This window comes from Balaenoptera musculus, chromosome 10 (genome assembly GCF_009873245.2).
Source record: "Balaenoptera musculus isolate JJ_BM4_2016_0621 chromosome 10, mBalMus1.pri.v3, whole genome shotgun sequence".
NCBI lineage: Eukaryota > Metazoa > Chordata > Mammalia > Artiodactyla > Balaenopteridae > Balaenoptera > Balaenoptera musculus.
In genome coordinates this window covers 93,693,361-93,754,101 of record NC_045794.1, presented here as the reverse complement: position 1 = coordinate 93,754,101, position 60,741 = coordinate 93,693,361, and the positions used below count along the sequence as shown (strand labels likewise).

At 51.2% G+C, this 60,741-nt stretch overlaps 1 protein-coding gene across 1 annotated transcript; it reads right to left on the bottom strand.

Annotated features, from left to right (window-relative positions):
- Positions 1-3,703: 3,703 nt before the first annotated feature.
- On the bottom strand, positions 3,704-33,876 carry CYTH4 (cytohesin 4). The gene is made up of 13 exons (XM_036866075.1): positions 33,771-33,876; positions 25,251-25,333; positions 23,248-23,312; positions 21,976-22,042; positions 20,334-20,452; positions 18,579-18,659; positions 16,896-17,008; positions 14,916-15,064; positions 9,051-9,162; positions 7,547-7,623; positions 7,099-7,170; positions 6,434-6,588; positions 3,704-5,631 (listed from the first exon to the last, which is right to left on the bottom strand). Exons 1-13 carry the CDS (start codon positions 33,874-33,876, stop codon positions 5,559-5,561), a joined length of 1,272 nt encoding a protein of 423 aa, XP_036721970.1. The 3' UTR covers positions 3,704-5,558.
- Between the last annotated feature and the right edge of the window lie 26,865 nt (positions 33,877-60,741).

Here is a 60,741-nt window from a genome sequence, read left to right as displayed (position 1 = left end):
GTCTCTGCTGCCCCTTGGAGACCAGGCTCTCAGGACAGTTGGAGTGGTCCTTCCATTGCCGAAGGACGGCTCCAGGCTGGCAGAGCCCGGGTAGGAGGAGGCCTGTCTTTGATTCTTTGATGCTCACACTTTGTGGACCCCTGGGGAGCGCCTGAGTCATCGCTGAGCTGGCGAACATATTTAGCTCCTTTCATCGTCTCTAATAAATCAATTTCTCCAGGTCTCTCACACCTGCCGCTCGACTCCTGGCTGCCTGCCCCCCATTTCCTGGCCCTGGGCATCCGGGCGCAGGGTCCCAGGGCCAGCTCTGTGCTGCCAGGCCAGAAGCACTCCTACTTCCCAGGCACTGGGCAGGGGTCCCCCTTGCCCCCTCCTGCTCCACCCCAGGCCATCCAGTGCCAAGCTTGTTCTCCCTCCTTCTGTGATGGCCTAGTTCAGCAGCCATGTTACTGGATCCCCAGCCAGAGCTTCATGACAAGGGGCACGATGGCCTTGGAGACGCAAGGGACTGCAGCATCGTGCACACAGCTCAGCCTCTGGCAGGGCCCAGCCCCCCTCAACCTTTCTTCCTCTTGCTTTGGGGGCTTGTTTTGGGGGCTCAAGGCAGTTCCAGAAATACATTGCCTTATCAAGCATCTTTGTTTTGGCTCCTCCTGGCTGGAAGAGCCAGGCCTCCATTTATCTTACCTTTCATGGGCACTTCTGCCAAGAAGCCTACCCAGGGCTTCCCTGGTGGCGCAGTGGTTGAGAATCTGCCTGCCAATGCAGGGGACATGGGTTCGAGCCCTGGTCTGGGAAGATCCCACATGCCGCGGAGCAACTAGGCCCGTGAGCCACAATTGCTGAGCCTGCGCATCTGGAGCCTGTGCTCCGCAACGAGAGGCCGTGATAGTGAGACGCCCGCGCACCACGATGAAGAGTGGCCCCCACTTGCCGCAACTAGAGAAAGCCCTCACACAGTAACGAAGACCCAACACAGCCATAAATAAATAAATAAAATAAAATAAAATAAAAATTAAAAAAAAAATACAAGGTGTTATAGAAGCACTAAAAAAAAAAAAAAAAAAGAAAAAGAAAAAGAAGCCTACCCAGATCTATGACCCCCCAACCCCCCCCGAATCTTTCCTCCTCCAGTGGTCCAGCCTGTTTTGTATCTCCATAAAAGCATGTACCTAGGGCTTCCCTGGTGGTGCAGTGGTTGAGAATCTGCCTGCTAATGCAGGGGACACGGGTTCGAGCCCTGGTCTGGGAAGATCCCACATGCCGCGGAGCAGCTGGGCCCGTGGGCCACAATTGCTGAGCCTGCGCGTCTGGAGCCTGTGCTCCGCAATGACAGAGGCTGCGATGGTGAGAGGCCCGCGCACTGCGATGAAGAGTGGCCCCCGCTTGCCACAGCTAGAGAAAGCCCTCGCACAGAAACGAAGACCCAACACAGCCATAAAAAAAAAAAAAAAAAAAAAAAAAAAATTCAAATTCTCCAGAGAATTCCCCTCTCAATTGCTGTATTAGTTAGGGTAACACTAGCTGCAAAAACAAACAAACCCAAAATAATAAAAACAGCTCAAACACAATAGAATTAAAAAAAAAAAAAAAAAAGCATGTACCTAGTTTGCCTTGTGATGGATAATAATAGTAGCATGTAACCCTGAGTAGGTACTCAACACTGTTCTAAGTATTTTGCATATATTCTATCATTATCATTTTATAGATGGGAAATCTGAGGCTCAGAGTGCTTAGGAAACTTGCTTAAGACACAGGGTAGAGTTGGGCCTTGAACCCAGGGCCTCCGGATGGCCTCACTACTGCCCCCTGTGGCCTATTACAGTACGTGGCTTTTGTGGCACCTTCTCACTTGACACCCACCCTGCCACACACAACAGTCTCAATTCATCCCAGGGCAGGCGCTGCCTGGTACCCATGTCTGAGACTCCCTTGCACAGAGAAGTCCCCGCTAAAGGTTTGTGTCCTAGAACTCACCTGTCCTAGAACCCTTCAAGGAGGAAGATCACATCTAGAGAGGGTAAGCTACTAGTTCAGGGTCCCACAGCCAGAAAGCCAGAGCCCAGGGTATCCCGACTCCTAGGCTGTGCAGGGCTGACTGCGCCTGGCATGAGGGGAGAGGGAAGGCCCATGCTTATCTGTGCCCGTGGGCGTCTGGGCCTGCTCGAGCCCGCAGGTCCTAGTCGACCAGGTGCATCCCTCTCCGGGAGGCCCAGTTCAAGGCTCTACTCTGGGTTGAGGCCTCATCCCTGAAAGGGGCAGCCGGTCCCATCTCCGGTCTGGCCGCGTCGTGGAACCTCTCATCCACGGGTGGTGGGAGCCCCCTGCTGCCCAGAGTGAAGAGTGGCAGAAGGGTGGGAAGGTGGGCAGAGGCCACGGGAGCAGGGGAGTCCTGGGCCGGCAAGTCAGAGCTGGACCAGATTGCGATGTGGCCCTGCCCGCCTCTCTAGCCACGCCCCCGCCCCTCACCGCCGCACCACCGTTCCCACAGTTCCCTGCACCCCCAGATATTTGCATTTCCTGATGTGGAGCCCCAGAGGGCCTTTTCAGTTGACTTCAGTCTAATCAAGAATTCTTGTGCAACCTCCTGTGTGCCAGGCACGGAGCAGTGACAGTCTGGCGTGTGAGGAATTTGCAGTCAGTGTGTGTGTGGTGGGGAGGAGCAGACATGAGGTGAGCTCACTGCAACATCAAGTGTATGTCCTTTCTCCCACCTGATTGCCAACACTCAAGCACAGCTCCTTTGTGAAGCCCCTTGGATTGCATCTCCGGGCAGCCCAGCCCAGCCCAGCCCTCCACCAACCCCTGTGCTCCACTCTATATAACAGGCAAGTGTTGGCTTGGGCTGTCACTGCTCGTTTGCACCTGTCTTCCCCAGCAGACTGAGCTCCCTTTGAGGGCAAGGGCTTTACCTTCATCATCTTTGGATCTCTGGTTCTGTGTGTGGAACCTGGTACATAGTAGGTGCTCCATAAGCCTGGGCCAAATGAAAGCATGTTGATCAGTCCAACACCTTAAGGTCTTCAAGGAGGGGCTCAACGGTGGAATTTCAGGCAGGGGGCTGGGTTAAGGTGTAGGGGCCACCTCAGTGCCTTACACATCTGAGGGTGCTGCCTAGAGTCCTAAAATTCAGGATCACCAAAATGTAAGCTCCATGCGGACAGGGATTCTGTCTTGTTCCACCAGTGCCTGGAACACTGTAGGTACTTAATAAACATTGTGGAAAGTACAAATAAATGAAGATGACCAAATTCAAGTCCCTCTGTAACACCCCAAGTGATCATTGGAGCCAATCTGTACTTGCATCCTTCTGCAGACAGGGAGCTTATTACCTATCTCCTGAGCAGCATTCTTTCTCTCTTTAGACAGCGCAGCCTATTGGGAAGTTCTTTTGCTTTCCCCCGGCCTTGGCAGAACCAGTGCACTCCTGCCCATGCTCGGAGGGACCGCTGACACAAATCCAGCCCCTGGAGATCTGCCCAATGTGGCAGCCCCAGTGCCCAGAGGATGAGGGTCCAGGGTCCTTGGAGTGTCCACTCTTCCCTGTCTGGCCCTCCTGCACTCTGGCTGGGAAAAGGATGAAGGTGAAGGGGCAGGGTGGGCTCAAGGATGGGAGATGTAGTCACAGGCAGGACAGAGCCCCACTCACGAGTTGAATCATGAGCTTTATTCTCTATTCTGAGTGATTCCCAGAACAGCCACTCATGCCCAGAAAATCCCCTGTTCCACCCTCTCAATGATGGGGGCGGGGGGAAGCTAAGGACCAGAGAGGGGAAGGAAGTGGACTAAGATCACACAGCCAGTGTATAACCAGGGGCAGGAGAGAACCTCAGAGCCCACGACGCCTGGCTGCCCCTTCAGGGGCCAAATGAGGCAGCAGGGGTGGCGCTCAGCTCCCAGGCTGACATGGAGTCTGTGGAAGGCCTCAAACGTCCTGTAAGGCTTCTTCCTGCAGATGCCCAACCAGATCCTCCTCAGTGCAATATCATTACCAGGTTCTTGCACACCTCCAGAGACAGGGGTCTCACCACTGCAAGGCAGCTACTCTATCCTGACACCCTGGAGAGTGTGCATGTGTGTGGGAGGTGGAGGGGAGGAGAGGTTGCCTCCCTTCCCTGGGGGAATCCACCTTGCTCCGGCTTGCCCACGCAGGCTGGGAGTGGGGCAGAGGTAACCCCATATCCTGCTTTCCTGCCAGAGAACTTCCCTCCAGGGACACCCCCCAGGGCCTGTGCGACAGGGTGAGAAGTGCTACTGAGAAGAAACCTGTTCGTGGAATCCTCCTCCAGGCTGGAATCTCCCTGGAGAGCTGCCTGCCTGTGGGCTGGGAAGTCAGTTCCACTCTTGATGGTGCTACTCCCGAGGATCTCAGGATGCTGGGACCCTGCTCACCACCACGGGAGCCCTGGGCAGTGGTCCAGCAGGGAAGCTGTAGCTGAGACTCTGCTACAAGCTTCTGTGTCACTCACTGGCGTGGCCGCTGCCTCCAGGCAGCCCTCTTGGTAACCACAGCTCACAAAGCTCTCTTGTTGACTTCTTGGTTGTACCGCCAGTTCCGCCTGAGTACATCTGTCTGGGATGCTGTCTGCCATTTTCTTGAGGAGTCCCACCCGCCCCTTCTCTAAGATGGACATCCTTGAGGATGGAGCCCACTCTGCTCTCTGCCTCCCAGCAGCCTTCAGTCCAGAGCCCCCTCCAGCTCTGGTGCAGACATCTCCAGCCAGAAGCTCCTCGGGAGACCCAGTCCAACCCTGTCCTTCTACCGAGAGGAAGCAGTCTCAGAGGAGGGAGGTGACCAGCTCACGGCCCGCTGGGACCTACCTAAGGCCATTGCTGGCAGGCTGGAGGTTGCAGTGGGGGCGGTGCACAGGGCCAGGAGGGCCAAGACATTTCTCCCCAAACACCGCACTTTTCCAGGAACCAGAGAAGGAGGGTGACTTGGCCGAGGGCACACAGCAAGTTGGAGACAGAGCTGGGACTGAGACTGTGGCATCAGGGCTTCTAGTCCAGTGCTCTCGGGTCTCCCAGAGGTCTTGTCGGTGGGTCTGAGATGTGTACGTGTGTCCCTTGGGCAGGGAAGGCCAAGCCCCAGCTGAGGACGGGGGAGGGGCTGGCGGAGAAACGCCCTAAGCAGAGGGAGGAGGCGTCACCATGGCGGAGGGTAGGAAGCACGCAGGCCCCTCCTTCTCTGAGGGCTGACAGCATTTCAGAGGGCAAGGAGACGTCTGACAGGAGAGGAAACTGAGCCCCAGAGAGAGGGCCGGGTGCCGGGTTCTGGGCTGCTTTCCTCACCCCTTACTGCGGTGGACTTGGGGCTGGGGCGGGGCCTTTCCTGGGTGTCCAAGGCCAGCGGCCTCATGGTCGGGCTTTGAGCCCTCGGTGGTTCCCACCCACCCTCCTTCTTGAGCCCTTCCTCCCCTCTGTTGTCAGTTTGAAGTGAAGGGGGTTGAGGGAGGATGTCTGCGGGCCAGGAAAGGGTGCCCTGGGGTGGGAGGTAGGTCTCCAGGTACCACAGGTCACGGGGTTCCCAGGACGCCGGGCACCACCTCCCAGGAAGCTCATTGCTTGCTGGCAATCTTCTTCTTCCGAGCAGAGACCAGGTCGTAGAAGGGGACACGGGTGATGCTGGCTCTGGAGTGAGAGTAGGTGAAAAGATTTCAGGGCTGGGCAGGCTGACTTAAAGAGTCTCGTATCCCAGGGAGGGGTCGGCCTGCCCTGCCTCAGGGGAAAAGCCAGATGACCCCAGCAAGGACCAAGCCAGGGTGTGTCCAGCTTCGAGGGCTTAACCCAGAGTCCCACGGGTGGGGCCGGAGCTGGTGAGGCTGAGGCCTGAGAGCCTTGGGAATTCTGCCCCCAAATGTCTTTGGACCCCTCTCCAGGCTCCCATCAGACTCTCAGAAGGAGGTGACAAGAGCCCAGGTGGAACCAGCAGAACTGCTTGCTGGTCCCAGCTCTGCCCCTCACTGGCTGTGTGGCCCTGGGCAAGTCCCTCCCCTCTCTGGGCCTCAAGTCCTCATCTGTAAAACGGAGGTGAGCATGGCTTTGGCCTGACGTGCCCTCTTGTTTTTGCCTGCACTGCTCGTTCCACCTAGAAAGGCCTCCCTCCTCTCCACCTCCATCAGGTCTTTCCAGGGCCACTTTGGATCCTGATGTTAACAGGCGCTGGGCAAAGAGCTTTACATGCAACATCTCCCATGATCCTCCACCATCCCTGTGAAGTCGGTGCCTCTCTCCCCTGTGTCCTGGACCTGGCACTGTGCCGGCCCGGAGGGTATGCTCACAGAATATGTGTAGAAGGGATTTGCATGCCAGAAACAGGAGGGAGATTCTAGAGTTAGCCCTCTTTACAGACAAGGAAACTGGGCTCCAAGAGAAGCAGGCGCTTCTGGAAGGTGACAGGAGACACCTCCCCACCAGTCCGGCCACCCATTACCGAATGGCCTTGATCCATTGGTCCCGCTCCTCAGCGCTGGAGGCTGAGATCCGGTAGGACTCGTGCTTGCCCTCCACCACTTTGCCGTCGCCATCTGTCTTGCAGGCCTTTATCTTCTGGCCCCGGCAGCTGGGGTTGTAGAGCTCCAGGCAGAACTGTGGGGAAGTGGCCAGGTGAAGGCAGGGCAGGGGTGGGAGGAAAGGGCTGCTATACTGGGCTCTCTGGGAGGCTCAGAGAGGCCTAGACACTTGGGCAAGACCAGTGCTTGGATGAGCGGCAGGACATACCCGACCCCCGGGCCTTCCTGTGAGAGGCAAAGGGGCAGAAGCTGCAGCTCCTCACGTTGAGAACTTATTACGTGCCTGGCTCGACCTAAATCCATGATTCTTCTTAAAATCCCCAGTTGACAGATGGGGAAACTGAGGCTCAGAAATGAGCAGAGACTTACTGAACGTCCCTGAGCCAGCGTCAGGAGGAGGCTCTGAGAGTCAGCGAGGCCAGGCCCCCTTGATGCCATTGACCTGCCCCCAGGATCCACAGCCCCAGGAGGGAGACTGAGGCAACCCTGAGCCACCCGGAAGGTGTGATGGGCACGCCCTCTCCTCCCACCCTGTTTTGGAAATTCCGCAGCCGCTCCGGCCTCGGGCCTCTGTACCGATACCTACTGGCTTCTTGGGGTCATCCACCTTCTGCACTGAGAGGTTCTCAAGGGGTATGATTCCCCGGGGCTCCTTGTCCTGCAGGGGAACGGGAGACAAGGTCAGGATCTGCAAATGGAGCTTCAAAGCCAAGGGCAGGGAGTGACCTTGGGGGCTCCCTAGACCCAGAGAGAAGTGTGCCCATCTCCCCAGACTCTGTGCAGCCCTGGAGAGGGCAGTGGAGCAGCACGGGAAGAGCCCCGGCTGGGAGTCAGGAGTCCTGATGTTAAGCCCCGGCTCTGCCTTGCACCTTGGCCCAGCCCCTTCCCTTCTTTGTAGCTCAGTTTTCCCCATCTGTAAAATGGGTATGGAGGAGATCCGAAAGATCTCAAGGGGCCCCAAGCTCTGTCAATGGACCGCTTAGTGGGAGTCTGGAAAGGGTTTGGGGGGAGGGGCAGGGCAGGGTAAGGCTCACAGTGGTGAACTCAAAGTAGTAGAGGCAGCTGTCCGTCAGGATGAACCAGCGTCGTTTCCACGTCTTCACGCGGCCGCCTGCGAAAGCCAATGGCAGAGTCAGTCAGCCCTCCTCTGCCCTGGGCCACCAGCACTTCCCTCCACGGAAGAGCAGGGCTTCAGATGCTCTCCTCTGGGCCCTGACTTGAGCAGCAAGCCCCCAACCCCTTGCCTGCCGCATCTTCCCCCTTATCTATCCCTTCCCGACTTAAAACCTGAGTGGCTCTATCACCCCCGCACTGCCCCTGAGTTGCCTGACCCAGGCCCCTCCATGATCAGGCCCTGGGGCAGGCTGGTCATTCCCTGCACTTTCCTGCTGCCCTCACTCCTCCGTTCATGCCTTGGCCCGCTCCCTGCTTGGCACTGTGCTAAGCCTTTCATCTTTCATTTGCCAGGCAATGTTCTAGAGATTTCAAAAAACTTTCACTTTCTAATCCCTATAACCACCTATGAGGAGGGGACCATTATTAACCCCATTTTACAGATGAGTAGACTGAGGTGCAGAGAGGCTAAGTCATCTGCTTGAGGTCTGGCTGCAGAGCTGGGATTCGAACCCCAGTGTCCCAGCCCCAGAGCCCAAGTGCTTGGCTTCCCACACATTTAACTGTCCCAGGGATGATTATCCCCATTTTGCAGCTGTGGAAGCTCAGGCTGAGGATGGGTGGAGGAGCTGGGGTCTGTGACTTAGAGCCGCCCCGGGACTGAGGACAGTCGGTTGGGCAAGAAAGGAGGCTTCAGTCTGCAGAGGGGTCAACTGGGAGGTGGGTCTGGAGAGATGGAGGGCTTGGATGGGCACCCCAGGCCAGGGTCCCCGCTCCAACACGAGGCGTCTGTCCTCCCCTGCTCTGGAAGACCACTGTGCCTGGCTGGGCTGCCCCTGCTGGGGCGGCGCCCAGGAGTGTGTGGGGGTGGCAGGGGCATGCGGCCGGGCCCTGCAGTTCCCCTGCCAGATCCTCCAGCTGCAGCGGTGGCACCCGCCACAGCTCCCCTCTGCAGGCCCGAGGCCCTCCGTGTCCCCTAGTCCCACTGAGGGGAGGCTCCCCGAGCCACATCCTGTCACACTCCCTCCCTCTGTCTTTCAAGGACACCCAGCCCTCTGCCCACAAAAATCTGCCACTGGCTGGCTGTGTGGCCCTGGTCAGATGCCCTAACCTCACTGGATCTGGGCTTCCTCAGAATCGCTGCAGGAAGAATGACCTGCGGTTGAAGCATTTATCTATGAATCAGTCAGCTTCCTGTCCCCACTTCCTGCTTATTGTTCCCCTCCTGCACTGTCCCCTCATCCCCAGGACAGACAGATGGACGGATGGGACAGGCAGACTGCTGCTCCAGGGGTCAGGAGACCTGGGGCTGACCTGACTGCACCCCCGAGGCTGCATGTCAAGTGCATGAGTGTGGCAGCCGCGTTGCGTGAGGGTGCAGGCACGTCGGTGCATATCCCCCAGCGTGCATGAGCACGTTCTCACCCAGCTTGAGCAGCCAGCCCTCGCGGTCGGGGTTGAAGAAGGTGTGAGTGAGGTCGTTGCCATCGTCCTCGGGGATGGAGAAGGGCTCACTCTTGATGCTGTCGAAGAGGTTCTGCCCCGAGAGAAGCGAGAGAAAGACCCGCTGTGACATTCATCCCAGTCCAGGGCCTGGGTCCAGCCTGTGTGGCCTCGGGCAGGTCACTGGCCCTCTGGGCAAACTCTTTCCCCTCCTGTTAGCTCCTCGTTGGTCCCTGGCTTTCTTGGGGAAACCCTCCCTGGCCCCCCAGGCCCAGTGGTGCTCCCCTGTCCCCAACCCCATGTCATGCCTCCCCCTGTGCTATTGTAGAATGGAGCCGGTGGGGTGAGCCCCGCAGAGAGACCGCGCTGGCTGCCTCACCCATGCTCCCCACGCTGTCAGTATTTTGCTGTCAGTCTGCTTGCTGAGGCTGACTTCCCCAAGTAGATGGGGAGCTCCTCCAGGAAAGGCCTGGGTGTCATAACCCCAGAGCCTCCCCCAGGGCCTGGCCTAAAGCAGGTTAGCAACTGTTTGCTGACCGAGTGGCTGATGGTTCCCATCCCCCACCTTGCTGCTGGAATCCCAGCCAGTGGCAGGAGAACGCGGGGCGGAACAAGAGCACCTGCTCAGTGTCAGGCCACCTGGGTTGAAATCCCAGCTCGGTCACTTGATGGCTGTGTGACCCTGGGCACATCCCTCAACCTCTCTGAGCTGCTCTGTCTTCATCTGAAGAACGGACAGTGCTGACCCCCAGTGTTCTAGGGAGAGTAAATGGACTACACTGGGGTCAGAGCCCCTCCCTGCCCCCAAGTCAAGGGGAAGACGATGAGGAGGAGAAGCCCCCACCTGCACCCTGACCACCCAGCACTGCTTAAGGGTCAGATGAGTGAGTCAGGGTCCATCACCCCCACGTCTGAGAGTGTTGGAGACAGGATGCTTGGCTGGGATGTGTACACCCACACACAGGTTCACCAGTGTGCGTGCATGTGCACGTGCGTGCATGTGTGCGCGCACACACACACACACTCACTCACTCTGGGGCACAGCAGCCAGATTCAGGGCCTCTTTGGACAACATCTAAGGGGGAAGGGGTCTCCTCTTCTCTTAGGTGCAGTAGCTAGACTTCCAGGTGTACCGTGGGTTGGGGGACACAGAGTACCTGCTAGGGAGTTGGAGATTGGCTGCCCATGTTGTGACTCAAGATGGGATGCTGACCTAGGCTCTTAAAGCCCCCTCTCCTAGGCAGAGACCAGAGACCTGTTCTAGGGGGTAGGAATTTCCCAGAAAGCAGATTTTAGTTCTCTCTGGAGGACTTTCTAGAAGTTGGAGCTGCTAAAACATGGAAGGAGCAACCTTGTAGGGGTAATGAGTTCCTTGTCACTGGAAGTATGCAAGCCAGGGCGAAGACCTCCCTGTGGGAGAGTTGTGGATATTGGCAACAGATCACCCCTGTGTGTTTTGAACCCCCTGCCGTGGGGCACTGCGTTCCATAGATGACCTGCCCAGATTTCCGAGTGTTTGGAAAAAACATTCTAAATTGTCTAATTCTGCTGATTAAAACCAGACACAATGCTGGGTCTCTATCGTTGAGATAATGAAATCATTTCCTTCTGTTGCGGTTGTCTGTGCTGCTGTTCAGATGGTTTCCTCGAAATTTTAAATGAAAATTTTCCCAAGTACTGTTCGATTCCCCAAAGTTTTAGAAATGGTGTTTTCTGGTTTTTAAAGGTCTTTTCTGATCCCGGAGCTTAGGGGTGGCGGAGGGGTAAGAGATGGGGGGAGGAGAGTGCCGGCTGGAAGCAGGTTTTCCTGGGTTTGATGGAGTGGGCTCTGCTGGCTGTGGTGGGGTGAGTGGGGAAGAGCAGGGGGCCACTTTCTCTGTTTGGAGCCCCTGCATCCCTAGATCAGCCGGGAAGCCCCGCTTTACCCCTCCTGCCCTGGCCCAGCCTGGCCCTGGGATTCCCCAAGTGGCGGTGGCCGGTTGAACAAGGTCTGTGTTAGCAAGGCCTTGTCAGTAAAGCTGGCAGCACAGACAAATATTCCGAAGGCTCAAGGAGGTGAGCAGGGGGACAGAGAGGGCCTCATCCTTCATGACACCCACAGGGCGCCCCATGGCAGCTTTGGCGGGCGCCCTACAGCCTACACATTCTGCCCCGCCAAGGGAAACAGCTCAGTTCACCCACATTTCCTGTACCTTGTAAACCCCAGGCTCCCCCCGCCCCCGCCCCCTATACTAAAACATCCTTGCACCTGGACTTTCTGTCCAGGTTGCTCAGGGGTTTGACACTCACTGCCCACCCGCCACGCCCCCAGGCTCCAGGAGACTGCGAATGACTCCCATCTGGCTAATCAGAGCATTTCATCCTACTGGTCACAGTGACGGGTTCAGAGAGTGACCTGTGACCCATGCCAGTCAATAAGCCTTAATTCAATAAGCCTTAATTCTGGGACTCTAGTTTAAAGTATAAAGCAAGATGGAAGCCTGGAGCTGCCCAGGCCATCTTTGCTGCAACTTGGGGAAAGTCCATTTAAGAGGGAAACCGACTCGGAAGAGGAGGTTGCTCAGAGATGGAGAGACCAGACTGTGCTCTTCTGACCTCACTGAGCAACTGGATCTAGCTGAGCCTGAAGCCAACCATCAATCCCCCATCTTTTCCATGATATGAGCTGAGATTCCTCCAGCCAGGAAGAAACTGGAAGCTGGGAAACACGGCCAAGATCTCCATCCCCTAATCTTGCTTTCTGGTCTCTGCAGAGGGAAGGGCTTTGGAGTCAGACAGACATGGGTTTGAATCTGAACTCCTCACAGACTGAGACCCTTGGCCAGCTACCTCTGTTGGAGCTCAGTTTCCTTCGCTGTAAACTGGGGATGGTACCTGCTGCCTAAGGTTGTCGAGATGACTTAATGGGCCCAGTATATGGTCAGTTCTGATGGAGACGCTTGGACAGGAACCCAGGAGGTCCGGCCTTGCCTGCAGCAGAAGATGCCCTGAACTGGGGGACTGTTCCCTTGCCCGGACCTCGGTTTCTCCACCTGTGACACTGGAGAGTGGACAAGCCCTCCTTCTGTCCTCTCTGCTTCTTCCCCTCCTCCACCCTGGCTTCCTCTCTGGGCAACCCTGTCAAGGTGAGTGGTGCCAGGTGCTTGAAGTGCTTTGTCTGCTTCTCAGGAGAACAATGTGAGGTCAGTGTCATCAGCCCACTTTGCAGATGGAGAAACTGAGGCTCACACTCAAGGGCACGCAACCATAAGGGCAGAGCTGGGATTTGATCTCCCATCTTCTGAGTCTACACCCTGTACCTTTGGGCTGAGTTTCTTAGGCACTCGCCCCGTCCCCATCAGGGTGGCCAGGGCAAGACCCGCTCAACATGCCTGAGCCCCAGCTCCCATCATGCACCTCTTTGAAGCCTTTCCCAGCTGCGCACCCTCATGGTCACGGGGTGACCTCTCTTTAGGTGATGTATCTGTGTCAATTTAATTTCATAAATCAGGTCACTTAAAAATGTTATGTGTCCTGGAGAATCCTTCTGCAAAGCTGCAAACTGAATACCTGAAGGTGCTTAAAGCTGAGTCCTTGCTTTACACATGGGGAAGATGAGACCCCAAGAGAAAGCAAGAGGACCCCCGGTCCTGAGCAGCTTCCTGTGAAAGCCTTGAAGAGCAAGGACCAGGCCAGTGTGGTTCACTTTGTGTCCTGGGAAGCTTCTGGATTAATTAGCCAGTCCAACGACATAGGTGCTGTGCTAAACACCTTACTAATCCTATAAGCTTACCTACACTAATCCTATAAACCGGGAGCTCAGAGAGGTCAAGCCACTTACCTAAAGTCACACAACTTGAAAATGGGGGAGCCAGGACTTGGATGTGGCTGTGAATCCAATTCTTTTCCCTGCTCAGTGCCTGCCCCTCTCGGCTGCCCAGGAGGATAATAAAACCCTTCCCAGACCTCCCAGGAAGAGCTTGAAGCTAAATTGAGATAATAGACCGGAAAGCCCTATGAGAAGAAAGTTACAAGCTCTATAAAAATGCAATGCATTGTTATTAACAAAAGGCTTGAATTGGGAAAAATACCTAAGGAGGGAGCTGCTGAAGGAGGCTTTTTGGGGGCTGAAGCAATAAAGTGGCACCTGGGAGATCCAACAGGACTGGTGCTGGCATGTCATTAACTCATTACCTGCTGGACAAGGTGCGCCCAGCTTCCTGCCCCAAGTACCACAATGAGATGCGTTACCAGTTTTCAAATGCTTTTCACGTTTTAGGCATTTTACTAAGGGCTGGGGATTTTAAATTATTATTAATTACTCTTAATAGCGACCTAAGCTACCATTTAGAGCTTGTGCTATGTACCTGGCATGGGCTATGCCCTTTACATTTTTAAAAATTACTACTCACAGCGGCTCTGTGACGCAGGCATCATTATCCCTGTTCTCCTGGTTGAGGAAATGGTGGCTCCGAGAGGGTGAGTCATTATTTAAGGTCACCCAGCAGGCAAACGGGGAGATGGGACTTGACCTGGGCTCTAACCTACTCTCAAGCCCTCATTTTATGCCGTGCCCCCCTCCCACCAGGATAAACTGTCTCTGGGGACCAAGGAGGGGGGTGGGCTAAGGGCGAGGCTGTTCTCAAACACCGAGGGGCACCAGAATCGCTCCAGGCTCAGGCTCTCCCCCCACCGACCAGACTTCTGCTGTCAGAGGTACACAGGGTGCTGAGCTGCCAGGGTGGGGTTCACACCGTCTCCTCCCCTCCTGCCGTGCTCTGACCTGGAGGGAACTGAAGCTGTATTGAGCTCTGGGGCGTCTCTGGTCCTAGAAATGAATCGTCAATTCATTTTTGCAGAGCCAGGCTTTGAATCTCACTCCTGTGTTTCTAAAACAGCTCCTGGCTCCACTTTGCCCATAGGAAGTAGGCAAGCTCCTAAGGCTGTCGTTCGAAGCTATGGTCTCTCTGGCCCAACCTTGGTGCCCATCACTGTCTGTATGTATCCAGCTGGCCACTCTGGAAGCCCCTCCGTTTACCAACCAGGTCAGGTGCTGGCCAGTTCCTCTTTCTGGAATGTCCTTTCCCTGCTTCTCCTCTGGGCAAACTCCCACTCAACGTTCAAGGCCCAGTTCAAAAGTCACCTCCTCTGTGGAGTCTTCCAGGATGGCACCCTTCCCCTGCTCCCAGGAGAGTGATAATAGTGTCCTCTGTGTCTCCATAGCTGTGTCTCCTACGGTCAGCGCAGCATGAATCACGCAGGGTTATAATTCACATGTGTATCATCCTCCCACCAGACCCTGAACGTGGGTTTACTCATCCCTGGGTGCCCCGTGCCAGGCACAGGGCTCGGTGCAGTGTAGCAGGGGTGGGAGCTGTTTGAGGAGGGGATGGGAGGCCTGGGTTCTCGACTCTCGAGCTGATGTGTAGCCTGTGGAAGACCTGTTCCTTCCTCTCTGAAAGAGGGAGGGGTTTGAGCAGAGTCTGGGGATCTTCAGCCCTGACCCACTGAGAGTCTAAGAATCTGGGATTCCAAAAAATAGACCTAGGCTGCGTGAGGCACACTTTCTGGAAGGTGTGAATGATGGGTGCCCAGAGTTCCCCAAAGGCTGAGCTCTGAGAGGACCTCCTGGGTGTTCAGTCTTGGACCTCCTTCTTAAGATGGGCCCACTTGGGAAAGCCCTTCTCGGGACCAACCTCTTTTGTGATGGTCCCTCTCAAGACAGTTACCAACCTGGGAGGGCCATCTCAGCAGCGCCCTCTCCTGGAGCGACCTATCTTAGAGGAGCCCCTCTTGGGCCATGGACCTAAGGACAGGCTCTTCCTGGATGCCTGGGGACGGGGCTGGGTGGGGCCACACCCTTCTTACCCGCAGCTGCTCCTCAGGCAGGTCACTGCCGTCATTGATGCCACGGTTCATGGACACAAAGCGCTCGAAGGGTGGCCTGTCCCGGACATTGGGGTTGTGGAGGCTGGTGTTGAGCATGATGATGGAGAAGGACAGGACGTAGCAGGTGTCTGCGGGACGGGACAGCGGTCACAGTCTTGGCCCTGGCCACTCCCCCCTCCCCTGCCCCAATCCCTTCTAGGGGCCAAGAATGGGCCGTTTCAATGTCCTGAAGGTCCACTCTGTCCTCCCGGCTTGGCATTTGACGCCTGGCCTCGCCTCCCACGCTTATGGGGCTCCCTGCTCCAAACAAGCTTCAGTTGTCAGTTCCCGAGCCCCTGTGTGCCTTCCCACCCCGGTACTTCTGCTCCCGCTGGGCCCCCTGCCAGGCACTCCCTCCTCTTCCCTTTCTACCCACTTAAACCCTCTGGCTCTTTGGGTTCCAGCTCCAGCCCTCCTCCCCACCGAGCCCTTCCAGCTCCCCTGCCCACTCTGTTCTCTGCCTTCTTGGAACTCAGAGGATGCTTATTGCTGGCAACACTGTTCAGGGCTTCGTCACGTGCCACTTGGTAATCTTATTAGCATTGTGGGGCTCCCGGAGCCACGCTCCTGTTCCATTATTCAGACTTTCATGTGCTCGGGAGCGAGGCTGGGCTGAGCGTTTGGGAAGGAGGTGATCACTACTCTATGATGTTTTAAAGCCCTGGGTCCAGAGCCAGGGAAGTCCAGCTGTGTCCCCAACTCTCCGGTTGACCTTGGAAAGTACCTGAGTTCCCAGAGCCTCAGCTTCCCCATCTGCAATATTAGGAGGTTTAACTTTGAAGTAGCTTCATGTTCTAGAACATCGATGATTCTACCTCTGGTAGCAGTGGCACTAATGTTGGTGCTTGCTCTGTGCTAAGCTCTTTACAGCCCTTGACAACACTATGAGGTAGGCACTGTTACCACCACCATTTTACAGATTAGGAAACTGAGACACAGGGAGAGTGAGTTACATGTCCAAGGTCACAAAATTAAGTAGTGAGACTCTGATTCAAATCTGGTGCTTTAAAATTTCTTCCTTCCTACAAATATTTATTGTGTACTTCCTAAGTGCTACAGAATGGGGATTCACTGGTGAAAAAATCTGTATGGTCCCCACCCTGGTGAGACATTTAGACTTGTGGGGCTGACAGATAACAAACAAGCAAATCCCTAATTTGTATATAACTACAAGGTAGGCAAATGCTCTGTAGGACTGGCCCATGGATATACTGCTGAAAAGCTCCCTTCACGTCTCGGAGTCTGTGTTCTGCAGGGATGAGAACACTGATGACCTTGTAGAGTGGATGTAAGGATTACATGACTTTGCATGGGTAAAGCACTTAGCACATGGGGAGTGCTCAATATGTGGACTTGGTTATTGCTATGGTATCTTCAGACCCAGAGAAGAGGCCAGGACAAGCCTGCCATGATGACTTTTCGCCCACCATGTTGGGGGATGTGGAGGACTGAGCTTTGCTGATATCTTTCTATACTCCTTTGCGCCCTGCACTGCTCAGGCTGTTTCATGCTTCTGTGCCTTTGCTCAAACTAGAACTCCTGCCCCAAAGGCCATTTCTCTCCTTGACCTCCTGGAGAACTCCTATTCATCCTTCAAAACCCCATTCAGACCTCAGGACCTCTGGGAAGCCAGCCTGGACACGCTGAGTCCCCCATCCCTGCCCTCAGATGAGGCACTGATGCCTTAGCACCCTGTGCCATTATTTCCTGCCTTCTCTCCCAAGGATCATGCCCTGAGGCAGCTCTGCCTGACAAGCACCCAGCAGAGGGCCTGGCACAGAGTTGGCACTCAGTGAGGGTTCATGAGGGGATCTGGGCTCCCAGGGTCTGGGTGCTTGGGAGAGACCTGAGGGGGTAAAGAGGCCGAGGTGCCTCGGAAGGCAGATTTGTGTCTGGCAGGGTCCCCTCCCACACTGGCACCTGTGGATTGGAAGACACCTGGGTTGCAGAGGCAGTATCGGGTGGCAAAGGTCTCCATCATGCGGTCGATCTTCTGGGCCTCGCCTGGCAGTCGGAAGCTCCACAGGAATTGTCTGGGGGAAGAACAGAACCATGGGCAGTGGAGGTGGGGGAGGCTCTCAGAGGGGGCTTAGGGGCTTCCCCATCCCCCCATCCCCTAAGCTGTTCTGTGTCTCCCAGGCTTAGTGTCTTTATCCTGTTAATGAGAGACTCTGCACCTGTCATCTAGGCTCATGGTGCGGGGGGCGGGGCGGGGGGGGGAGGTCAGTGGAATTTGTTCTTCGAGCACCAAGACTGCAGGAGGGATCCAAGAAATGCTTTTTCTTCTAGAATACAGGAGCTGAGCGGGCACACCCCTCTGCCCATCTGAGACCCAGCACCATTTGCGTGCCAGTCCACCTTAGCCCTGTGGATTCCCGGGTTCCGAGGCCCCTCCCCGCCTGGCCACTGGGCCCTGGGATTTGACTGTGGGACCCTGGAGGAGTGTCTTCCCTTGGCTGGGCATCCCTTTCTTAGAAGTGAATGATTTCCACAGCTTCCAACTAAGTTCCCCAAGGGCAAGGGCAGTGCCTGCTCCTCTCACATCTCCTGCTGAGCTGGGACAGCCAGTAGCTGCTCAGTAAAGGCTAGCTGAGTGAGTGAAAGAATGAACAGGTGAATAAATGAATGAATGAATGTTGGAGACTCCCAACCTACCCCTCTCCTTTAAAAAGCATGGGAGTCAGAGGGAAGGCCACATTGCTTAGATGGTGGTGGCTTCTTCCTTCTCTGCCTAGCAAACTCCTAATCATCCATCAAAGCCCAGAACAAATGCCCCCACTCAGGAGCTGATTTTCCAGGCATCATCTGCAGCAGCAAGACTTACTAAGCACTTACTGTGGACCAATTCTAAGCATTTTCTCATTTAGTCCTCACCACCCTATGAGGTTGGTACTGTTAGTATCCACATTTTACAGATGAAGAAACTGAGGCATGGAGAGGTTTTTTTTGTGTGTGTGTGTGTGTGACTTTCCCAAGGGGTGAGTAGCAGAGATAGGATATGAACTGAGCAGTCTGGCTCCAGAGCTTGTGCTCCTAACGCATATACTGTAATGCCTCCCACTGTTGTAAAAATGAGTAGCAACAATAATATCCTAATTAGAAAATAATAAGTAATAATAAATGCAGTACACACTAAGCTGCATTAATAAAATAAGTAAAACAAGCACTAATCCAAAGAGCAGTGGGATGGGAATGGCAGTCATAATAGTACTAATGATTATGATTAAATATTATTATAATAATGATGTAATATGATAACAGTAGTAGTGGTAACAAGCCAGGTGCTCCTCCAGGCAGCCCACACCTATTATCTCATCTAACCTCAGCTCTATGTGGGGGATGACGTCATTAATTAAGTTTATTTATTTATTTATAAAAAAATTTTTTTTTGGCCGCACCACGCAGCTTGCAGGATTTTAGCTCCCGGACCCTCAGCAATGAAAGCGCTGAGTCCTAACCACTGGACCGCCAGGGAGTTCCCTCATTTATTCATTCTTTCTCCTGATGCTTTGTTTGTGCTGTTAGCCATGTGGGTGGTGATGCCCCAACCCTTCCTGCCGTACCACCCTCGAGGGTCAGGCCCCTGTCCCCTGGACCACTCACCTGAGGGCCTGGACGAGGTTGAGGTTGGCGAACTCGTGGCAATCTACGAAGGCCTGGAGGACCTGCAGGTTGATGGGGTCCCTGGCGAGGAGGCAGAAGGGAGGGCGGGACACACTCGGGCATTTGCTGGCACCCACCTCCTGGGGCCGGTCGAGGTGGGGGAGGCCAAGGAGGGGAGAGATGTCCTCCTTCTGAATCCAGCCACCATCTGGTCTGTTCACATCTGTCTGAGCCCACATCACTGTCCCCCCGCCCCCTCCCACACACAGCAGACGCCCCACTCCCCGACGGCTCACCAGGACTGTCCTCACCCGGGAGGGGAGCTCTGGTTTTAGAGCAGCCTGCCCTGAGTCAAATCCTTCCTCTGTCACTTCCTTCCTGGGTGACCCCACACAAGCCACTTGACCTCCCCAAGCCCCAGTGTACACATCTGTAAAATGAAGAGAAAATGCCCACCCCCATTTCCTTCCCTTTCCCAGATCTGAAATCAGAAAGCGCTGCCCTTCTTGCCACCTGGGCTCCCTGCTTGCTTAGGAGAAGGAGAGTGTCCTCTGGGGAGCCTGGGGGAAGGGTTCCTGGCTTACTGGCCCAGCTCCACGCCTGTCCCCTATAGTCTATCTGCCACCCAGCAGCCAGAAGGGTCCCCTCAGACCACTCCTCTGCCCAGAACCCTCTCAGGGATCCCCACCTTGTCACCTACTACTTTCTCCCTTCCTCTCTCTCTTCCAGTCTCACTAGCCTGCTGTTCTTTAAGCAGGCTTCTGCCCCAGGGCCTTTGCATGCACTGCTCCCTCTGCCTGAAATGCTCTTCCCCCAGAGCTACACTGCTCACCTCCTTTAAATTTCAGTCAAAGTTCACCTTCTCTGTGAGACCCTTTGTGTCCACACTATTTAAAGTCACAGCCTTCGAAGCATGGTTCCCAGAACTTTCTCATCTCCCTTCACTGCTTTATTTGTATTCCAAAGAATTTATAATTTTCTAACTTATTTTACATATTTTGGGATCTGTCTTCCCCATTAGAATGTACCTCCTTGAGGGCAGGAGTTTTTTGATTTTGTTTTGTTTTTGTTTTTGGCCATGACACGTGACTTGCGGGCTCTTAGTTCCCCGACCAGGGCTGAACCCAGGCCCATGGAAGTGAAAGTGCCGAGTCCTAACCACTGGACATCCAGGGAATTCCCAGTAGTTTTTTGGTTTTTTTTTAACTGAAGTATAGTTGATTTACAACAGTGTTATTTTCAGGTGCACAGCAAAGTGATTTGGTTATACATATATATGTATATATCTGTATTCCTTTTTTCAATTCTTTTCCATTATAGTTTATTACAGGATATTGAATATAGTTCCCTGTACTACACAGTAAATCCTTGTTGTTTATCTATTATATATGGTAGTGTGCATCTGTTAATCCCATACTCCCAATTTAACCCCCCTGCCAAAACTCCCGACCAGGAGTTTTGCCTATCTTGTTCACTGGTGTAAATCCAGGGCTTGGAACACTGCCTGGTACACGGTAGATACTAAAAATATCTACTTGTTTTCTAAATGACTGAAGGAAGGAATGAAGGCAGGCAGGCAGGCCTTGGTTCAGGGTCTGGAGGGGCCTGATCAGTTAGCCTGCTCAAACCCAGGAGTTACGACTTTCCTAACATGACTCATTCCCTTACTTACCTGCACACACAACCCCCTCACCCACACCTGTGCACACCTGCACACCCTCATTCTCGGCCTCCCTAAGGCCCCACCCTCCTTACCTCTCCCCCAGGTAGGTGCCGATGGCCGTCTTGTTGAGGCCCTCGCCCTTGTACAAGAACTGGGCGATATCTTGGACATCAGGGGTTAGCAGCTTATGCTCAGTGAGATACTGGATGCCCTGGAGGTGGTACACAGAGCCTGTGAGTAGCCCCGCCCAGCAGCTGGCCTGGGAGGAGGGAGGGAGGGAGCCCCCGTGGCCAGAGCCCTGGGCCTGGCATTCTAGCATTGGCAGAGCTTGTTCCGGGAAGTTGTGTCCCCTCCGTAAAAGAAGTTGCCTTTGTAAGGTGGTGAGTTCCCCATCAGCAGAGACGTGCAAAGAGAGATGGGGTTCCTGCCTTGAACCAGGTTCATGCCAGGTGCTCCCCAGGGTTCCCTTCAGTCTGACACTCTTTTATGATATGCTTCGATGATTCTATGAATTTATAATTTTAAGATTAAATGATTCAGCCCTTCCTTTTGTCCCCCTTAAAATTCATATTATTTAAACATAGTGTTTCATTTTTTCTTACAAGTAATCTATGTCCATTGTATAAAAATTAGAAAAAAACTGCTCAGTCAAAAGGAGAGGAAATTGCTCAGTCCTACCACTTGGAGGTAGATGGTTTCCTGGGTGGTCCTTTCCTCCCTTTTCTGTGTGAAAATGGGAGTGTGCCTCGCCTGATTTTCTGATTTGACAATATCTCAGACATCTCTCCCCACAACCCAGGCACTTGAAGTCTGTCATCTAATTTTAGGAGTTTGAGGGGTTGGTGTCTGGTTTTCCGTGATGATGTCTTCGAGCCCCTATCCCTTTTGGAGAAGAGGCTGCTGGGATAGGGGGGACAGGTTGTGGAGGGCTCTGAGTGACAGGCAGATGGCCCAGGGGACCCCTCAGTGGCCCCTCCCTGAGGGGCGCTCAGGCAGGATCAGGTAGGAAGTGAGTTAGCGCATGCGTGCGTGCGTGCGTGCGTGCGTGCGTGTGTGTGTGTGTGTGTGTGTGGTCTGTGTGGTCCCTGTGGATGGGGGCAGGGGTTGATTGCTGTGTCAGTGGGACACGGGAGGCCTGTGATGGGGAAGAGGCAGCCTTCTAAGCGAGAGCAGTAAATTTCCAGGGACCCCTTGGCTTCCCTGACCCCACCTCCGTGTGTCGACTTGTGGCTTCCTCCTGTCTCAGCTCCTACAGGAAAGGAGCCCAGGGCCACCTGGCTGGGCGAGGGGTGGGGACTGGTGGTGCTCTGGGGCCAGTGGGGGTGGGGCCGGGGGTGGGGTTAGAGCGTAGCTGAGCCCTGAGCGCTCAGGGCTCCACGCCAGCGTCTCAGGACTGGCTCCCCCAGCCGAGGGGCTGGAAGACACTTCCGGAGACTGAGCCCCAGAGTTTAAGGGCCCCACTGCCCAAAGTCCAACTCACAGAGCGGGGGACAGACATCACAGACCCCACCCCATCCTCCTGGCTCCCACCTCATGCCCTGGGGCTACTATGCTGTGGGATGGCGGAGCCCCCAGCCATAACAGGCGCAGGATAAGATGCTGAGCCCGGCAGGGCTTCAGTTTCCTCATCTGTAAAGTGGGTAATTGTGTCAGTTGAGGGGAAGAAGAGGCCATTGTGGAGGGACCCAGCATGTAGCTCTCCCGGCCCCCTGACTCGGCCCCCGCACTGCCTACCTTCACGGGGTCCATGTTGAATTTCTTGCGCCCGATGCCCAGCTCCTTCTCCTTCTGGGCCATGCGGCTGTAGACAGGAAGACATCAGCCTGGACGCCCCCGGACCCCGGGACACCCCTCCAATCCCCGAGGATGCTTCCCTCAGCTAGAGCCAGTATTCCCTAAGGGCCTCCAAGTGGGGCTGGAATCACCGGGGAAAATGTGAGAAATGCAGGGTCTGGGCCCCTTCCTGAGCTACGAGACCATATTTCCAATGGGCCCAGCTCTGGAGCTGTGGCCTCAGGAGCCAGAGATGCTTCTGGGGGGGGATTTAGAGGGGTCCCATGCTTAGAGGGGGAGCAAGATAACAGGGAGGTTGGGGGTGAGAGCACAGGCTCTGGAGACAGGCTCCTGGTGCAAATTCCACTCATCTCTCTGGGACTCAGTTTCCTCATCTGTAGAATGTGGTGACTCTACCACCTGCCCCCCAAGCATTGTTGAGAGGTTAAAGCATTGAAAATAGCTAGTGTTAGGTGCCGTGTAAATGTTATGTTGTTGTCATTGTTGGGGCTGGAGACACAGGGGCAGTGCACGTGCGTATGCGGGCGTGAGTGCGTGCACGTGTCCGGGCTAGGAAGGTGGAGATCAGAGGCATCAGAGAACTGAAGGCTGGCAGGGGCAGGGTGGGGATCTCCTGGGACACCGTACGGAGGAGTCAGTGCCCTGGGGCCCTAGGGGATTATGTAGGGACCAACCTTCTCATTGTACAAGTGGGGAAACTGAGGCCCAGTGAGGGGAGGACCAACCGCAGGTCACAGAGCCAGGGGCAGTCTTCCTATAGAAGGGGTGGGGTTGTGACATCTTATGGGTGGAGTGAGGTGGACCAACCTCGGCCTTGCCACAGGCCAGGCTCCTGTCCCCGTAAGGCCCCTGGCTTCCTTGTCCTCATCCTTGGGGCTGAAATTCCCCTCTCCCTGGCCCAACCCAGGATGCTCCTGGCCAGCGATTGGTCAGGGGCTGGGTCAGGGTGGGTTGGGAGAGACTTTGGGTGGAGGAGGTGGGAGAATGGGGTTGCTGCTGAAGAGAGGGGCTGCTGGAAGCAAGGACCAGACCAGACCACGGGATGGAGTGTCAGGGCCGCCCTGTTCCTATTTCACCCCCCTATGCCTCCCCTCTGGGGGTCCGACCCCTGATTTCACCAGGGCCTGGGCTCATTCACTCTCACTCATGGCATGTGACATCCTCAGGAAGCCACTGTGGCAGCTTCCCAGGGTCCCCTGCCGGGCCCCTCACCTCTCCTCTGCTGTCTCAAAGCAGTCGATTTGAGCAAACACATCTGCGATCTCGTCCTTCAGCTTCTGTGGGGTGGCGGGGGCAGGGTGGGGAGGTAGAGTCAGGGGACGGAGCCTGGGACAGAAAGGGCTTCACGACCCCCCCCCCCGCACCCCAAACACAACCATTCCCACTTCCAGGCATGATTCCCAAACCTCTGTCTTGAGCTGCCACTAAGGGACCCTCCCCCTGGTGGATCCCTTTCCCGAATATCTCATATCCTCAAAATCCCAAGCCAAACTTCTTGCCTCTGTTTATATCTAGTTCTCCCGGGGCTCCTCTCTTGGGGTGAGAGAGTCCCCAGTCCCTAGCCTTTCCCCCACTCTATTTCTGGTCTTCCCATCTCTCACCTCTGCAGCTGAAAAGTGTCCCACCCTTGAGCCAAAACTTCCCGACAAGCCCTCCTCCACCCAGCTGGCATCTTTCTGAAGCACAGCTTGGTGCCAGCCCTTCTTCCTCTCAAACTCCATCCATGGCTCCTTACTGCCTCCCCAGGCAGGAGGTACAAACTCTCACCCAGTGGTCAGGCCCCGGCTCCTCTCTGGTTTCCCTCCATCCATCCATTTACCCTGTCCCGCTCCCTAGACTCTGTGGCCACTACGAGCCAGGTGCTATGGGTCAACAGGGTACAAGATGGCACAGGACCTCTTCTCAGGGACTTTGCAATTCCTGTGAAATTTACAGGACACTGAGGCCCAGAGAGGTGAAGGGACACGTCCAACATCTGACTCCAAGCCTGTGCTTTCCCTGACACCCCCCAAGCCTTTTCCATCTTGACCCGGCGGGAGGTGCCCAGTGGCAGAGGAGACCCCCTAATTCAGTGGCAGCAGCAAGAGCCCCCAAAGGCACCCCAGCCTTCCCTCACCTCCTTCCAGATCTTTGGGATGGGGGTAGTCCTAATAGGGGTTTGTCCTGGGACCCAGGAGCAGCATGGGGCCTGGAGCCTCTTTCTGAGCCGAGTCAGCTCCTGTCCATGTGAACTTGGCCAAGTCACTGAGTGGCTTCCCCACAAATAAAATGAAGGTTCACTCGTAAGTATTAACTGAGTACCTACTATGCTCTGACTATTGGACTTGGGATATAGTGGTGGGAAACAGACCCAGGCTCTCCTTACATGGAGCTCACCCCACTGGACTTTGGATCATGGGGCAAATGAAATGACCATGCAGAAAATGGTCAGAGTAACGGTCTAGAAAGAGCCTGGCACATGGTAAGTACTTGCTGAGGGAGTTATCTTGTGCCTTCGTCTTTCTCTGGAATCTTAGGTGTACACGTGTTGGGATGGGAGGTGGGGTCCCACCAGCTGCAGCCAGAGTGGGCAGGGCGGCCCCTAGAAGGAGAGGCATTTGGGCTGAGAATGAACTAGGAGAAGAAGGAGCCATGAGGAGGGATTAGGAGAGTCTCAGGCAGAGGGGACCGTGAGTGCAAAGGCCCGGGGGCAGGACCGAGCATGGTGGCACATTCCAGGAGCAGAAGCAGGGTCTGTTTCAGAAGGTGGCTGAGAATCAGATGAGCTGATGCCTGAGAAACTGGTGAACTGACAAGTGCCGGGCAGATAATGGTGTTATCCTGACCAAATGGTCTACGTTTCTGGGGGGGATGAATCTGAGGTCCGGGCTGGAGATGAGACCAGACTGAGGCCATGCAGGTGGGGCTCTGCACATAGTAGGTGCTGACCTGATTGTTCCCTTTCTCTCCCCTGCTCTCCTGGCTCTCTCTGAGCCCTGGCAGCTGAACCCAGGAGTGGGGACTCCCCTGGGAATTCTGTTCTCCCCACTCCTGGGGCCGGGGCTGAGGCTACATGTGGGCTGGAATCTGGCCCCGCTCTTGGCCCGGGCTGGGTCAGGAGGTGTGCGAACGTGTATGACTGCTTGCTTGTGGGTATGTGTGGTTTGAGGGTGTGTCAGCACGAACATGTGGGTGGACAAGAGCATGTGTATTTGTGAGCGTGAGTGTGAGCACACCTGGATGTCCTCCAGAAGCTGCTTCCGATGCCATTTGATCCGCTGCAGCTCCTCCGCCTCCCCGCTGCTCAGCTCCCCTGGGTCTGGAGAGGAGAGAAGAACTGGTGGGCCCTGGCTCATTCCCCGCCCTCACCTCCATCACTCGGCTCCGGCCACCCCAGCTAGCTCTCTCACTTCCCCAGGGCCCTCTTCCTTCTAGAAACCCATGACTTGCTTGCCCTCTTCATCCAGGCCTTGGCTCAGATGTCACCTCCTCCAAGAGGCCTTCCCTGACTGCCCTGTCTAAAGCAGTCCCTCCCCACACTCCCCTCCTACGAGCTTTATGTTTCTTCTGCCCCTCTGGGTACAGGCTGCCTAAGCCATCTTGTTTACTTGCATCTTTTGTGTTCTACTCATTCCACTCAGCCCCATGAGAATAGGCACTTCAACAATTTTGCTCACTGCTGTATCCTCAGCACCTAGAAAGAGCCTGACACATAGCAGGCGCTCAGTGCAATACTTGCTGAAGGCATTCATCGTTTGCTGCATCTTTACTTCTTCACTGGATCGCGCATCTGTCACTTATTCATTTGTTTGTATGACCAGGAAGTGGTGATCATTTTGCCTCACATCCCATTGGCCAGATGTAGCCGCACGGTTACAGCTACCTTCAAGGGAGGCTGGGTAATGAGCCTTTAATAGGGTGGTCCTGATATCCTTACTATGTAAGATGGGGAAACTGAATTTGGGGGGACATTTCACAGTGCCTGCCCCAGACACTCAGGCGCAGAGAAGTGAGGTGACCTGGCCAGGGTCCCAAAGGGACAAGTTGCTGAACCAGGGTGGGACTTGGGTTGGGATGACTACAAAGTCTGAGTTCTTTCCTCATCACCTGGAAATGAATTAAAGGAGACACAGGTGTGCCAATGTTCTGGCAAGATGCTATCACCATTTCCCCACCTGGGTCAGCTGACTTACCTCTACCCACCTCCCCCACCCCCCCTTCCTGTCCCATCCATAACACTCTCCTGGTCAAAATCTCCATGGAATCCTTATTCCATAGGGGGAAAAGTCCCCATCTAGCCAGCCTTATCCCCACCATTCTCAACAAGAGCCTGCCAGCCCAGCCTGCCTGCTCCTCACTGCCCCCAAATGGTTTAACCCTCAGTCTTACTTCTCCACCTTTGCCTCTACAGCTCCTCCAACCTGTGATGCTTTTTCCTGTCTGCCCATCCAAATCCTCTCGACTCTCAAGTCCTCGCTTTGGGAGGCGCCTGGTCACGTTTCTTAAAGGTTTTGCAAGGACAGATATGATCTCTTCCAAATAAAAGCAGAGAATATCAAGAGGTCCCTTTCCCTTCTTCCCCTCCTGTTGACTGAGCAGTTATCTTGGACTTTGAGATGTTAGCTGGGTATTGAGATGGCAGAGCACCAAGCTAGAAGGGGGCTGGGCCCTGGGCAACCATGTGGAGAAGAGACATCATGTGCACCTCCACCAGCTACCCACTTGGACTTTTCAATGAGAGAGAAATAAGTTTTGAGAATGTCTCAGTCACTGTTATGCTGAGTCTTTTTGTTACATCAGCCACACCTGAAACTCAACTTATACAGTGTCCTTGTCTCTGAAGCATGAACCATAACCTAGACGGTGGTTGTCAGGATTAAAAAAATCTGAATTGTGTCAAACGCTGTGAGGATCTGACATGCGGTAAGGGTACAACACATGTATAATGGGAGCCATGTTGTGTCAGCCAGTTCTCCCCCTCAGGACCAAGGCACCCACTCCCTCAGCTGCTGGGTGTGTGTGTGTGTGTGTGTGTGTGTGTGTGTGTGTGTGTGTAGCCTCCTGATGACTCACAACTGAGTCCCTCCTCAGGAACTTACCTCAGCCCAAATGGAGCTGCCTCGCCCAAGGATACGCCTCTCCCAAAGGGCAGTCACTACATGAAAAGCCAAGAGCCCTTGCCTGGTCTGTGGACCTGAGCAGGTTTTAGATCCCAGGCCCTATTGACTGAAGGAGAGGCCAGGCCCCCGGAAGGAAGGCTCCTACAACACTGTGGCAAGTGTAAATGGTAATGATTCCCCTGTCAAGCAGCCAAGATGGGTCTGACCCACCGAGTCATAAAGTCAAGTGAGCCCAACAGCAATCCTTTGTAAGTGGTTCACCCAGGAACAGGTGTGAGCAGAGACAGAGACAGAAGGCTCCAGGAAGCCCCAGGGGACAGGTGACCCAGACCCCCATGTCATCCACTTGCTGTCATTCTGCTGTACCAGGTCCCTCAGCTCATACTATGTCTTTATGGATGGGTCCCTGTGACCTCATGACAAAGGAGAAAAATGCCTGAACTCGGTTCCAGGATGGGTGGCTCAGTGTTTGTGTACAAGTAAAACTGGACAGCTATTGAACTACAGACCTGCTCAAGGTGTTCCAGAAAGAGAGTGGTGAGAAGTCCTCCCAGTGAGCAGAGCTTTGGGTAGGGCACCTGGTCATCTACTTCATGTGGAAAGAGAAGCGGCATGAAGTAAGAATATCCGTGCATTCATGGGCAGTAGAAGATGCCTTGACTTCTCGGTCAGAAAGAAGGAAAGAAGGAAAGAAGGAAGTTTGGGAACAGAGAGGTCCGGGGAAGAGTCAAGTGGGTGGCCCTATGGGAGTGGGCACAGAGTATGAAGATTTTTGTAAAGCACACTAATGTTCCCCAGGAAACAGCCACCACAGGAGAGGCACTAAATCACCAGGCAGATAGAATGACTCAGCCAGTTGACATCAGCCAGTCTCTGACTGGCTAGCCCAGTGCTGGTACAATGGTACACGAATGAATGTGGCCTCTGTGGAGGCTCTGCGTGGACCCACTCACCCAGGCTCTCCAAGCTACCACCACTGCTGAATATCAGACCTGCCAGCAACAGAGACCCATTGTTTCTTGAGAAGACCAAACAGCAACTTGGTGGCAAACCGATTACATTGGATCCCTTGTTCTGGATATGGTGGCCTTTCCTGCCCACAGAGTCTTGGCCAGCACCATCATCCAAGGGCTTGACCTGCTGACCCAGAACACTGCAACACATCACATTAGACTAAAGGACGACCCTCTTTACAGTACAGGAGGTGTGGGAGGAGCATGTGGCCATGGGATCCAATGGTCCTCTTACACATTTCACCACGAGAGGATGCTGGCCGGATGGAGGGATGGAGCAGCCTATGGAAGGTGCTGCCGAGGTGTCAGCTTGGAGATGATATACTGCTTGGATGGAGCATCGTCCTCCAAGATGTACTATACACCCTAAATCCATGACCATTAGATGGCGCTCTTTCCCCAAGAGGTAATCTCCTGGGATTCAGGGACAAGGAAGGAATAGGAGTGGTACCATCCTTCTAGTGACCCACTTGGGAGTTTTCCTTTCTGTCCCTGCAACTATGAGGTCTAGAGATCCTGGTTTCCTGGGGGGTGGGGGGAGGTGGCACTTTCACCAGGGGACAAAGCAAGAGTCTCATCAACCTCTAAATTCAAACACACCTACTCCATGCCAGCAGCTCCATGTAAATTATGTCATTTAATCCTCACAACTCTTGCAAGTGGATCCTTCTCAGTTTAAGACACTGAGGGTCAGAGAGGTGAAGTGACTTGCCCTGGGTCACATAGCCAAGAAGTGGCAGTGCTGGGATCAAAACATTAGTTTGCCAACACCTAAGCCTCCATCCCAGGAGAGGTGGATTCTGCATGCCTTTGGGGACATGCAGGGACAGAAGGAGTGAGGGGCCATCCTCACGGAGACAGGAGCAGGGCCATAGCAAGAGAGGCAGCGTTAGAGGCTGGGACCCGGAACTCTTCTGTCAGGAGTGAAGGGAGGCTGAGTCCCACGGTGGAAAAACCCAATCACCTCTAGTTGACTTTGGGGTGAAAGATCAGACTTTTGTGTTTTGTTTGTTTGCTTGTCATTGTTTTCCTGTTGGCTGGGGCTTGTGTCCTGAAGGCCTGTTTCTGGCCCAGGGCACACCTGCTGCTGGAGGCCACATGGATTCCAGACAGGCTGCCTGTTGGAGAGAAGCTGGGTGGGAATTCCGTGTTTCTATTGATAATCCCCGATGTGGATCCCATGGCTGGGTCCCAGGCCGACTTCTCCTCTCTCCCCGCGGGGTCTCATTAATCCCCCTCTCCCCTCCTGGGCCAAGGAATCACACACATACCCTCAGCTCCAACCCCTTCCCCGAGCTTCAGACCCTTCCATCCCCCTGTGTCCTGACCATCAGCCTATTTGTCACTGTGACTGAAACAGAACTAGAATATCCCGTCAACCTGGCCTTCTTCCTGAGTTCTCAAGCTCTGGGAATGGCTCCCCAGATACCCCAGCCAGAACCCCAGGAGGCACCTTGACATGCACCCCCTCTCTCAACCTTGTGTCCATCACCAAGCCCTGTCCATCTTCTTTCTGTTTCCATGGCCTCCACCCCCCACACAACCCTGGACTCCGCTGTCTGGATGACTGAGGGCCTCCTGAAGTCTTGCTGCCTCCACTCTGCCCCTCCCATTGTCCTGGGGATAAAGCCCCCAAATGTTACCGGGTCCACCAGACCTGCTGGTGCCCCACCCTCATCTCACATTGGGCCCACCCCTGCCCCAGGCTTGAGGCCTCCTGGCTGCCCTTATGTGTTCCAGTGCGCTCTCTCCCTCCACGGGCCTTTGCACATGCTGTTCCCCTGTGTCTGGAATGCCCTTCCTTCTCTTTTCTGCCTAGCGGCTCCTACTCATTGTCTCCATCTCCTCCCAGGGGCCCTCCTGTGCTCCGTCTGGGCACACCCCCTCCCTCACCTCCTTCCCATCCCCGCAGCAGTTCTGGGATCTTGCTCCCTAAACAAGCCAAGCTGTTGGCTAAGGAAAGGCATGCTGGTTGAACACCTACTGTGTTTCAGGCCCTGGGGGCTCCAGGCTCTTGCCATCCACTCTCTTGTTTGATCCTGACCACAGCTCTGGAGGAAGGTATTTCTAAATCTCATTCTATAGATGAGGCACCCAAAGCTCAGAGAGGTTAAGTGACCTGCCCGAGGGGACACAGCTGGAAGGGGGCAGAGTTGTGATTTACACTCATCTGGGGCTCCAAGGCCACAACCCTCACATCGATCTTCAGAAGCCAAGTATCTCTGTGCAAATCATCAAAACCCCATCAAGACGCTAAGCTTGGATATTCTGACACAGAAATGTTGACCACGGCTGACCACCAAGGAGAATGAAGACAAGATGCTGGATGATGTCTACAGTCTGAGCCCCTTTCTCTTTTTGGGTAAGAAATAAAACAAGGCCAACATGGTAGAGCTGGGGAAAGCGCTTTTTTCTTTTTCCTGGAAGAGTGGGTTGGCGTGAGGGTAGACAGGGGTTATTTGCCTTTTTTTTCATGCAGCTCTTTTCGTGGTTTGACAGGCGCATTCCTGAACCCTCTCAGTCCACTGTCCCCTTCTGTCAGGTCCTGACCCCAACAGGGGGCAGCTGGCCGAGTACATCTGAACCCTGAAACAGTGCTGACAGCCCCGAGCCTGTGGCACTCATCCCGTGGTGCATGGGGGGGGGGTCTTCCAACCCTTCACCTATTTGTTTAAAAGCGGGGATTTCTCTCCATTTCAGAGCTGACGACACTGAGGTTCAGGGAAGGTGACAAGGACACAGCCTGAGGGGGGTCACTTCTGATTCCAAGCCTAGTGATGATGGAGTTTCAGGCACTGGTACAGCTCATGGGAGATGGATTTTAATGATAATAATAGTGACAATAATGACAAAAAACACAAAGGTATTAAAATGATGGTAACAACCGCCACCACCGCCACCACCATGAGCTCTGTTTACTCCTCACTGGGCTGTGCTTCCCACACCTCGTGAAGGCCACCCTTGGACACCGACCCACACACCCCGCGGCTGGGCTGCCCTCCGCACCCCGTGCCCAGGCCAGCTGAGTGTGTCCAGGTGCCGCCCCGGCCATCTCCCCAGCTCCTCTCTACTTCCCCTTTGTCCTTCCTCTTTCCCATCTTATTTTTAGAAATCTGCTCGCAGCCCGGCTTCCAGGACAGCTGGCCCCGCTTCCCCTTTCCAGGGCAGGAGGAGGGTGCGATCCTGGGGCCCTGAGGCAGAGGATCCTCAGAGTCTGGGTGCGAGGGGGTCTGAGATGGGGGGCGGCTAGCGGAGCTGCACCCCGCCCCAGCCCCGGAGGGCCTCAGGCGCATCAATCGTGTGGCTTCCTCCCCAGCCCATCTGCCTCTATTTTTAATCTGCAGTCTTGCTGCAGTGGCCCCACGGCTGTCTTTGGTCACACTGGGGCTTTGTTGCCTGGACCTCTCAGCTTTTCAGCAGACGTAGGGGGAGGGGACCTGCTTCTGGGTGTCAGACACCCACAGCTGGAGGAGGGCAGGCCGTCCCTTTGCCACCATCCTGTCCATTGTATGAGCAGGGAAACTGAAACCCACAGAAGGAAGAGGCCCATCATGACCACTGGCAGGTTGGTGCACAGCTGGGATCTGAGCCAGGTCGGGCTGACTCCAGATCCTTGTTCTTTCCCCACTTCCCCGGGGTGAGGCCAGGATGATGGTGCCCACTTAGAGATGACAAATCGGAGCTCAGAGAGGGAAAGTCACCAGGCTGTGAAGGACCTCCGAGTAAGACCCAGTCTGGGTAGCAGAGAAATGACCTTCCCTCCCTCCACTTCCTCCAGGAAGTCTTCCCAGATCTCCCTTGCCCCGGGTAGAGAGAGTCGCTCCCTCCCTGGCTGCAGGTCTGTGCCCATTTGCACATCTGCCCTGGGTCGCTGTCCTATAGGGTTTTTCTCCCCCTCCCTCCATTCCCGAGCCAGCAGCTCCCTCAGGGCTGGGCCTGTGGCTGGGTCATTGCTGTCTCTAGCATTGCACAGCCCAGGACCTGCACACCAGAGGACTGCTTATTGAATGAATGAATGAATGAATGAGTAGATGAACTGATCAGTGGAGTCCTCACATCTCCCAAGAGACTGCCTGCAGTGACTCCGTCAATCCCTGTCGTCCCAGGACCAGCCTGAAGCAAAGCAGTGATGCACCTCTTGGCCTCCCTGGGAGGCCTCGCCCCTCGCCTCCCTGACAGCCCAGGCTAAACTGGGGCTCTCGCTCCTCTCAGATCTTGTCCTTATTCTGCCACTTATTGGCCGTCCGACTTTGGGCAATTCCTTCCTCTCCTCCAGTTCACCTCTGTGGGCCTCAGTTTCCTCTTTGCATTATGGGAACAACCATCCTAAGGACTTCTGTACATGGAGACCCCAAGAATAATGGTGGAAAGACAGGCAGTGTGTGGGGGGATTACTTCACTGTTTCTTGTCACCCTCTCATCTGCTGAGTGACCTTGAGCCAGGCACTGCTCCTCCTGGGTCTCCTCTTGCGTCCCTACTTGCCCCTAAGATGTGTTCACTGAGCCGTACAGTCTGTGAGCCACCTGCCCCCAAAAGCCCCCAGGAGAAGCATGGGGTTCGGGGAGAGAGCACTGGACAGGGAGCTAGGAGGTGGGGAGTCATCCTGCCTCCGCAAGACTGTCCCTCTCCTGGCCTCCTTTGTTCCAGCTGTAAATGGGGGCTGTTGAAATGGATCAGTGCTTCTCTGTGTTCCCCAGAACACTTGGGGCGAGGGGAGGCGCAGTGGGTGGGCTCAGACTGCTTTGTTCTAGGTTTTGTTTGAAGAAAGGGGTCTGTTGCTAGCAGGGTTCACATCATCTGGACCTGGGGAACTGGACAGCTCCTGGCACCCCTTGTCTTCTGGAGTTCCAGGCCATGCTGGAACATTCTGAGATGCAGGGCGCAGAGACTTGGCCGCTCTCCTCTCGGCCTCACAGAAACACAACACAACACAGTCCTGTCCTCTTCCTGTACCAACTGACAGCCTCCTCTCCTGCTTACCAGGTAGGGTCTCAGCCATGGTCCCCTGCTGCTCATCCCCTGCTGGCCCCTCCACTGGCAAAGGTGGTGCCCTCAGCGTCCCCAAAGGCCACTGTCACTCACCAGAGGCCAAACGGGCTGCAGGGCCCTTGTGCCACCCAGACAGTTATCATTCTCACAGACATCATCATCTTCGACACAAACAACCTTTCTCAGTCCCACCTCAGGGCCTTTGCACTGGCTGTTCCTTTGCCTGGAATATTCTTTCCCCAGAAACCCACATGGATCACTCCCTTCCCTCCTACAAGTCTCTGCTCAAACGGTGTCTCCTCTTGAGGACTTCCAGCCACCCATCTTCCTTATCTCACTTTACTGGTCTTCATCCTGCTTGTCACCACCTGACATAGTACATTCATATATTTACTGTCTGTCTCCCCCTCTAGAGCGTAAGCTCATGAGGGCAGGGGCCACGCCTGCTTTGTTCGCGGGACTCGCAGCATATGCAACACAGCTTGGCACCTAGCCTAAGCTCATAAATATCTGCTGCCTGCTTCTGCATGTCCCATCTGTGTTATATCTATTTACGCACCGATTCCTGTGAGGCAGGCACTATTATCCCCATTCTACAGAACAGGAAACTGACAGGGCGGCCCAGGTGCTTACCTGGGTGGCACAAGTCCATTCTGAAGCCCCCGGGGAAAGGTGGCCTGTGCTCCTGAGGCCCACTGATCCAGCTGCGGCTCGGGCTGCTCAGGCAGGGATCCGTCATCTCAGCTACAACAGGCCCCTTCCCGTCTGCCCCGCCCAGCACAGTGTGGGGAGGAAGTCCTGTCCTGCTGGGGTCTGGTGCGTAGTCTCTTGATGTAGCAGCACTTCCTAAAAACCAGCAGTTTTGAATAGCGGGGACTCTTTGCATTTTGGGTGCGGGCAAGGGAGGGACAGAGGCAAAAGAGACAGAGAGGGATAAAAAGAGAAAGATGGTGACACAGAGAAAAACACACACACACAGATACACACACACACACACCAGAGGAAGATGATTACTGGAGGACAGAACCTCCCTGCATATAAGCTTAAGGATCATTCAACTTGGACTGTCTAAACTGAGCCCCATCAATTCCACCCCACAAGCTCTCTTTCATCAACTCTCCCTTGAGCAAAGAAAAATTAATTGAGTGCTAGGAAGGGCTTTGCTTCCCCTCAGTGAAATGCCTGGCTTTTTCCTGTCTAGTGATCAGTCGGGCGTTATGTTCAGTTTCCCTTTTCCCCCAGGCTGCTAGGAAGCTCAGTCAAATCTGAAGCTCTTTTACAGCTGTTCTGTTGTAGCATACAGACTTTAAGGCCAGACTCAGCAGTGTGATTCAGCTCTGCCACTCAGGACCTGTGTGAACTTGGGTGAGTCACTTATCTGCCATGAGCCTCAGTTTGCTTAACTACGAAAGGGGAATAATAATCCTCACCTCAGGGTTATGGAAAAGATGGAGGGAGATAATGTGTGTAAGATGCTTGGCTATTCAATAAACACTATCTTCTTTACCCTTTTGGTTTAAATTTTCTTTGGGGGTTAAAATTCATAATTTTATTGCTTGTGCCTTTTTTTGGCAGGCTGATTCCATACTTTATGGAAAAAGGTGCAGTCTAAAGAAAGATCTATAAAGTAAATGCTCATTCCTTGTAACTTTGTGGCACATATCGGTTTATTCATGTTTCCCCACCAGTCTCGAGGCCCCATGAGGACAAGGTCACCTCTGTGTCCCATGTCTGGTAAATGCTGGGAACCTAGGGGGTGTTCAAGCGTGCAATGAATGAATGGATGAATGAATGAATGAATGAAGGGCACACAGGAGAGATGGTGTGGTTGATGCATAAGTTGGCTACAATTTCCACCACTTCCTGTCTCCACACCCCTTTGCACTGTGACGCTGCCACTCTTCCCATCAAGAGGTGGTGTCTATTTCTCTTCCCCTTGAACCTGGACTTGGCTGTGTCTTCCTTCGACCACTAGAATGTGACAGAAGTAATGTTACATGACTTTCGAGGCGAGGCCTTAAGAAACCTTGTGGCCCAGCTGCCCCGGGTGGCCTGCTGAGGATGGAGACACGTGGAGAAGAGAAAACTGAGGCTCCTTTTGGGGACACGCTTGACCAAGTTGGAACTTGAGCGAGTAGCCAGCTCAGGACCAGCAGCTGGGCCGACTCACTGCTGGTCTAGAGCTCTCAGGCTCCTCAAACCTGCCCCCACGCCAGCACCCCCTGCCTGCCACTTCTTGCCTAGCTCAAGGTTATTTCCTAGGAAACTTGTTGAAATTATCTTCATGGTAAACTAGAATTTTCTCAACACATCAGGGCCTCAGGCACAATAAAACCATTTCCTGGGTCACTTCAAAAAGAGAAATGGAGAGAAAGGTGTCATTCCCTGTGCAGAAAAGTGTTAACGGTGGGTCTGAGACCATTATTTGTTAAAAGGCCTGCTTGCACTACTTACAATAGTCAAGACAGGGAAGCAACCTAAGTGTCCATCGACAGATGAATGGATAAAGAAGACGTGATACACACACACACATGCACATGCACACACAATAGAATAGTACTCAGCCATAAAAAAGGAAATGAAATAACATGGATGGACCTAGAGATTATCATACTAAGTGGAGTCAGACAAAGAAAGTATCATATGATATCACTTATAGGTGGAACCAAAAATAAATGATGCAAATGAACTCATTTACAGAAGCAGACTCACCAACATAGAAAACAAACATACGGCTACCAAAGGGGAAAGGGGGGAGGGGGAGGGATAAATTAGGAGTTTGGCATTAGCAGATACATACTACTATATATAAAAGAGATAAACAACAAGGTCCTACAGTACAGCACAGGAACTACGTTCAATATCTTGTAATAACCTACAATGGAAAAGAATCTGAAATCTGAAAAAGTATATATCTATATCTATATCTGAATCACTTTGCTGTACACGAGAAGCTAACACACACTGTAAAACAATAATACTTCAATCAAAAAAAACCCCATAGGAGATTAACCAAGATGGCGGAGTAGAAGGACGTGCTCTCACTCCCTCTTGCGAAAGCACCAGAATCACAACTGGCTGCTGGACAATCACTGACAGGAAGACCCTGGACTTCACCTAGGAGGATACCCCACGTCCAAGGACAGAGGAGAAGCCACAGTGAGACGGTAGGAGGGGCGCAATCAGAGTAAAATCAAATCCCATAACTGCTGGGTGGGTGACTCACAGACTGGCGAACACTTATACCACAGAAGTCCACCCACTGGAGTGAAGCTTCTGAGCCCCACGTCAGGCTTCCCAACCTGGGGGTCCGGCAACGGGAGGAGGAATTCCTAGAGAATCAGACTTTGAAGCCTAGTGGGAATTGATTGCAGGACTTTGACAGGACTGGGGGAAACAGAGACCCCACTCTTGGAGGGCACACACAAAGTAGTGTGCGCATCGGGACCCAGGGGAAGGAGCAGCGACCCTGGGGGAGACTGAACCAGACCTACATGGTGTTGGGGGGTCTCCTGCAGAGGCGGGGGGTGGCTCTGTTTCACCGTGGGGACAAGGACACTGGCAGCGGAGGTTCTGGGAAGTGCTCCTTGGCGTGAGCCCTCCCAGAGTCTGCCATTAACCCCATCAAAGAGCCCAGGTAGGCTCCAGTGTTGGGTTGCCTCAGGCAAAACAACCAACAGGGAGGGAACCCAGCCCCACCCATCAACAGTCAAGTGGATTAAAGTGTTACGGAGCTCTGTCCACCACAGCAACAGTCAGCTCTACCCACCACCAGAGCCTCCCATCAAGCCTCTTAGATAGCCTCAACCACCAGAGGACAGACAGCAGAATCAAGAAAAACTACAATCCTGCAGCCTGTGGACCAAAACCCACAGTTACAGAAAGATAGACAAGATGAAAAGGCAGAGGGCTATATATCAGATGAAGGAACAAGAAAAAACCCCCCCAAAAAAGAACTAAATGAAGTGGAGATAGGCAACCTTCCAGAAAAAGAATTCAGAATAATGATAGTGAAGATGATCCAGGACCTCGGAATAAGAATGGAGGCAAAGATTGAGAAGATGCAAGAAATGATTAACAAAGACCTAGAAGAATTAAAGAACAAACAAACAGAGATGAACAATACAATAACTGAAATGAAAACTACACTAGAAGGAATCAATAGCAGAATAACTGAGGCAGAAGAACGGATAAGTGACCTGGAAGACACAATGGTGGAATTCACTGCTGCGGAACAGACTAAAGAAAAAAGAATGAAAAGAAATGAAGACAGCCTAAGAGACCTCTGGGACAACATTAAACGCAACAACATACGCATTATAGGGGTCCCAGAAGGAGAAGAGAGAGAGAAAGGGCCAGAGAAAATATTTGAAGAGATTATAGTCGAAAACTTCCCTAACATGGGAAAGGAAATAGCCACCCAAGTCCAGGAAGCGCAGAGAGTCCCATACAGGATAAACCCAAGGAGAAACACGCCGAGACACATAGTAATCAAAGTGGCAAAAATTAAAGACAAAGAAAAATTATTGAAAGCAGCAAGGGAAAAACGACAAATAACATACAAGGGAACTCCCATAAGGTTAACAGCTGATTTCTCAGCAGAAACTCTGCAAGCCAGAAGGGAGTGGCATGATATACTTAAAGTGATGAAAGGGAAGAACCTACAACCAAGATTACTCTACCCGGCAAGGATCTCATTTAGATTTGATGGAGAAATCAAAAGCTTTACAGACAAGCAAAAGCTAAGAGAATTCAGCACCACCAAACCAGCTCTACAACAAACGCTAAAGGAACTTCTCTAAGTGGGAAACACAAGAGAAGAAAAGGACCTACAAAAACAAACCCAAAACAATTAAGAAAATGGTCATAGGAACATACATATCGATAATTACCTTAAATGTGAATGGATTAAATGCCCCAACCAAAAGACATAGACTGGCTGAATGGATACAAAAACAAGACCCATATATATGCTGTCTACAAGAGACCCACTTTAGACCTAGGGACACATACAGACTGAAAGTGAGGGGATGGAAAAAGATATTCCATGCAAATGGAAATCAAAAGAAAGCTGGAGTAGCTATAGTCATATCAGATAAAATAGACTTTAAAATAAAGAATGTTACAAGAGACAAGGAAGGACACTACATAATGATCAGGGGATCAATCCAAGAAGAAGATATAACAATTATAAATATATATGCACCCAACATAGGAGCACCTCAATACATAAGGCAACTGCTAACAGCTATAAAAGAGGAAATTGACAGTAACACAATCATAGTGGGGGACTTTAACACCTCACTTACACCAATGGACAGATCATCCAAAATGAAAATAAATAAGGAAACAGAAGCTTTAAATGACACAATAGACCAGATAGATTTAATTGATATATATAGGACATTCCATCCAAAAACAGCAGATTACACGTTCTTCTCAAGTGCGCACGGAACATTCTCCAGGATAGATCACATCTTGGGTCACAAATCAAGCCTCAGTAAATTTAAGAAAATTGAAATCATATCAAGCATCTTTTCTGACCACAACGCTATGAGATTAGAAATGAATTACAGGGAAAAAAACGTAAAAAAGACAAACACATGGAGGCTAAGCAATACGTTACTAAATAACCAAGAGATCACTGAAGAAATCAAAGAGGAAATAAAAATATACCTAGAGACAAATGACAATGAAAACACGACGACCCAAAACCTATGGGATGCAGCAAAAGCAGTTCTAAGAGGGAAGTTTATAGCTATACAAGCCTACCTCAAGAAACAAGAAAAATCTCAAGTAAACAATCTAACCTTACACCTAAAGAAACTAGAGAAAGAAGAACAAACAAAACCCAAAGTTAGCAGAAGGAAAGAAATCATAAAGATGAGAGCAGAAATAAATGAAATAGAAACAAAGAAAACAATAGCAAAGATCAATAAAACTAAAAGTTGGTTCTTTGAGAAGATAAACAAAATTGATAAGCCATTAGCCAGACTCATCAAGAAAAAGAGGGAGAGGACTCAAATCAATAAAATCAGAAATGAAAAAGGAGAAGTTACAACAGACACCGCAGAAATACAAAGCATCCTAAGAGACTACTACAAGCAACTTTATGCCAATAAAATGGACAACCTGGAAGAAATGGACAAATTTTTAGAAAGGTATAAACTTCCAAGACTGAACCAGGAAGAAACAGAAAATATGAACAGACCAATCACAAGTAATGAAATTGAAACTGTGATTAAAAATCTTCCAACAAACAAAAGTCCAGGACCAGATGGCTTCACAGGTGAATTCTATCAAACATTTAGAGAAGAGCTAACACCCATCCTTCTCAAACTCTTCCAAAAAATTGCAGAGGAAGGAACACTCCCAAACTCATTCTATGAGGCCACCATCACCCTGATACCAAAACCAGACAAAGACACTACAAAAAAAGAAAATTACAGACCAATATCACTGATGAATATAGATGCAAAAATCCTCAACAAAATACTGGCAAACAGAATTCAACAACACATTAAAAGGATCATACACCACGATCAAGTGGGATTTATCCCAGGGATGCAAGGATTCTTCAATATACGCAAATCAATCAATGTGATACACCATATTAACAAATTGAAGAATAAAAACCATATGATCATCTCAATAGATGCAGAAAAAGCTTTTGACAAAATTCAACACCCATTTATGATAAAAACTCTCCAGAAAATGGGCATAGAGGGAACCTACCTCAACATAATAAAGGCCATATATGACAAACCCACAGCAAACATCATTCTCAATGGTGAAAAACTGAAAGCATTTCCTCTAAGATCAGGAACGAGACAAGGATGTCCACTCTCACCACTATTATTCAACATAGTTCTGGAAGTCCTAGCCACGGCAATCAGAGAAGAAAAAGAAATAAAAGGAATACAAATTGGAAAAGAAGAAGTAAAACTGTCACTGTTTGCGGATGACATGATACTATACATAGAGAATCCTAAAACTGCCACCAGAAAACTGCTAGAGCTAATTAATGAATATGGTAAAGTTGCAGGATACAAAATTAATGCACAGAAATCTCTTGCATTCCTATACACTAATGATGAAAAATTTGAAAGAGAAATTATGGAAACACTCCCATTTACCATTGCAACAAAAAGAATAAAATACCTAGGAATAAACCTACCTAGGGAGACAAAAGACCTGTATGAAGAAAACTATAAGACACTGATGAAAGAAATTAAAGATGATACCAACAGATGGAGAGATATACCATGTTCTTGGATTGGAAGAATCAACATTGTGAAAATGAGTATACTACCCAAAGCAATCTACAGATTCAATGCAATCCCTATCAAATTACCAATGGCATTTTTTACAGAGCTAGAACAAATCATCTTAAAATTTGTATGGAGACACAAAAGACCCCGAATAGCCAAAGCAGTCTTGAGGCAAAAAAATGGAGCTGGAGGAATCAGACTCCCTGACTTCAGACTATACTACAAAGCTACAGTAATCAAGACAATATGGTACTGGCACAAAAACAGAAATATAGATCAATGGAACAAGATAGAAAGCCCAGAGATTAACCCACGCACCTATAGTCAACTAATCTATGACAAAGGAGGCAAAGATATACAATGGAGAAAAGACAGTCTCTTCAATAAGTGGTGCTGGGAAAACTGGACAGCTACATGTAAAAGAATGAAATTAGAATACTCCCTAACACCATACACAAAAATAAACTCAAAATGGATTAGGGACCTAAATATAAGACTGGACACTATAAAACTCTTAGAGGAAAACATAGGAAGAACACTCTTTGACATAAATCACAGCAAGATCTTTTTTGATCCACCTCCTAGAGTAATGGAAATAAAAACAAAAATAAACAAATGGGACCTAATGAAACTTCAAAGCTTTTGCACAGCAAAGGAAACCATAAACAAGACCAAAAGACAACCCTCAGAATGGGAGAAAATATTTGCAAACGAATCAACGGACAAAGGATTAATCTCCAAAATATATAAACAGCTCATTCAGCTCAATATTAAAGAAACAAATACCCCAATCCAAAAATGGGCAGAAGACCTAAATAGACATTTCTCCAAAGAAGACATACAGACGGCCACGAAGCACATGAAAAGATGCTCAACATCACTAATTATTAGAGAAATGCAAATCAAAACTACAATGAGGTATCACCTCACTCCTGTTAGAATGGGCATCATCAGAAAATCTACAAACAACAAATGCTGGAGAGGGTGTGGAGAAAAGGGAACCCTCTTGCACTGTTGGTGGGAATGTAAATTGATACAGCCACTATGGAGAACAATATGGAGGTTCCTTAAAAAACTAAAAATACAATTACCATATGACCCAGCAATCCCACTACTGGGCATATATCCAGAGAAAACCGTAATTCAAAAAGACACATGCACCCGAATGTTCATTGCAGCACTATTTACAATAGCCAGGTCATGGAAGCAACCTAAATGCCCATCAACAGACGAATGGATAAAGAAGTTGTGGTACATATATACAATGGAATATTACTCAGCCATAAAAAGGAACGAAATTGAGTCATTTGTTGAGAAGTGGATGGATCTAGAGACTGTCATACAGAGTGAAGTAAGTCAGAAAGAGAAAAACAAATATCGTATATTAATGCATGTATGTGGAACCTAGAAAAATGGTACAGATGAGCTGGTTTGCAGGGCAGAAGTTGAGACACAGATGTAGAGAATGGACATATGGACACCAAGGGGGGAAAACTGCGGTGGGGTGGGGATGGTGGTGTGCTGAATTGGGCGATTGGGATTGACATGTATACACTGATGTGTATAAAATTGATGCCTAATAAGAACCTGCAGTATAAACAAACAAACAAACAAAACAACTAATACTAAACTTTCATTGGGTTATTTGTATGTAAATATGTTAATATAAATGTTTCAGACATTACATGAAATTTCTAAAAATCTTATATTTGTATTTGTATGGAAATATGTATGGAAATATGTTAATATAAATGTTTCAGACATTATATGAAATTTCTAAAAATCTTATATTTGTATTTGTATGGAAATATGTATGGAAATATGTTAATATAAATGTTTCAGACATTACATGAAATTTCTAAAAATCTTATATGTTCTGGTATAATGTTATAAGTAATAATCCTAGTTATTACTTTAAAATGTATATCTCAGAAATAACTAATGTTCTTGTCAACTGCATTATTATGAACTTTCATCAAATCTTTAACAGTGGTCATTTTTAAGTCTTTTGTCATTTACAGACAGTTCTGGGTGTACTCTGATGCTTTTGCAAAAATGTTCCTATAAAAGGGTTTCATCTTCAAGAAATTCATGGAAAAGACTCTGACAAGTACAGGTTTCTGGTAACTGACTACTGCTGAACTGAATGAATAAGCATTTTCAGAACTCTAATGAAAAACTGATGAACTCATAAAAGTGCTAACAAAAGATCAAGATGAAAACAAAAATTAATTACATGGGACTGAGTGAACTGATGAGGATGAGTATAATTTTTGTGACTTTCTGTCTGAATTAAAAAAAAAAAAAATCCCACAAGGACTCAGAGGCAAAGAATATACAAATCAATTTTCACTGCAAAGTAAAGGAGCTGTTACAGTGGAGGATTACTGGACTGAATGTCAATATTATGACATAGTATGAGTGTGTTTCATGTTTGGTAATTGCAATCATTGTTGCTTTTGTTGTGGTCATCCATGTACAATGCTTGGTGTCAGTCTATTTATCTCTTGTAAAAATAAAATGCAGTGTGTGTGTGTGAAAAAAAAAAAAAGTACGCTACAAGGACATACTGTACAGCACAGGGAATGTAGCCAATATTTTATAATAACTTTAAATGGAGTATAATCTATAAAAATTTTGAATCATTATGTTGTACACCTGAAATTAATATTACAAATCAACTATGCCTCAATTAAAAAATTTAAAAAGTAAAATGAATGTAGATCTATATTAAATGAGTGATATCCATGAAAAAAAAAAAACCAAAACACCCCATATATACATATATATAAAAGGCCAACTTGTATTTTGGTCCCCGGCTGGCATCTGGGAACTTGGATTTCAGGAGGGTTCCTGCTGTCCCCTGGTAAGAGTGGCCCAAACTGTTTGTGCAAACAGTGTGGTTTGTGCTGAACACCCGTTTCCTCCCGGGACTCTGGGATTTGGGTACGTGCTAGGCAGAGAGTGCCTACGCGAGCAGCTCCCAGTAAAAACCTGGGGAGCGGAATCTCTACTGCGCTTCCCTGGTTGACAACACCTCTCATGTGTTTTCACAAGTTTTTGCTGGAGGAATGAAGCGCCTCCTGTGTGACTCCACTGGGAGAGGATGCTTGAAAGCTCATGCCTGGTTTCCTCTGGACGTCACTCCACGTGCTTTCACCGATTTTGCTTTGTATCCTTTTGCTGTAATAGAGCACAGCTGCAGGTAAGACTATATGCTGAGTTCTGTGAATCTTCCTGGTGAATCGCTGAAACTGGGGATGGCTTTGGGGACTGCTGACACATGTTCTAATGCTACAGCCAGGCCCAGTAGGTGTCCCTTGCCCAGGGCCACAGTTTGGCATCTGGGACTTCACTTTTTGTCTGAAGGACTGGTTGAATGGTTCAGTATTATTACTATCTCTTTCTCTAAGACTCAACTCAAATACCACCTCCTCTGTGAAGCCTTCGGTGATTACACCTTCCTTCGCTCTTCCCCTACAGCCCCGATCATGTCTAACAGCTTGTATGCAGGTAACCTGGGAGGGAGGGTACTCTCACTGTGGGTGGCAAAGGGTTTGGTAGAGTCAACAGTAGGGGAGCTATGGAGACCTGGATTCAAATCCTGACTCAGCATCTGCCAGTTGTGTGAACTTCTACCCTCTGAGCCTTGCTTTTTGTCATCTGCAAAATGGGGACAGATAAGATTAAGTTTGCTTGGGCTTCCTTGGTGGCGCAGTGGTTAAGAATCCACCTGCCAATGCAGGGGACACGGGGTCGAGCCCTGGTTCAGGAAGATCCCACATGCCGTGGAGCAACTAAGCCTGTGCGCCACAACTACTGAGCCTGCGCTCTAGAGCCCGTGAGCCACAACTACCAAGCCCATGTGCCGCAACTACTGAAGCCCGCACGCCTAGAGCCCATGCTCCACAACAAGAGAAGCCACCACAATGAGAAGCCCACGCACCACAACGAAGAGTAGCCCCGGCTCAACGTAACTAGAGAAAGCCTGCGTGCTGCAACAAAGACCCAACACAGCCAAAAATAAATAAATAAAATAAATAAATTTTAAAAAATAAACTTGCTAAAAAAAAAAAAGATTGTTTGCTTACATGAAAAAGAAAACCCGAATAACAATGGCTTAAAGAAATTAGAGGTATATTTATCTCCTATGAGAAAGAAGCCTGAGGTAGGTAATATAGGACTGCCCTCATGGAAGCCTGGTAATCAGGGATCCAGGCTCCTTCTAACTTACCACTTCTATCCTTAAGGTCTCCTCATGGTCCAAAGTGGCTGCCTGATCTCCAGCCGTTATGCCTGAATTTGAGGTAGGAAGAAGGATGAAGATGGAAGGGCTCCCCTTAAAGGGCTCTTCCTCTAGTTCTTTCTGGGCTGAGGTCAGAGTCTCTGCTTCCTTCATGTACACGAGGTGGAGGTCCATAATTGGTTATGGGACAACACACAACAGTCCCCAACCATGGCATCTGGGAGGTCCCCAAACAATCACCACAACCATTTATGGAGTGCTCACTACCTGCCAGGTGTTGTGCTAAGTGCACATCTCACTTAATCCTTTCCACAACCCAATGAAGTGTATTACAATCCCTATTTTATAGTTGGGAAACTGAGTTCAGAGAGGTTAAGTCACTTGCCCAAGGTCACACAGCCAGGAAGAGGCAAAGCTCAGATTCAAGCCCTGTGCTCACTTCATTCTCGTTCTGAATTTGTGCAAGCATCATTTTAAACATTTAGAAAGAAACTCAGCGGCCTGCCCACCCCTCAGGGGAGAGATAAAAAGGTCCAGCACTTGAATTGAATTGTAGCAAAACTACATGAGTGACACTCTCTGCTTGCCCCAAAGCTCAGAATTCTTCACCTTGATACCGATGGCTCTAAGGAAAGAGATCTAGAAGGAGCTTAGAGGTGGTCTAATACAATGACCTCATTTTACACGTAAGGTAACTTAGACCTGGAGAAGGAAGAGACTTAGAGTGGGTAAGGGCTGAACCCTTGAACCCCTTTGGGCTGCAGAGAGTACTCCATCCATCCATCCTTCCATCCATCCATCCACCCACCCATCCATCCATCCATCCACCCACCCATCCACCCACTCATCCACCCATCCATCCATCCATCCATCCATCCATCCACCCATCCATCCATCCATCCATCCATTTGTCCATTCATTCAGTTGGTGTTTACTGAAGACCTACTATGTGCCATGTGCTGTTTTTGGCATTGGCACATGACAGACAAAAATCCCAGCCTTCATGGGACACATGGTTAAGTCAGTTGGACTGGGTGGGACGTGGTAGGTGGTGGGCAGGGTGAGTGCCTGGGATGAATCATCTCTGAAGTCCCCCCATTTCATAATTTTCTCTGATTTCTCATTTTATCTCATGACTCAGAACTGTAGATAGCCTCTGTCTGGTGGGTGGGGCATCCCTACATCATGGGGCTGCTGAGGGTCTTGCCTATAAGGCCCAAGTGGCAAGCAGGTCTCCAGAAGCCCACGGGCTCTCCAAATGTTCCTGATTTCCATCATACCTGTCACTCCTCATCTGGGTTTGGCCACAAGACTTACTGGGAGCCTGTAGGACAGAAAGATAGAGGGAAGCTAGACCTGTGGGAGGGTCCACGGCTCAGCCAAAGACAGGGGTGGGGGTTAAGGGCAGTGAAGCACACTTTCATGTACAAGTTCACATCTAGAAATTGCCCCTAATGAGATGATTGCACGCATGTGGGAAGGGGTGAGCAAGCACACAGCATCACTGATAACTGGGGACTTTGGGAAGAGTCAAAATGTACATAAGGGACTAAATCGTTAATAAATTATTTGGGGTCCAGATGATGCGCCAGTGTGAGTCATTAAAGAGAATGGTGATATTCCAGAATTCAAGCATCTTTTGTTTTTAAGGAAATATAACTCAGTCTGGCTTAAACTGGAATTTACTGGCTCAGTTCCTGGAGAGTCAGGGATGGGGTTGGCCTTGGTGATATGGATACCAGAGACTCAAAATGTCCTTGTTCTTTCCCCCTCTCTCTTCTCTCTCTCTGTCTGCCTTAGCTGTTTCTGTCTCTGGTTACAGATGGGTTTTCTCCATGGGGCAGTCAACCTGGCCACAGGAAGCTCCAGGCTCACATCAAATTACCTTTGACTTCAGAAAGAGGGCCTACCCAAAAAGATTCTCAGGGAAAGACTTTGATTGGCTAGGCCTAGGTCATGGGCCCATCTCTGGACCAGTCATTGCCACATCACTCAGCAAGGGCTTCACAGAGCAGGGATGCTTGTCTGGAGTCTTGGATATTTGTACAAGGAAGGAAAGAATCCTCTGGAAGATCAAGCAGGAGTTTGTGCTTCAGAGGAGGTGAGGGAAGGGTGTTCCAGGTTGGAGGAACAGCATGAGCAAAGGCTCAGAGGCTTGAGATGGAATGGAGGGTGGGACTTAGGATGAATCCAGGCCTGGATCTGGTTTTGCCTGGGGTCTGTCCCTTCCCTACACCTCCTCCTCCTCCTAGGCCTCTGCCCTCCACTCAGGGTCTCCCTGACTCCCACTTCCCCTTTCCAACCCTCCATAATTTTCTCTGATTTCTGATTTTGGGGTGGCAGTAGTTTGGGGACAGTAGTTTCTGCTGGGCACAGGAGCACACACTTGCACATCAAGTGCATGTGTGCATATCTCACACACACACAGGAGGTGGCCCAGGCTCTACCCTCCTCCCAAGCTCACAGAAGCGGGGGCCTGGAGGAAGCAGAAGGTCTCCAGTACACCTGAGTGGCCAGAGGCCACATCTCCCTGTGTCCTGACTCCCTCGTTGTCACCAGATGGCTGCAGCAGCTCCAGGCATCTCATATCTATTTGACCGTGCCCACCGGGGCTCTGCTCATCCCATTTGGCCAAGGTGGACCCATGCTCACACCTCGATGCAAGGGATCCCAGGAAACAGAGCAGCTGGTATTTGCAGCATCTAGGTGGGTGGTGGACGCCCCCGGCCAGGGAGGCGGCTGCTGGTGGGAACCAAGGCGTTAACCTGTGGGGCCCTGGAGAGAGATGTCACCACAGGGAAGGAGGGGGAGCAGTCGGAGAGACAGGAGGAAACCCAGGAGTGGTCAGAGACCCCGAGATGAGGGCTTTTTAAAAAAAATAAATTTATTTTTATTTATTTTATTTTTGGCTGTGTTGGGTCTTCATTGCTGCGTGGGCTTTTCTCTAGTTGCAGCAAGCAGGGGCTACTCTTCGTTGCGGTGCGTGGGCTTCTCATCGTGGTGGCTTCTGTTGTTGAGGAGCGTGGGCTCTTGGTGTGCGGGCTCAGTAGTTGTGACTCGTGGGCTCTAGAGCGCAGGCTCAGTAGTTGTGGCGCACGGTCTTAGTTGCTCCACGGCATGTGGGATCTTCCCGGATCAGGGCTCAAACCCGTGTCCCCTGCATTGGCAGGCAGATTCTTAACCACTGCGCCACCAGGGAAGCCCAAGAGATGATGGCCTTTTAAGAGTTGGTCATCAGTGTCCCCGGCAGGGTCAGGGGGCGGGGGGAGGTGAAGGTCCCTGAATGTTCACTGCATTATAGCCGGGTGACTGGGGTGGGAGGTGGCCAGGCAGGGGCCACAGGCCGGGGAGCTGAGGAAGTGGAGGCAGTGAACGGGGGTGTCGAGGAGGGAGTGAGAGGTGGGGTCCGCTGATGGGCAGAGGAGGGCGTTTTTAAGAAGGGAGTGGCTTCACTTGAGCCAAGCCACCAGAGACCCAGGGCGTTTGTGACTGGAGAGGGTCCTGGGCAGGAGGAGAGGATGGCCAAGAGTGGAGGGGCAGCCTGAGGGGGGAGGGCCAGAAGAGTCCCCCGGCCCGAGGGCGCCTCGGCTTCCCGCTCTACAGACCAGGAAATGGGCTCAGAGAGATGCTGCCGCCGGTGCCCCTGTCGCCGCCAGCAGGCTGGGATTTGGCTTGGAGTTTGGTTCTGACTTTTGGGTTATTGTGGTTGACATCGAGTCATCTTCCTGGGACATCAGTTCTACTTACTTTGGAGCCGCTCCTCTTTTAGTTTTTGTCAGCCCTTCAAAAGATGGAAATCTGATACTTCGTATGTAAACTTGGGTCAGGTTCCGTCTATCGTGGAGTCTCATTTTTTGCTCAGAAGTGTAATTACAGAGCTTTACCAAAGCGTTCTGTTTACACGTGTCCTCATGGGTGCCCCCCAGTCCCCTTTTCTGCCATTTTGGTCTCATCTCTTTGGCTGTCGTGTCCACGTTCGTGGGCCCCGTGGCATGGGGGCAGGCCAGGGCTACCCAGCTGCACCTTCTGGGTTTGAGTCCTGGCCTGTGGGGTTGCCACACCATCTAGAATCACCCCCACCGCCGGGTAGAGCTGGGACTCCCCGGGACCTCCTGCTTTGAAAACCAACCTGGTCAGAAGCGTTTCTGTGAGCTCAGAGGACAGGGCTCGGTGTTTTTTGTTTGTTTGTTTTATTTTATTTTATTGGCCGCACCATGCAGCATGCAGGATCTTAGTTTCCTGACCAGGGATCGAACCTGCACCCCCTGCAGTGGAAGCGCAGATTCTTTTTTTTTTTTTTTTAAACATCTTGGAGTATAATTGCTTTACAGTGGTATGTTAGTTTCTGCTTTATAACAAAGTGAATCAGCTATACATATACATATATCCCCATATCGCCTCCCTCTTGCGTCTCCCTCCCACCCTCCCTATCCCACCCTCCCCATCCCACCCCTCTAGGTGGTCACAAAGCACCGAGCTGATCTCCCTGTGCTATGCAGCTGCTTCCCACTAGCTATCTATTTTACGTTTGGTAGTGTATATATGTCCTTGCCACTCTCTCACTTCGTCCCAGCTTACCCTTCCCCCTCCCCATGTCCTCAAGTCCATTCTCTACATCTGCGTCTTTATTCCTGTCCTGCCCCTAGGTTCTTATGAACCTTTTTTTTTTTTTTTTTTAGTTTCCCTATATATGTGTTAGCATACGGTATTTGTTTTTCTCTTTCTGACTTACTTCACTCTGTATGACAGACTCTAGGTCCATCCACCTCACTACAAATAACTCAATTTTGTTTCTTTTTATGGCTGAGTAATATTCCATTGTATATATGTGCCACATCTTCTTTATCCATTCATCTGTCGATGGACACTTAGGTTGGGAAGCACAGATTCTTATCTTAACCACTGGACCGCCAGTGAAGTCCTTGGCTAGGTGTTTTAAAATGTTACCTGGGATTTGGTTTTATTCAGGTATGGTGAGGCCAACAGAACAGGAGATGACTGTCTGAAAAGACGGTTTGTTATACGCACAGGTTCCCAAGAGAAGGGGGCATGGCAGGCCACGCAGGGCCACACAGAGAAGTAGCAGGGCCAGTCAAGGGGGCAGAAGAGTGAGAGGAAAGCATGGACAAAAGCCTTTATTGTGGTTTTCCAGGGAAGAAATGGGTGAGGCAAGGTAAGCATGGAGCAGGGTTAGGATTGGCTAGTTGGAATAATTTTGGCAGGCTCTGGGCAATCGGAGTGGTTGCTGGTTGTCTAGGAAAGACTATTACATCCTGGAATGTAAAGCCAGACAGAGGAAACAGATGGGGATACGGACCCAAGATTGGTTGGTTTGCATCTGAAATTCATGCTGGCAGGCCCCTTCATTTACTAGCTCTAGAAATTAGCTAACCCTGGTGCAGTGGAAGTCGCTTCTCAGCAGTGAGGCCCCAGGTGCCAGAGCCTCAAGAATGCAGAAAATAAGGAAATATGGTTAGTATATAAGTTAATACACTGGGTTGGTTTGGTTCCCTGCTGCTTCCGAGGGACTTAGAACAGACTGGGCACACAGTAGGTGTGCAGTGCATGCTTCTTGAAGGAATGAATGTGACACTGTCACCGGTGAGGCTCAGGCTGTTTATGAAGGGTCGACGTGTGTTTCAGCTGGGAAACTGGCCTCTTCCTGGCGTCAGCCTGTAGCTCAGTGGGTCCTGGCTTTGAACCTCAGTGCCTCCACCTATGAGCTGTGGCAGTATCCTCTGGGGCTCAGCATTCTCATCTGTAAAATGGGGATACTGCGGAGCGTCACGCTGGCTTGTGAAGACTGGAGGGCGCGGTTGTACAGTGGAAAGGGCCTCAGTGGAGGCAGCTACTGGCCCTTGTCTGTCTCCCCAAGGCTCGTCTAATTTCCAGAGTGCTCCAGGGCCCCAGTGCACAGGAGGCCCTGCTTTACTGTCTGTTTTCCTGAGATTTAGGAAAGATTCTCTTTGGCAGGTGACCCCTGGATATGTCCCCCTGGGAGCCTATTAATGTACCAACTGCCAGGCCACTGACTCCTGGGTCCATCCTCTGATGGAGGGGCCTGAAATCATTATTTTAAATATATGCTCAGATGCTTGCAACCCCGGCAAGGGAGATGTTGTCCTTCTCTCTGTAATGATGTCAGGATACACTCCAGGCTTCAGAGCTCTGGGGTCAGCCTTTAGCAAAGAAGTTATTACAGGAAATAAGGAGACCACTTCTGTATTTGCTGTTGAAGGCATGATGTCACTCAGCGCTCCTTACATCAAGAGCACACAGAGCTTTCTTCTAGCGGGGTGTTAGGAAAATGCAACTCACCGGAGAACTGGCCTGTTTCCCCTTTTCCAGTAAGGAGAACTGAGTAACTTGCCCTGTTCTCTTTTTACTCCAGCTGCCCGGAAACTCAAGCAAATCTGAAGCTCGACTGCAGCATCATTTGGCACATTTGCCTTCTTTTCTCCTGGACCTGATTGTATACTTTCCTATTCCTAGTTTTTTGTATATATGGGCGATAGTCTGGGAGATACAAATTCTCATCATAAAAGAAAGGAAAGAAGGAAGGAAGATAGCATAGAAATCTCGGGCAAAACCCAAGTATAGTGGTCAGAGGAGACCAGACTTAAAGTTTTGGCCACCAGTCTGCTGTGTGCCCTTGGGCCACTCACTCACTCTCTGACTCCTGACCTCCTAACCACTTCCCAGACACCTCTGCAGGCTCCCCTTTCTCTATGTGTCCTGAAATGTCTGTTCAACACATTTGTGAAGTGCCGATTGTTCTGCTACGTAACAAGCCACTCCCAAACTTCCTGGTGGATCTAAATGACATTTATTCTGCTCATGAATCTGCAATGTAGGCAGGGCTCAGTGGGGATAGCTGGTCTTGGCTCTACTTCGTGTCAACTGGGGCAGCCCAAGAATGGCTCTGGGATACCTGAAGGCTCGCTGTCTTGCATAGTTGGCGGTGGGTCTGTGGGCTTGAACATCTAGAACTACTTGGCATCTCTCTCTTGCTCTCTGTGGGCTCTCCACGTGGCCCCTCCAACATGGCGGTTCCAGGTAGCCAGTAACCTTGGGAGCCATGAGAGAGCCAGGTGGAAACAGTCGCCTTTTATGACCTGGCCTTGGAAGTCTCTCAGTGTCACTTCCACCATAGTCACCGGGTCATATTATAAGATTATGTAGATGGGAGATGTTGGTGCCGTCATCTTTGGAAAATACCACTTGCCACTCTTCCTCACACCAAGCAACGCGCTGGTCCCTGGGGACATGGACACAGTGGTGTGTAGGAAGCTGGGGTTCCTTCGGGGCCTGTCCCAGCACCTCTTTCTTTATCATTCAAGGTCCGAGAGTGCGCACCGACACTCCCGCCCAGTGCTCTGTTCTGACTCGTCCCCTACGTTTCCAGTTTCCCATCTGACAACTCCATTTGGGTGTTTCCTCCGCTCAGTGGGTCCCAAACTGGCCCCTTGTATGTTTTCCAGCTCAGCAAACGGCAGCACTGCTCCGCCGCCCCGCCCCCAGTCACCCAGGCGGGACCCCGGGCATCGATTTAGACCCCTCTCTTCCCTCCTCCCTGCCTGCATAATCAGTGTTCCCTAGAGTCTGGTGTCCCAAATGACTCTCGGAGCCATGGACTCCTCAGGCACCCTCACTGCCACCTCCCTATTCAGGCCACCATCACATCATCTTTCCTCTGGTGACAGCTTGAGTAGGTTTTTGGCCTCAAGCCTTGCCCCAGCCCCACCCCGAATCTTTGCCCTCATAGTACCCAGACTGATTTTTCTAAGACATATCTGGTCACGTCACTCTTCTGCCTAAAAACCTTCAGTGGCTCCCTGTTGCCTTCAGGATGGCATTGAGACTCCATAGCATGACCCACAAGACCCTCTGGAGACTGGCTGCTGTCTGCTGCTCTGCCCTCTTCTCCCATCCACTCTGTGCTACAGCTCTGTAGGCCATCTTTCTTTACCTTGATCAGACCGTGTACTCTCATGCCCCAGGGCCTTTGCACATGCCACTCCTGCCACCAGATGTGCTCTTTCTCCTTGCCTTCTCTGGCCAATTCCTACTCAAGCTTCAGGTTTTGGCTTAATCTGTTTTCTCTGGGCAGTTTTCCCTGACCCACATGCTCATGGCTCTTAGCGCACCCTACCAGAATCCTAGGACCCATCACTATAATTACTTGCTCAATATTCGTTTTCATCGCTGGATTATAAACTCTAGGAGGGATGGGGCTGGTTCTATCTGGTTAGCCTGTGGCACATGGTGATGCTAAGTAAGTATTTGTTGTATGAATAAATGGCTGGGGTGAGTGTCAGGGTTTGACCAAATCAGCTCAGTGAGGGCCTTTTGATCCCTGACCTTCTACATCCTACAACCGTAAAGTTCCATCTAATCAGAAGGCAGGTGGCCAGCCGGCACCTCTTCTCCACCTGCAAACCATGGTTTTGGAGGTGGTAACACTCCCAACAGGGCCCTGGGATGAAATGAGAGCCGCTTCTAGTGTCACTCTGAGGTTGGTCATCGCCATACGAGCATGGCAACTCTGTTAACCAGAACCTTCAGTTATCAGGAAGCCAGGTCCCTGGGCCAGGCTGGGCTGTGCGAGTCATGTCCAGGAATGGTGACATAGACCAGCTTGTGAGGGCAATGAGCTTGCAGTCCTGGAATCCCAGAATGTTCTGCTGGAAGGCCCCTTAGTGTGTCTGAGCTCTCTCTCCTTGTGGTTATGGAAGAGAGAACCGCGGAGGTAGGGAGGTGTTCCCAAGCGCCCTGAGTCCTGGTTTTTATTCTTTTCCTCCCGTCCGTCCTGTCCCCTCGGCCGCCCCCCATCCTCTGCCCTTCTGCCCACACCAGGTTGTCGATGTGCTGGGAGGAGGCCCCACCTGGGTTCTGTGACCCCAGGCCCACAGGGTCCTGAGATGACCCTGGGACCGATGGAGCACATGACCTGGCCAAAGTCAGCACGGAGAGGGGAGGGACAAAGGCTGCTGACTCCCACCTGCTAGAACTTTCTCTCTGGGCCCGGCTGAGTCTGCAGGCCAGGACACAGGGCCTCACAAGCGGGGGTCACGCTGGTGGGGTCAGGGCATGGGATGGTGCTGGGCAGTCCCAGGCTCCCCCTGCTTCCTCCGTCCCTCCCGGCTGTGTGACGGGAGCTAAGGGACTCAGTCACGCGAGCCTCGGTCTCCAAATCTGCAAAATGGGCCTGTTTGCTCATTTATTCCCAAGACCGCCCAGAGTGCCCTCTGTGAGGCATGGGGCCTCTGGACTCCCGGTGAGTGGTTGGCGCAGGTCAAGGAGCCCTGCAGACACGGCCAGGTCCCCACCAGGTGCCGCCCACTTTCCCTTTCTGGGCCTCTTTTTCCTTCTCTGTAAAAACGGGGATAATGACAGCACCTCCCACGAGGGACGGTGTGAGGGATTTCATGAAAGAATCCACGTCAAGCAGCCAGCACCCAGCGCGGCCTTGGGAGATCCAGGAGGCTCTGACCCCCTTCCCTTGTCCCCTTCCGCGGGTTCCTTGGAGACCAAAATCAGCCCACGGGCTCCACCCTGTGGTGGCCGGGGGAACGCCATGCAGAGGAGCCATGGCCTGTGTGTGGGGTCTATGGGCGGTGACTGTAGGGGCGGGGGCGGGCAGGGCTGGGCGCTGGGAAGAGCGTGGCAGCCCCCTCTCTCGGCCTTCTCTTTCATTCTCCATCACTTCCTTCCCCGACTCTCCATTGCCGGCCTCAGGGTGGCGATGGGGGTGGTGGTGAAGTGATGGGCTGGGGGTGATGGGTCGGGGGTGGGGGGGTGCTGCGATGGTAGGTAAGGCCTGGACTAGGGGGAGGTCGTATAAACGCTGGGGCAGATTTGATCTTTATTTAAATTAAAAAATATTAACATTATTTTTGATATTTTGTTCATTATGGTTTTTTTTGCATTGATTTTGATTTCTAAAGATATCACCTAAAGGATTATTTATCTTTATTAGTGACTTTGGCTTCCCTTTAGATTCTGCACCCGAAGTGAGTGCCTCACTTGCCTCACCCTATCCCAGCTCTCTTTGGGGGCTAGGTGGGGAGAGGCTGCGCTTCAGCTGGGAAAGCCTCACATGGAAGCCTCCTGATTCTATCCAGTGACTGGTCCACCCCGCCCCCCCCCCCCAGCCTCCTTCCATCATCCACTACCCGTTCTTCCCTCCATCCCGCTACCACCTGTCCATCTATCCATCTTCCATAGTGGTTAAGAACTTGCATTCTGCATTTAGATGACCTGAGTTTGCATCCTGGGTGAGCTATAATGTTCATTCAACACCCACACTTCCCATCTGATACAGTTTTACATTTAAAATTATTCATATAATACTTGAATACATTGTTAAAAAATCCGTTGGCCTCTGATCTTCACAAACATTCAGTGAAATAGATATGATTATCTCCATTTTACAGATGAAAAACTGAGGCCCAGAGGGTGAAATGTCTTGTCCAGGGTCCCAGGGTCTGTAAGTGGCAGGGATGTGAGATCCCAGGAGTCTGAGTCACAAGGCCATGTCCATCTTTTCACGTCACTGCCTCTCCTCAGGACAGAGTGAGATCCAACCAAGCCCTGGGGAGCCAGTCCAGTGGGGCAGATCATCCTCTGATGATTCTACAGGCACGTGATGAGTTCTCGGAACAGGTATGTAGGTAATGATGGATTCCTGGTGGGGACCACAGAGGAGGAGGTTATGTGAACTGGCTTGGAGGAGAAAAGGCAGAAGAAGGAAGGGCATCAAGTGGTGGGAACAACGTGTGCGGACTGAGGAGGTGAGGCCGAGCGGGTGACCTCTAGGTGCATCCATGGGCCAGAGCTCACGCTGTTAAGTGAGTGAATCTGTGCGTGTGGCTTTAGTGGGGAGCGGGGAGATGAGCCTCAAAAGAAAAATGCGGGCCAGACTGTGAGAGGCTTTGCATGCCAGAACACAGCGTACATTTCTTATCTTACCTGACTGGTAATGAGGATGTTAAGAAAGGAACCACCCTTGGTAGGAAATCTCTCTTGTGCCAGACACCGCAGAGGGTGTTCAAGTCTTTTGTCTCAAGCGCTCCTCACCACATCCCTTTGAGATGGCCATTGTGATCCTGTTTTGTAGATGAGTGAGGCTGAGCCTCAGAGAGTTTCTGTAACCCCGCCCCCCGGGTCACACAGCCAGACGTGGGAGCGGGGAGCCAATCCTAACACTGATTTGCAGTTTAGAAAGGTTGCTCTGATGATTATGTGAAAAAAGGACTCGATAAGACAGATTAAAAGCAGACAAAGGAGCTAAGACCATTCAATGGGGAAAAGAATATTTTCAACAAAAGGGGCTGGGAAAACGGGAGAGCCACATGCAAAAGAATGAAGTTGGTCCCTTACTTAACACCACATACAAAAATTAACTCAGAATGGATCAAGGACCTAAATGTAAGGCCTAAAACAAGAAAATTCTTTGAAGACAACATAGGACAAAATCTTCATGGCACTGGATTTAACAATGATTTCTTGGATAAGCCACCAAAGGCACAGGTAACAAAAGAAAAAAATACACAAATTGGAGTTCATGAAAATTAACAAGTTTTGGACATTAAAATAAAAAACACTATCAACAGAGTAAAAAGGCAACCCACAGAATGGGAGAAAATATTTGCAAATCATATATCTGATAAGGGATTAATATTCAGAATATACAGATAACTCCTAAAACTTGACAACAGAAAAACATACAACCCGACTCAAAAATGGGCAAATGACTTGAATAAACATTTTTCCAAAGAAGATATACAAATGGCCAATAAGCACATGAAAAGATGCTCAACATCACTGATCATTAGAGAAATGCAAAACTACAATGAGATACAATCTCACATCCATTAGGATGACTATTATTTTAAAAAGCATACAAACAGAAAATTACAAGTGTTGGCAAGGATGTGAGGAAATTGGAACCCTTGTGTGCCGTTGGTGGGAAAGTAAAATGGTACAACTGCTGTGGAAAACCATATGGCGGTTCCTCAAAAAATTAAAAACAGAATTACTGTATGACACAGAGATTCCACTTCTGGGTATAGACCCCAAAGAATTGAAAATAGAGTCTCAAAGAGACATTTGTATACCCACGTTTACAGCAGCATTATTCACAATAGCTAAAATATGGAAGCAACCCAAGTATCCATTAATGGCTGAATGGATAAACAAAATGTGGTCTATACATGCAGTGGAATATGATTCAGCCTTAAAAAAAAAGAAGGAAATTCTGCAATATGCTACCACATGGATGAATCTTGAGGACATGATGCTAAGTGAAAAAAGTGCCTCCCCCCCAAAAAAAATACTATATGATTCCACTTATATGAGGTACTTTGAGTAGTCAAAATCAGAGACAAAAAGTAGAACTGTGGTTGCTAGGGGTTGGGGGGAGGGGGATGGGGAGTCATTGTTTAATGGGGACAGAGTTTCAGTTTTACAAGATGAAAAGAGCTATGAGTGATGGTGCTGGCTGCACATTATGAATGTATTTAATACCACGGAACTGTACACTTCAAAATGGCTGAATGAATTTTATGTGTATTTGTGGTATGTATTTACATATTACAAGTGTATGTGTATGTTATATGTGTTTATACATGACATAGTGTAGTCGACTGATACATTTGGAGCTGCATAGCAAGATCTGCTTTGGAGACATGCATCTGGGTGTCATCACCATGTAGATGTCCACAAGGTTACGGGACTGTGTGAGTTCATGGTGGCTTTGGACTGAGAAAAGGATTGAGCTCAGATCCCTGTGGAGCACGGTGTTATGAGGTCCAAGCTGGAAGAAGGGCCCAGAGATGAGGATGAGGTTAGACAGGTAGAAGAACTGGAGGAGAGAGGTCAGGGAAGGTGAGGTCAGGATCTAGAGACATCTGCTGTTTGTGCTTACCAGGCATCTGCTCTACCTTATCCAGAGAGGGTCTTTGCTTTCTTTTGGGACTAGCACGCCTCCACTTTCAGTCCAGGTGATTTATAAGGCTGACCTCATCCCTAGCTCTAGGAAGGGGGTGGAAAAGGCATGACCTAGGTCCAGCTAATAATATTCCATCCCCTGACTGTGGTGATTGGTTCAACAGTGGTCCCGTGACCAAAGCAGGGCCAATGAGATTCAATCCTGGGAATTTTGCTGGAACAATGAGGAAAACAAAACTTTCAGGTGTGATTTCTAGCTGTGAAGATGATGCAAATCTGGAGCTGCCTGTGCCACCAGAAGGAGCCTGAGAATTAAGCCAAAGCAGAGGACAGTGAGTGGAGAGATGGAGAGCAAGAGAGAGTGAGTCTGGATGACATCATATGAGCTTCTGGATCTATCAGTGCTTGAAGCCAGGACAACTAATTCCCTTTATGGCTATGGCAAACATTAAAAATTGGCAATCATTAAAAATTCATTAAAATCATTAAAAACATTAAAAATTCCCAATCCATCTCCTCTTTTCCTTCCTCTACTACAGAGTCTGAAGAGCTAAATCATTATTTTCCAGCTTCCCTTACTGCCAAGGGTGGCCATGTGACCCTTTCTGACCAATGAGGAAGTCCCTGGGGAGGGTGCCCCTTCCTTAATAAAGGGAAATTCTCATTAGGAGAATGAGTTTGGGCCCCCTCACCCTTTCCTTTTCTTGCCGCTCGGAATGTGATTGTGAGGCTGGGAGGTGCGGCCATCATCTTGCAGCTACACAGCAACAAGCGCAAGATGTAGGACAAGCGCTAAGGATGATGGGACCAGAACACAGGATGAGCCCAGGCTCCTGACAGCATTGCGGGGCTGCTGCTCCAGGCCTGGGCTGCCTCCTCCTGACGTTTCGCTGAATGCGGCAATAAGGCCCTGCCCGTTCAAACCCCTGCTGCTGGGTTTCTGTTACCTGCGCTGGAGTGGAGTCTGTTGACACACGGAGCTGGGGCAAAGGAGGGCAAGCCGATGCAAGGCAAGTGTTTAAAAAGTACTTAAGGGAATTCCCTGGCGGTCCATTGGTTAGGACTCTGTGCTTTCACTGACGAGGGCCCGGGTTTGATCCCTGGTCGGAGAACTAAGATCCCACAAGCTGCGCAGCACAGCCAAAAAAAAAAAAAAAAAAAAAAAGAGTACTTAAAAGGGGAGGGAGTGGCCCACAGCCCCATGATGCAGAGAGGCTGGGAGAATGGGGCCTGTGTTGGAGCCATTGGCGGGCTTGCTTGCCTTCTGTTTTACCCTCCCCTCACTGTGCTTCCGTGTGCCACGCAGCCTGGAAAGTTTCCTGCTCGTGGCCTTGGCAGCAGTTCCCCTTGGTCAGTTCTGCAGTGTTCTGGGAGTCGTTCCTGGAGACTCACCCACTCAGAGAGTACCTCCTGTGATTTTTAAGCACCCGATTCCCCACCTTAAATCCCTTTCTGCTGAAGACACCTAGAGTGGTTTTTAGTTCCTGCACCAAAACACGACTGATCTAGGATCAAGAAGTGGCCTTTGGGTTTAGGAATCTGGAAGTCCCAGGTGACCTTTGAGAGAGTGGTTTCAATGGAGGGGTGGTGAGGGGCGATCAGTTTTGGAGCCCTGTTGGTGCCTTAGGAGAGCACGGCCTAATCCATAGAAGTGGGCCAATCTCCAGAAGGACAGTACTGTGGAAGAACCCGAGTATGTCGATTTAGCCCCCAAATGTGTCCTTGGCTCACTGGGGTCTCTGGTCCCCCAGCCCTTCTTGGCCCAGTCCTTGGACCCCTCATCTTTGTGTATTAACGTCTGGGTCTGGTCTAGCTCCAGCTATGCCACAGAGGAAACCAGATTGCAGTGGGTGAGGGGTTTCCTAAGAGGTAAGGCGAGGAGATGGCTTGGATGGATGGGTGGGTGGCAGCTGGGGGGGACATGGAAACAAAGTCTCAGGGCTATTTCCTTGTAAGACGTAAGATGTGGGAATGAGTGAATGTGCGAAAGCAGTTGGAGAAGCTGGAGAAAGAGCAGAGCAGCGTCCTAGAGGAGACAAGAGGGATAGACTATGAAAAGGGAAAGCGGGCCCCGTGGCCACAGCCTCCCCGATACTGACGAGCATTTGTGGCTTGCACAGCACTGGCCTCGTGCTCACGGCTCTCCAGCAAGTGGAGGAGGTGGGTGTGATCACACAGCTGGTTCCAGGCCCGTGAGAGGGTGAGGGGGGAAGCTGGAGGAGGACCCATCTCTGGCCGGGTTTGAGTGGGATGGGAGCTGAGGTCCCCTCTTGAAGGAGAGGGTTTGTGGTTCCTGAATAAGTGGTGGTCAGAGGGCCAGGGATATGTGTGAAACAGCGCCTTCTAGGGCTCGGCAAGGGGATGGCTGAGAGCTCAGGACCTTGCTGAGGCTGAAGGTGGAGTTTGCCCCAATGGACTGTCTCCATCCACTGTGTGCAGCCCGTGGGTGGGCTGGGTGGGTCTGGAGGTCTAGGTCCCTGGATGGGGCCCAGCCAGTGTGTGGTTGGAAAGACAAAGAAGGAAGAAATTAAGGGTGCTTTGGGTAACTTGGGCAGGAAGAGTGATCTGAGAATGGGCTGCTGGCTGGGGTGTGGAGGGAGGGAGGGGAAGGCGGGCCTGGCCAGGAGGCCAAAGTGAGTGCCCCGAAGCTGGGTGAGGGCAGGGCCGGGAAAGCCCCGAAGGGGGACAGATATGCCTCCTAGATATTTCATACTCAGTGACAAGTGTGTGGTAGGAAAGGGTTTCCTTGCCTCCTGCCCCCCTCCCAGTTCCTCGGGTCATGCAGCTCAAGGCAGAGAAGGAGGCAGCCCGTGGAGGCTGCAGGGCTCCGGCTCGGTCCTGCCTGTTTGAGCGGTGCCCCTTCCCTGGCGGACCGCCTGCTTTTAAATACCATCTGCATCTGGACAACTCCACGCTTATGTCTCCAGTCTGGATTCTTTCCTTGCTCCAGACACATCATCCAGCCCCACACTTGACATCCCAATGTCCAACAGGCTTCTCAACCGAAATTTGCAGAATGGAAGCCTCAATTCCTGATCCTGCAAACCCTCTCCTCCCACAGTCACCCCCTCCTGGTTAAATGGCACGTCCACCTGCCGAGTTGCTAAGAATGAAACTGGCACCCTCCTTGATTCCA

Bases quoted from the DNA above. Each gene is read 5' to 3' on its own strand.
- CYTH4 (XM_036866075.1), bottom strand. From the start codon at position 33,876: ATGACGGATCCCTGCCTGAGCAGCCCGAGCCGCAGCTGGATCAGTGGG. The intron at 25,334-33,770 runs GTAAGCACCTGG...TCTCCTCTCCAG, and splicing joins AATGGACTTGTGCCACCCAG to ACCCAGGGGAGCTGAGCAGC. The intron at 23,313-25,250 runs GTGTGCTCACAC...GCCACCCCACAG, and splicing joins AGCTTCTGGAGGACATCCAG to AAGCTGAAGGACGAGATCGC.